Source organism: Mytilus galloprovincialis, chromosome 3 (assembly GCF_965363235.1).
Source record: "Mytilus galloprovincialis chromosome 3, xbMytGall1.hap1.1, whole genome shotgun sequence".
Classification (NCBI taxonomy): Eukaryota; Metazoa; Mollusca; class Bivalvia; order Mytilida; family Mytilidae; genus Mytilus; species Mytilus galloprovincialis.
Genome location: NC_134840.1, coordinates 104,031,784 through 104,103,872, shown reverse-complemented (window position 1 = coordinate 104,103,872; position 72,089 = coordinate 104,031,784). Strand labels below are relative to the sequence as shown.

The following is a 72,089-nucleotide window of genomic DNA, read 5'->3' as shown; positions in this document are numbered from 1 at the left end:
CATGATTTTTTACTGATTTTTTGTTATCACCTATGTTTTTTTCATCGTTGAATTGTTAAAAGAAAGGACAACTACTTTTGGTTTACATTGATTTGAATCCCTGATAAAATTAAACTTAGTTTGACCACAAAAGTCTTATTCTGTGAATGATTTTACATTATGTATGGAAATTAAAAGTGTTCTTACATAATGAATTTACCCTTAATTTTTGCATTCCTATAAATTCATAGTATTATCTAGTTGTCAGTCAAACAAGTTTTCCTGTGTTAGATATTTTCAATGGATATGCTATAAATTTGTCATATTTTTATGTATAGTTGAGAAATATATCATGGAAAATAAATTGAAATTGAATATTGTGGGTTTGAAGGTAAAATTTTGTAAAAAGTTTAAGTTAAAGACTCCAAAAAATTCTTAAATTTTATTATCTCAAATAGTATAACTGGAATAATAGATAGGATATTAAATCAATGTGTAGATAAATGAATTGAAGTCAATTCATAAAGATTATTTTGATAATTCACAGTGCATAAAACTCTATGCAAGGCATAAGCTTTAAGGTTATTCTTCTAATCTTGACAGAGTCAAAAAGTGATGCTGGTTCTGGCTTCAAAAAATGACAGCGTCGGTGGAGGCAGCAGTGGTGGCGGTGTTGTCAGTGTTGACAGTGGCCTTGCCAACAGTTGGTTTAAGTGTGATTCAGTCAGTTTATGGAACCATTATTGATAAATCAATGATTGATATGATGTATGCAGTTGTATAAGCAATGGCACATTTCATTTTCTTGAAGGCTATTTGTCCCCTTAGTCATGATATATTGACCTTGAAACTTTTGCATTGTTTACATGTTTAAGTTTGTGATTAGGTGAGTTTAAGGGGAACCGGTCACTATAATTCAATGATATTTGGTATACAGTTGTATAATTATTGGCACATTTCATTTCCTTTGAGATAAATTGTGCCGGGCTCCCGTAGTCAAAGTATATGTATAGAATAATTTAAGCTTGCACAACTGTTATTCATATTTTTTATTTAAGGTTGAGAACCTTTGGCAACCTCCATTTTAAATGCCTATAACACATGAAATATGACAATTGGGCATTACAGACGAACGTTTACCTAATCTGACCCAGTCGATTGATAAAAGAGGGGAAATAGATACCAAAGAGACAGTCAAACTCATAGATCGAAAATAAACATGACAATGCCATGGATATAAAAAAAAAGACAAACAGGCAAACAACAGTACACAAGACACAACATAGAAACTGAAGACTAAGCAACACGAACCCCACAAAATTGGGGTGATCGCAGGTGCTCTTGAAGGGTAACCAGATCCTTCTCCACTTGTGGCACCCGTCGTGTTGCTCGTGTTCTTTGAAACCCGGTAAATAGTGTAATTCGGTAGGTCTTATTCGAGAGAACATCATCTATATAGCGGAAAGTAAAGTTAAAGGAAATATTGCTTTCATATTATCTTTGTTCCTATATGAAGTCAGCCTCATAATGATAAAGGAATAAGTCGACAAGAAGAGGGGCACAATTGGTTCCTATTGTAGTGCCGACAGTCTGTTTCCTCCAAACGTAACAAATATGTTGTCAATCATTGTCAATCAAGAAATCAAGCATCTTGATAATTTCATTTTCAGAGAATGTTTTGTTCGAATCAGAGTGATTCTTTACAAGGTAGAATGTATTCCTCCCTAAGATAAGATACTTGTACTTGAAACAAAGCAAAACAACACTTTTAATTTGTCTTTTAGATTGGAAGGGGGAATACTAGTGTAGAAAAGTCTATCTTTTTAAAACTATTGCAAGATGAAAGAGTCTTAGATTGTTTGTACTTTTAAAGATCTTTGAAATTTTTTAGTGTCCACATCTGATTCACGCCAACTCTAGAATAGGAAGCCCGGCTTTGATTGCTGATAAAATAGATGGTAATAATTTAGACAGAGTTATTTTGGAGCACTAGGAAGACCCAGCAATACTTGTATATAGTTGTTTGTAAGAACACTTATGTAGTTAAGGTATCCAATACAGTGATGGAAGATCCAGTTCTTCATCTTTGGTTGAAATTCAAAAGGAACGTAGAACAGACATATGATTATCCAGGATTTCCTCTTTGGTAAGTGTCGTGAGGGTATGTGTTGAGTTTCCAAGTGAATTGTCAATACCTAATTCAAGCAGTTAATGTAATGAGATTTACACACAAAAACAATGTTTTATCAGTGGGGACAAGGACATATTTGTCATAACCTGAGTGCGTCAAGAAATGGTCTTGTCAAAGCTGTTATGAAAATGATTCTATATATATATATTGAGTTTAAACTTTGGAATACCTTGTATATTAAAGATTTTGATGAGGTTAGGTTTAAAGGAACCACTTATGATAAGTAAATGTTATTTAGTATGCAATTGTTTTAGCATTTTTGCATATCTTATTTCTTAGAATAATTTGGCCCTGTACTTTCAGTCATTTTGCACTGAGTATTGAGCATTTTGCCTATTTATATGTTAAATTAATGCTATTTCTATTTCAACATTTGCATTTTATTATCCTAATAAACAGGAAAGACATATCTCTGTGTCATTAGTTTATGAACAAAATAAAATTGAGAATGGAAATGGTGAATGTGTCAAAGAGACAACAACCCAACCATAAAACAAACAACAGCAGAAGATCCCCAATAGGTCTTCAATGCAGCGAGAAATTCCCGCACCCGGAGTAGTCCTTCAGCTGGCAACTAAACAAATATATATACTAGTTCAGTGATAATGAACGCCATAATTAACTCCAAATTGTACACAAGTTAGAAGTTTAACTAGCTATAAAACCTGGTTTAATCCACAATTTTCTACAGAAGAAAATGCCTGTTCCAAGTCAGGAATATGACAATTGTTATCCATTTGTTTGATGTGTTTGATTTTTCCATTTGCTTAGGGACTTTCCTTTTAGAATTTTCCTCAGAGTATTTTCGTTATTTAACTTTTTTAAAGAGATATTAAAGAGGTCTTTTGAACAATATAAAAGAAATCCAAGCTTCATAGTATTTGGAAATTAAAACAATAAGAAAACTGTATACAAGCAATAGATTTGGTACGACACAATTTTCCATCTTGTGGCTATACTCTAGCTTCAGTCAAACCATGCTAGTTGACTTTTTGGAAATCATACCACATCTCCTTAATTTTCTGTGATTTAAATTGTATGGTTTAATTCATCATAGATACCAGGATAAAAATTGTGTACACAAGAAGGAAAGTTTGTCTACAGAATAAAATTTGGAATGGAAACAGGGAATGTGTCAAAGAATCAACAACCTGAACAAAGAGCAGAAAACAGCCTAAAACCATCAATAGGTCTTCAACAAAGCAAGAGGATCTTTTCACCATAAGGCTGGCCCCTAAACAAAGATATGTACTAGTTCAGCAAATATGGACTGCACACTAAACGCCAAAACCTATAAATTAACCAAAATTTAAAAACAATCTTACATAACTAACTAGCAAAGGCCAGAGTCTCATCATTGAAGAGCGAATTAGAAAAAATTAAAAGGCCAAATAACACAATAAAGTTTATTCTCATTAATATGATATTTCAAAGAATTGAGTAAACAATTACCATACAATAATAATAGTGCATACATAAGCAAATAAATCCAAAATATGAAAACATTTCATTATAGCAACACAGACTGTTAACACATGTTAGTTACACCATTTTATTTATACAAGAGACTATCAGCATCTTTAAAGAGGTAAATTCAGTAAATAAATATACGTCATCAGGGACCGCCCATTTTGGGGAGAGCTTTCTGTATAAAATTGAAGTCCTGTGCTCTTCTGATTGGTAGATTATGTTTGTAATAAATAATTTTGGATAGATGGATCAAAATTAGAGTTAAAAAAATTAAACGTTAAATGTACTAATTATTTTTACTACAGGGTTAAAAAGTAATGGGGTCAGTAAAGGAATTAAGTGTGAATCTACAGGGTTTGTAAACAAGGCCATGTGAATGCCAAAAAATGCCGCATGACTCTATTGTTGCAAAAGATAGGGCTACATTTGTACTTTCATGAATGATATATTAAAGATTTTAATTTCTAAAGTTAAATGAGGTATAAATTTAATTCAAGACATAGATTAGCATTAAAGTCAATCATCTCAATGGGAGTTTTTTTCCTGAATTTACCCCTATAACAAAAGAGTTCTTCAAAAAGTCACTTGAGTTATCTTTCTTGATACATTACATTTATAATCAACATTGATTAAAATGTCTTCTTTGTAACATGAATCAAGTCCTTAACTAAGATAGATTATTTTTCTCTAGCTGAATGAACACTTCAGACAAAACAACAAAATATTTTTTGGAGTGACCTTCATTGGATTAGACTATCCTCAGGTCACGGGGATTATTCTGCCCCATATCCGAAAACAAAGAAGTAAAACAATATTTTTGAAGTGATCGTCATTGGATTAGACTGTCCTCAGATCACGGGGATTATTCTGCCCCTTTTCCGAAAACAAAGAATTAAAAATGCAAAAGTAAAATTGTATTATTGTTTCACACAAATTCGTCTGGCATTTGTCCTTTCTGCAGCACATTTAAAAGTTCAATTTCAGGCGCTCCTCTTTTCGTCATAGAATTTGAAAGCTGAACTTTTCCTAGACACCATTTTACTTGAACACAATTGTTTTGAATCATTTCAGCTTTAGATGCAATGTCAATACACCTTATCGCTTTTTGTCCGCCATAACTGGATATCATACAGGTTCCCGTAAAATTCTGACGTCATAAAACAAAATACTCTCTGACGCCACAATGGAAATTTTAAAGTGATTGTTGTATGCGTTAAAAGTTCAAGCGGACTGGTCAGTCGGGATTAGCGATAAGGTGTATTCTAAGCCTTTTATCTACAACCAATTTAGTGGATTTGAGTGCCCGAGTGACACTTTTGTTATCGATGAAAGCTGTAATAGGTATCCGTTCCCCATCTCCACAAATGACTATTTCATTAATTGTTTTCCGAAAATATAATGCAGTTTCCGAACCATCTTGCAAACTAAATGCTTCAGCTACTAAAGTATCCTGGAATGTGTGTAAGTCATTATCCTAATGACATTTTTATGCCCCATTTATGGGCATTATGTTTTCTGGTCTGTGCGTCCTCCCGTCCGTTCGTCGTACCGTCCGTCCGTCCGTTCGTCCCGCTTCAGGTTAAAGTTTTTGGTCGAGGTAGTTTTTGATGAAGTTGAAGTCCAATCAATTTGAAACTTAGTAAACATGTTCCCTATGATATGATCTTTCTAATTTTAATGCCAAATTAGAGATTTTATCCATTTTTCATGGTCCACAGAACATAGAAAATGATAGTGCAGATATCCGTGTACTTGGGACACATTCTTGTTATCTTCTTTTTTCTGTAGACTTAGCTTTAATTTTTTATTACCATGTATTGTCAACATGGTCAAGCTTGGTAACTCATAACTGCTTCTCAGTAACTCAATGTACGATGCTGTCCCGTACTGAACCTACTGACCTTGTTTTGTTTACATTCAAATTCCAATTGCGTCAAAATCAGGTGATGTAAAATCGTTCTACCCAATCATTTTTTAATCAAATCTCTCTACTGTCAATTAGGTGATTTTTCAGTCTACGACAATTACGTTATTTGTTTGTGGGATATTGCTTTAAAATAGTTTGCAATATTTTTTTTGTTTTATTTAACAGGAAACCGCATTTTTTGCCATCCCTTTCGACATCAATAGAATTCACTATGAATATTTACCTACGGTCATGATGGTCAGAATATTGATCTTTTTATAATGAATAAAAAATTAATTCTATGAAAAATAAATGTAAATTGTTCTTTATTAACCTACTCTATATTCCTGTACAAAATTATGGCATGTACATCGTTTTTTCCTATAGTTTTCTTTTCATTTTGGTTGGGTTTTTTTCGCGGGAAAATCGGGAAAAAAGGAGCATGTCATTTTGAAATTCCTAAAAATACGATTTGCTTGACTTGTATTGCCTGCCACAAAATTGATGACGCTGAATGGAATGTACACAAAGCAATGTGAAGTTCTAGAATGTTTTTAGGCATTCTGAAGTTGGGAGTGAAACGGGCATTAGAAAATTGGCATTTTTTAGAAATAATTGAGGACAACAATGAACACTTACCTTCAAAAATGTTTTTTTTATTTAAAAGTGCAGAAAAAACGTATTCTGCACTGCTTTTCTACACCGGAAGTAGCGTAGTGACGTCAATGCGTAGTTTGCCCGTGTGTTAAGTTCAAACACAAATACCTAACAAACTGACAAGATGGCCGATTTTAGACTACGGTAGGATAGACCAAACTACCCTTTTTAACGGGATTTTTGTGACAAAAATGTTGGTAATTGATTTGGGGATGTACGGCGGGCGGTCAGGAGGCCGGGCGGGAGGCAGCCAAATGCATTTACTCACAAACCGTTCAACCAAAGCTTTTCAAATTTTAATATGTTGTTACTGACTACAAAATGGAGGTCAATACTGACGATTTTGACTTTTACTGTTTAGGAGTTATGGTTCTTGAAAGATTGAAAAATGGCGTTTCCAGTCATGTCCGTGTATGTACTCATGAACTGTTTAATCAAAGCTGTTTCAAATTTAAATATTTTGTTACTGAGGACAAAATTGAGGTCAAGTTCAATAATGGCGATTTTCACTTTTTCTGTTCAGGAGTTATGGTTCTTAAAGATTGAAAAATTGTGTTTCCAGTCATGTTGTTGCATTTACTCTTGAACCATTCAACTAAAGCTTTTCAAATTTAAATATGTTGTTACTGATGACAAAATGGAGGTCAAATTTGATATTGACGATTTTCACTTTCACTGTTCATCAGTTATGGTACTTGTGATTTTGAAAAATGCCAGTACACAAATAAATTTTAATGAATTTGGTTTGCTGTCGCTCTGACAGCCTCTTGTTATCTATTGACGTGCCATGAAATGGGACAACATTTTCCAATTCGATCTTTTATCCAAACAAAATGAGCTCCTGTACTTCCTTTACCATCATTAATATTTCCTAAAGAAAATATTTATCATGAAACCAATGTAACGAAAATCCTCCTCTTAAATTTTTCCTGCGATGAACCTTTTCCTTATTTTTTCCGTCATTTTTTTTTAAATTCTTCCTTTCCTGCATGAAGAAAATAAATCATCGACATAACAACAGAAAATACCTTGGACAGATCCCTTGACTGTTCAGGATAAACATAGCAGGATCATGTTTTAATTGTCTACATCCTAAATTTATTAGTTCATCTTTAACACTTACTTAGAACTGCCTAGCTCCATCCTTTAGTTCGTACAATCCATGTTTAAGTTTCCAAATGAATTCTTTTGGTGTATCACTTTCAATTGGAGGTTTTATATGTACATCCCGTTCTAACTTGTTACCTTGTTAAAATAATGTTTTTATGTCGGTAGTTTTTATTGTCCATCTCTTGCTTGCAGCAAATGAAAGAAATATTCTAATAGATTTTTAACGTATTGTAGGATTATCTTTAGGAATGAAAGTTTGTTCTTCAAAACCCCGAGCTACTAGTCTAGATCCAGTGTTTCCGTTTTTGTTTGTAATCAACCATCTAGTAGAAATTGTCTTTTGGCCACCATCTTCAACTTTCTAATAAGTGTTAAATTACTTCAGCTTTTCTAATTCTAGTTGCTTTGTAATGTCACTATCTGTCTGATCCACTTCCTCAGTTGTATGAACTTCAGTGTCATTAATCTGGTCTTTAAAAACATTCCATTCTATACTGCCCAAGTTACACTTTTTTGTTCTTCGCTTACATGATCTGTCACATTGTACCATGTCTTATTCCCTCTTGTTGCTTTTCCAGCTCTTCCTAGCACACTTGCACTTATCCATTCATCTGAACCTGGTAGTTTATATCGAATGTTTTTCTTCATGAGATAGATCCTTTAGTGTACTTGTTATTGTTTCTGCAATAATGTCAAGGGATTTCTTTTGTGCAATATTTGGTTCTGTAATCGTTTGTGCAATATTTGGTTCTGTTATCTTTTGTGCAATATTTGGTTCTGTAAGTTTCTTGCCCGTTAAAGTTTCACTATTCTTACACGCTATGTTATCTTGTTCAGTGTTTTCTCCCGAATTATTATTAATTTTGCACAATCTGTTTGGTGATACTCTGACAAATACTCCGCCATGTCTGACAAAAACAACTTTTCCATCTTGAAAAACCACTTTTCCCGGTTCAAGCCAACACTCTTTCCCTTCTCTTTTTATAAATCACCATGTCACCATTCTCATATAATTGTGCAGTTGCCCTTACGTTTTAACGCAAAGCTCTGCTGATTCTTTCGTCTGCCTCAGTCTGAATGTATGCTTTACGTGTCGCATGTAATCTATTTAAATGTTTGGCAAATGCTTCACTACTAGTTGTTCCCTTTAACGCTGGTAGTTGTGCTTTCATTAAGTTTGGCAAATTGGGATTTTTACCAAACACTAACTGGTAACTGCTGAAACCATTCCACATTTGTAGTGATTTCCGTGCCATATTTGCCCATGATAAAAGTGTTCCTGATTCTTCATTTTTGTTTTAAGCCTCAAGTTTAATCGGCATGATATAAGTTATAGCATATACACGTTCACAAAGTCCATTCTGATATGGGCCCATTCCAGCTGTGGTACATACGTAAACATTTAAAATAGATACTACCTTGCTATCTCATCAGAACTAAATTCTCCATTGTCAGACATGAGTGCGCCTATTACTTCGAATATTCCAACCCAGTTCTTCATTAAGGGAGCTGGCTTCTCGGTTTCAAAGTAATTAACTATTCAAAACAATAGCATATATTTTTAGGGAATTAATAAAGGAATCAAAAGAGCATAAAAAATAAAAAGGTCACCGTGCTTGTTTTCGAGATATTAGACATTGAAAGTTTAAGTCCTCAAAATCTATTAAAAAGTAATTAAAATTTTATAAGACTTTAACAGACAGCTTATCATTATATGTGTAAAAGAATTATATAAAAAAAAAATGAGGGTCACCAGGCAAATTTTGTTAAGGCATTCAAATGGATAAAACAGAGGATTCCGAAAATCTGACTAAAATTCCAAAACATGACAAGCGAGCTTCCTTAATTACTTCATAGTTCATTCCCGCCAAGACTAGCAATTTTTCCTCTTTTGTGATACTTGCTTTACGTAACAATTTAAAAGCCAAGAGTTCTAATGGTAGTTTCATATTTTTCTTTTCATTTTTTCTATATTTGCTGTCAAAATTTACAACATACTCATGAATTTACTGACCTTCAGGTCTTGTAAAATCTTCCAATTCTTCAAACTTTTCTAACCTGTCAGCCTGGTCATCCTTAGCAAGATGCTTATCCAGAATATCTACCTATGTAGTAAAACCAGTGTCTTTTTTCAGATCGTCAAGATCAATTTGATCAAAAATTTTTCTCTTATTTTACTTTCATCATCCTCTGGCAAAGTAAGTGCAACAGTTATGCATCTTTTCTTTTTTGATCAAATAGATATAGGAAGATGTGGTGTGAGTGCCAATGAAACAACTCTCCATCCAAATAACAATTTATACAAGTAAACCATTATAGGTCAATGTACGGCCTTCAAAACGGAGCATTGGCTCACACCGAACAACAAGCTATAAAGGGCCCCAAAATAACTAGTGTAAAACAATCAAACGGGAAAACCAACGGTCTAATCTATATAAAAAACGAGAAACGAGAAACACGTATAAAGTACATAAACAAACGACAACTACTGTACATCCGATTCCTGACTTAGGAGAGGTGCAAAAATTTGCAGCGGGATTAAACGTTTTAATGGTACCAAACCTTCTTCCTTTTTCTGAAACAATAGTTTAACATCACAACACACGATAAAATATCAAATGGAAGGCTTAACTTAATCAAAAAAGTCTGTAATTTCACTCCATGCTACTTATTCGTGCTTATAGAGTTCATATGATTTAGATTTGCTGAAAGATGGTAGGTTGATTCTTGTTGCCATAATACCTTTTACTTTTCCCCCTTTTTTAGCTCACCTCACCTCACTTGGCGTCTCCTCTGAAACTACTGGGCCAAATTTAACCAAACTTGGCCACACTCATTATTGGGGTATCTAGATTTAAATATGTGTCCGGTGACCTGGCAAACTAACAAAGATGGCCGTTATGGCTAAAAATAGAACATAGGGGTAAAATGTAGAGTGTCTTGGATCTCTGAAACCAAAGCATTTAGAGCAAATCTGACCAAGGGTAAAATTGTTATTTCGGTCATTATCTATTTACCCTGAAATTTGGAGATGAATCGGTCAACCTGTTGTTAGGCTTCTGCCCCTGAATTGGTAATTTAAGAAAATTTTGCTGCGACCCCTTTTAAAAGGAGTTATTGCCCTTTAGAGTCAATTTTTAAAAAATGATTTTAACCAAAGTTGTACACAATTATTACTAGGGTATCTAGTATAAAACTGTTCCCGATGACCCCGCCCGCGAACCAAGATGGCCGACAGGACTTAAAATAGTATATAGTGTAAAATGCAGATTTTGGCCCAATATCTCTGAAACCAAAGCATTTCGAGCAAATCTGACAAAGGGTAAAAATTGTTATTTAGGTCAAAATATATCTGCCCTGAAATTTTCAGACCATTCAGGCAACCCGTTGTTGGCCCTGAATTGGTAATTTTAAGAAAAATTTGCAGCTTTTAATTATTATCTTGAATATTATGATAGATAGAGATAAACTCTCAACAGCAATAATTTACAGCAAAATAAGACCTACAAATAAGTCAAACATTACCAATATGGTCAATTGACCCCTTAAGGGTGTATTTTTCTGACATTTCAGTCTCATTCAGTGTCATTAAAATTTCGTTCTGGAATTATTTCAAAAACATGTGATACAAGTGGAAAATAGCAATGAATTTGATAATTATCATAATCAAACTTAACTGTGAAAGAATTGTCTAATTCTAATAAGGAGATTTTGAGTAATGCGATTTTCAAATTTTATTACTAATGAAGCCAGTCTTTTTAAGTGAAATTTTGAGATAAATGGGTTAGGGGTACAAAAAAGGATTTTACCAGAAACATAAACATCCCATACAACTTTTTAATCTCAAATGTCTTAGATATGTATTTTTTTCAATCATTTAAAACAAGGAAGTTGAATAATATGCATTTTGTTCTTTAAACAAAGAAAAATCACAACTTTACAAAATTGACAACATGGTAAATTTGACACGAAAAAGCAGCATCAAAATATGATAAAACTTTCTTATATTTACACCTACTTATGTTTTTTTTAGTTGAATTTATTCAGATTGGTCCACTTCATCTTCATTGAGAGTATAAAAAAAAGTTTAATTGTGTAACTGATTTTTATCACTATAATAGCCCAAAAAATGGGTAAAAATTGATGAAAAATGGAAAAGTCATCAAAATTGGGTACTTTTAGAGGGCCGTAGCAATAAAAGAAGCGCACCACCATATGACTTTTTCTTCTTCAATTATTTTTTTACAGTAATATAAACAAAAAAATTTAAATCAGGTTGAGAAAAAAACTTTAATTTTAGGATTAGGGTCGGTAAGGACCAATTTTGGCCTCAAATTTCAGGTTCATCTGACGAAAGAGTTTGACCACTTTTTAAACACTAAAGTGTCTATTTCATTTGATTCAATTAATTTATATGAAAGATTTTAACTAATTTAGTCATTAATTATAATCCGATTCAAGCTCAAATATGAAAAATCTACCAAATATGTCGAAAAATGTCACTTTTCAGATTGTTCTCAAATGAAATTGGCCGCATCCATGTTCATCCTCAACCTTTATATATGTTATGTATTATCATCAAATACAACTTACATTTCAATATTTAGGATGAACACGAATGCGGCCACTTTCGTTTTACACGGAAACTGTCTAAAATTTTACTAAAATGCTAGAAATGTGAAGATTTCAGTAATTTAGCATGACTTAATGGTGTTAGTACCCGATATATGTGCATTGTATTGTCAAAAACATTCCATATTTTTGTCGCAGGAGCATTTTACTATCCAATAAATAACTAAAAGTTTACATTTTAACAATTTTTTAAAACTGCTATATTTTGGGGCCAAAAAGGGGTCTTACTGGACCTACTCCTTTTTGGCTCCTTAGAGGTGTACATCCTTAAGGAGTTATTGCCCTTTATAGTCAATTTTTTTTAATTAATTTTGTAAATTTTGGCAAAATATTTCCCACTGAAACTACTGGGCCAAGTTCACTATAGATGGATATAATTGTAAGCTTCAAGAATGTAGTAAAGTAAGATCTACAAACACATCACCATCACCATCACCGCAACACAATTTTGTCATGAATCCATTTGTGTCCTTTGTTGAATATGCACGTGGACCAAGGTGAGCGACACAGGCTCTAAAGAGCCTCTAGTTTCTTTTTTTGTTGGAACTTCTTTGCATATAAAACCCTCAGGAGATCAGATTGTTATAGTAGAAACACTTTATACACCTTATATTATTGTTCTTTTACACTCTTGACAACTACACTGGATACACGAACTCTTAAATTCATGTTTTGCTCTGTAACCATTTGTTAACACATTTTAGTCACACCATTTTATTTATACAAGAGACTATCAGCCTCTTGTGGGTTACAAGAGCGCAATTATTTGTTAACATTTTACCGGCAAGTTTTTTCCCCCCAAGATGGTACTCAGAAAAGAATTCTATACGGCTTCTGATTGGATGATACATTTATTCGAAAGCTTATTCAATTAGGTTAACAAATTGCAGAAAATTATATTCACATTTTACGAAGTATAGAAAATATCTTCCATTTCTGCACATCAAAGCCATTAAAAAATATGCCTTTTTCATGAGGCGAAAAAAATAGAAGATCTTTTTCAACTGCTTTTTTAAGTAAATTTTTACCGCATGACCCTATTTTTTTTGTTGTAGTGCAACACTGGCATTTTTAGTAACAGGAACTGCTACCCGTTTTTTCTAATTTGTAAAGTCTTCGAGAAAAAACTTACAGAACACCAGTGGTACCCTATGGAAAATTCATTATGAATAATTGCGCTCTTGTAACCTTAAAACAAAAGAGTTCTTTACAAAGTCACTGGAGTTATCTTTCTTGATACATTAAATTGATAATCAGCACAGACAATTCTTTTAATTGTGTATTTTGAACACAATTTAAAATACTAAAAGGGACGAAATTCCATTATTAATTTTGATAAATCTATTGAAACAATATGAGTTGATTAAAATAATTGATTTAACTTTACAGTATTTGTTATATGTTATAAAACACATAATATAAAAAAAAAAAGGAGAATGATATCTTCATTTACTTCAGCAATACAAAGTCATTTTCTGTAACCTTGTCAATAGAATTTCTTCAAAACATTGACATTTGGTATCTATGAAAATAAGATAAATTTCATCAATCCCAAATAAATAGGTACCCATGAAAATGGATGGATCCACAGTAAACATAGATTTCATTAACACTTGTTTTTCAAATTATGACAGTAAATCTTGTAAAACAAATTATTATCTCCAAAAAACATATTTAGCTTTATAAGTATTTATGTAAGTTTTTACATGATTCCGTTATGCAATCATAATTTTCTGCACATCATCCAATTTATAAATTTATTTAGGTCAGTGGGTTTGGCAATTTTAGTAATAGGTTTATTAACTTAATTAACTCTATTACAAATCTAAACCTTGAAAAGGAATAAATTGTTCCATTTTTATTAATATTCATTATACCTACCAATGAGAATTTACATTAATCTAACTAGAATATTCATGTACTCACTGATTACTATGTGTTGAATGCACTCACACGGTAGTGGATGAACTTCCCTCTCTTCAAGAACAATCCAAAATAATATCACCACAACAAATAACCACGGTCACATTTGTTGATGTATTTTGTCTTTATATTCCTTATATGTCGAACACACTAAGATATACTAGGATTGTCTATACTTATTTCAAAGTATACATGCAAGACATGACAACTCAATGTTTTGGAAGCTTCCAGTTTCATGAGTCTAATTAATGTCATTTTTCTGACCAATACAGTGCTGCTTCACAAAATCTGGATCCATTTTCAGTACAATTTTCACATTTACATTATCCACCTCTTCATCTCTGTATTATTATGCTTTCAGATTTTGGTCAACAGTAAATGATATATTCAGCTGAATGGTATGAATCTGCAAATATATAACAACTATGAAACCTTCATAAAAGCACAGGTATAAAAAAATTTAAAGGGATAGAACCTTTATAGCTCTGTAAAAGGAGTCCTCAGTCTTTGTTATATCCTTACATAAAGTTTGATTAAAAGAGATAAATATAACCACAGTCACAAAATTCCTTGTAAGTTTTCCAGAGAGGCGTAAAAGAGGGACGAAAGATACCAAAGGGACAGTCAAACTCATAAATCTAAAACAAACTGACAACGCAATGGCTAAAAATGAAAAAGACAAACAGAAAAACAATAGTACACACGACACAACATAGATAACTAAAGAATAAACAACACGATCCCCACCAAAAACTAGGGGTGATCTCAGTTGCTCCGGAAGGGTAAGCAGATCCTGCTCCACATGTGGCACCCGTCGTGTTGCTTATGTGATAAGACAGTGTGACTTAAAAAATGGTTTATAAAATTAAGCCTTAAAATTTTTGATACTAGAAGTCATTGTTTTATACCTTTTTACTAATGATAAAATTGAGAATGGAAATTGGGAATGTGTCAAAGCGACAACAATCCGACCATAGAGCAAACAACAGCAGAAGGCTACCAATGGGTCTTTAATGTAGTGAGAAATTCCCGCACCCGGAGGCGTCCTTCAGCTGGCTCCTAAACAAATATGTATACTACTTCAGTAACAATGGACGTCATACTAAACTCCGAATTATACACAAGAAACTAAAATTAAAAATCATACAAGACTAACAAAGGCCAGAGGCTCCTGACTTGGGACAGGCGCAAAATTGCGGCAGGTTTAAACATTTTTTTTTAGATTTCAACCCTCCCCTGTATTTGATGTATTCATTGTTTTTAAAGATCAAATAATGGTCAGCATGTTTTATTTATTTTAGGGGAACAGATGTAACATAAATAATATCCGCGCAGACAATACTGTTAATGCACTCAGAAAGATACCAATAATTTTAAATATTTTAATAACTATTAACACATGTTACACAATTGGCCATTAACAGGAAGAGGCCTCACTTAACAGAAAGTGAGTACTTGTAGAAACTTGAAATAGAGTTTTATCTCTTCATATAGTCAAAGTAACACTATATTAACATTCCCTCTGCTTTCTTTTGTTTTATACCATTACAAGATCTTCACCGGGTTTAGACTACCCGCAGATCTTAGGGGATTATTCGGTCCCATATGAAACATAAAACTTGCTTAATTATAAATTACAAGATCGTCACAGGGTTTAGTGAAATATGTCACTATGTAAACAAAGTCCATCAATATTTCCCCTGTTTGAATAACTTGCAAAAGTTCATAAGATGAAGCTCCAAATTTTATTATGCAATTTGCCAAATGTTTTTCTCCTGGAACCATTTAAAATTGTCTACTTCTTTTGGAGCCAATGATTTAGCTATTGCTGCAAAGTCAATTCTTAAACGCTTGTCTTCTTCATGTTTAGAGAAATAAACAGCTTCAACTACACTATAATTATCAATGTAAGCTTCAATTGGTATCATCTGATGTTTTAATCCTAAAATGTCTTCAATTATTTGACGGTGATAGAAACTTGACTCTAACCCATCTTGTAAGCTTATAGCTTCTGTTGTAGTTGTGGATTTTACTAAAAGTTTGATTTTGTTTGTTTGCCAAGTTATGGTACAGCTGTTATCAACTATCCAAATTACATGATATTATATACTACCAGTTCCATTACTAAAATTTCCAGAGAGGCGTCTGTTAAAATGATAATTTTTCATTCTTTGATATTTTTATTCATTTTTGGAAATGAAATTATTGATTTAATTTCCTTAAGTCTATTACATGCTTTGATTGCTATCATCCAATGTGCCACTGTTCCTTTTTTTAAGGTTAAGTACTTACGTGATGAAACTTGAATGGCCCCATTTATTTGGCCAATTAACTTCCTGTACAAAGTTTGCTCACTTGTATTAAGGACATCTTGTTTCATAGCGGCTTTTGGTGGTTCTATAGTTGTGTTATCTATTTTCTTATGTAAAATGATCCAGTATTATGCCATTTAAAATCCTACATATGAAAAGTTTTTCTCTTGAATTTTTCCGGCAACAGTTTTCTCATACCTTCCTCAAATTTTTCATTCCTAGAATGAAGAAAATCATCTACATGGCAACAACTTATTCCACTTAGACATTGGTCAGTATGTTTTACACACATTTCAGGGTCCTAAAGAGAGACGAAAGATACCAGCTAAACTTCATTGATTACATCACAAGAGCTCTTCCCTTACACTTCAATAGAATTTTAAGTCTATACAAGCAGTGCTTTATTCTCCATATATTTCCTTTCTTAGAAATGCTTTCTAGTGGGGGATTCAGAAAAACATCTCTTTCTAATATCTTTCCTTGACCTTATACCCTTTGTATTAACGATCCAATTCATGCCAGCAGTATTTGAAAGAAACATTTCAATCATTCCTTTTCCTTCAGTTGTAATGTCTCTCTGCATGGTAAATTATTCTTCATAACCAAACACAAGACTTTCTTTTGTTTGATTATCTTTGGTTGTAATAACATATCTTGTAGAAAGAGCTTTTTGACCTATGTCATTATATTCTTAATTAGTGTCAAAATTATGGAGTTTTGATAGTTCTATTTGTTTAGCAATTTCCTCATGATTAAAAAAAGAACTGTTTGTCATATTAAACTAATTCAATTCTCATCCTTGTCACCTATGACCTAATCACACTCAACTTTATCTAAATGTACAGTTTTCTTATCTTCCTCAACATCTTGAACTGTTATATCATTGTTTATTTCTATACAACCTCAAAAACACAACTTTTGGATTACCTCCCTCACACTGCTTTTAATTTATATATAAAGAAATGGTGAATTGTCTTGAGGTGATAAGCTGTCAATTTATTTTTCGAAGTTAGTATTAAATGTTTGTCATTTTCTATTTAAAGACTTTTATGATGTATTTAAATGGGTAATTATGGTTGCAAACTGAATTGGAAATTTCAATTGAGAGTATGACCATATCTTGGGGGAAAGTTTTTTTCTCATTTCAGATTTCAGAAATTTAAAAGAAAATTTCTTCAATTTTTTAAACCTTTTTTTTGGCAAAAAAAGTGTGGGGTTACATTTTTTTTGGAGGGGGCGGGGGTTCAATACACAACAACTAGTGTATTGCACAAAAGCTGTTTTAGGTCCATTGCCACTGTTCCATTGAATTGTGATGCCATAAGTAGGGCTGGTCTTGATGGTGTTTTTGCACATCGCTTACAAATTTCATTTGTTCCCCTCTATAGTTGACATTTCTTGTTCATGTTCCTCCTTAATACTCCAGCATCCTTCAAAAGTGCAATTAAACGCTTCATTGGTGGGTGTGAAATATGTCTGTACAACTTAAGTAAGGTTGCATGTATTTTTTTCTAGTCTAATTCTTCAAGTCTCACAGCACATACATCTGAAATTTCTTCAGTTAGGAATGCAGTACTGTCCTGATAAAGTTTATTCAATGACATGTGTTGACCAAATATCTCTGCAGTATCATTTTCCTTGTCCAATTTCACATCAGCCTTTTTCATTGCTGGTCGAGACACAAAGTGGAATGTCAGAATCTATCAGCTAAGTCATCGTTTGAAAGATGTTTGGCCATAAATGTGATTTATGAGTGTGGTCAAACCAGTTTATTTCCTTAAATCATCAAAACTTATCTGATCAAACACCTTTTCTCTTATTTTTGATTCATTATCTTCAGGTAAAGATAAGGCAACACCTTGTATTTTCTTATCTAAAACAGTTATTTCTATCCAGGCAAAAAGTTCATGCTTGTAAAGTTCAAATGATTTCAGATTTGCATTGTAATTGGAAAGGGGGAGCATTTGTTAATGTGCTCAGAAAGACATCAATAATTTTTAAACTTTAATAATTTGCCAATAACTGGAAATGGCCTCATTCAACAGGAAGGGAGTACATATAATCAAGTCAAGCCAATGGTCGAGTTCACTTTGAAACTCTAGAGTCCGCTTCAGAGTTTCAAGAGTATCACGTGAAGGCACTCGAGTTGCTATTCGGAACAACTCTAAGTAACTCTAGGGTAAGGCCCTGACTAAGCATAAAAAAGGAAAAATTATGATTGTTTTGACGTCATTCGACAGTTTTTCGAGTTTAACCCTGGCTCAGTAAGGGATTGAACCGGGAAAAGAGGGGTTAACTCGAGTGATCCGAGTAAACTCGGATTGTACAAACCCAACTCTAGAGTTTCAAGTGAACTCGGCCATAAAGAGTGGACGTGAACTTTTTACAGAGAGAAACTTTCAACAACGTTGTGAAATTGCTATCATGGATACATATTATATTATCCTTACATTTTACATTTGTGTTTTGAATAATATTTATTTGTTGTGGAAAATTTTCTGTAGTTTCCTTCTGAGATTCTTTATTACTGTATAGGATTTTTAGCTTTCCTCTACCAGATAAGCAGCTGGGCATTTAGGGGTATCGGCTTGGATTCCAAGTATGTCCTCTCTGGTTTCCCGTACATTGTCTAATCATTTGTTGCATCCAGGGTAATCTTATTCTTTATTTTGTATAAAATGTGCTTTAATGTTTTGCACTTTTAAAAAAAATAATTTAGGATGAGCGATTCAAGTGAGTGCGTGTGTTCGTATGTTTTAATATGTACTTATTGTTTTTTGGGGGAAGGTTAACTTTCTGGTAGTAAGACCCGTCACGGCCAGGCTGAAAAACTGGAGAGGCAAATGCTCACATTAAATCTGTACTGTAGTGTGTTAAATGTCTTCCTTCAAAACCACAACCTAGAGTGGTGCTCCTAATAAAGGAGAAAGATACAGAACATTCATACATACTTGTGAAAACATGAAATAGAGTTAATTCGCCTGTCCCAAGTCACGAGCCTGTAATTCAGTGGTTGTCGTTTGTTTATGTGTTGCAAATCTGTTTTTCGATATTTTTTTTATATAAATAAGGCCATTAGTTTTCTCGTTTGAATTGTTTTACATTGTCTTATCGGAGCCTTTTATAGCTGACTATGCGGCATGTGCTTTGCTCATTGTTGAAGGCCGTACGGTTACCTATAGTTGTTAATGTCTGTGTCATGTTGGTCTCTTGTGGACAGTTGTCTCATTGAAAATCAAACCACATCTTCTTTTTTTATATTAACTCTATGGCAAGCCTTTTTGCTGTTTATTCTTACTTCAAGATATCTCATCAATTAACTCTATCAGAATATAGTTTATATAAAATATATCTAATAAAGTTAATGTGATATCTTATATAATTTTCTTTCTCTAATTCTTCGTCAATTTATCCCTTTCTGCACTCATTGTATAAAAAAAATTAATCAACGTGTGGTTCGTTTGATCTCAGAACTTCATTGTTTAAAATCCGATTATGACGTCGAATTTTCTTGCTTTCCTCTAAATTTGCTGTTGTGACGGCATGAAAAAAGGCGACCATGCCTGATGACGTCACATAAAAAGAACACATATTTTGCAGATCATTCGAAAAGAAGGAATAAGTTTGTATGGAACGCCACAGCTGTCTTATGTGGATTTCTGATATTACTTTATGTTGTTTTATTATTACTTAATGATATTTTGTCTTTACTTAATATGGTTTTGACATTACGTAATGATGTTTTAATATAACTCAATATGGAATAGTCATTACTTAATGATATTTCGATATTACACGATATGGTTTCGTAATGACTTGATATAGTTTTGTCATTACTCAATATGGTTTTGTCATTACTCGATGTGGTTTTGTCATTATTCAATATGGTTGTGTCATTTTAAGTCAATGAGGTTTTAACATTTCTAGATGTGTATGTAACTTAACGTAATGTAGTTGTTTCATTACATGATGTGGTTTTGTTATTTCGTAATGATGATTTGCCTATTCTTTATAAGGTTTTAACAGTACGTAATGATGTTTCAAAATTTGACGATTTTACACTACTTGATGTTTTTGTTTCATTATTTGTTGTGGTCTTGTGATTCTTTGATGTGGTCCTGTCGTTCTTTGATGTGGTTATTCCATTACTTGATGAGGTAAAACCACGTGACCAATTCGGAAAAAAGATGTTCTATTTTTTAACAGATTTCAATATGTCGTTTGTTCAATGTGCTTTGGATGGGTATCGCCAAAGTTAAAGTTCAAATTAAAGTTCGAGTGGTTGTTCATAGTTATTTGGTATGAAAAAGGGGAACAGCAGACAATAATAATAAAAAAAAATCTAAAAATTTTACAGTATTTCGGACATAATTTTGATATCCCCAAACCACTTGGTCCTGTTATTTCATCCGAAGTAGAAGCAGTATTATAATAAAATCTGTAAAATATTCCACGGAACGCTGTTTCTCGCCTAATATTGCTGTATAAAAGCGTAATGTTGATCGTCTGTACATTCATTGGTAAAAAAATATGTTTTTTCTGTAGATGCTTTTTCTTGATATTGAGGCACAACTCCTATACAAGTTTTAAAACACTTCATGGAGGTTATAAATTTATCATGTCAAAACAGTTTAATTCGGGTTTATTTAACTAAACAAAACTGTATCGTTTTCAACAATGAGCAAAACCCATACCCCATAGTAAACTATAAAGGGTCCCGAAATGGCGCCACTATCGACGACGTTGTTGTGTCTCACTGCCGTTACAGTGATGTCGCAGGCTCGACACAAATCAAAAGACTAATACTTTATTGTTAACAAATGAAACAATTCAAAACAACTCACACTTTAGTTACAGGAAAATCGGGGGAGGGGGCTCGGACTAAGTGACAAAGCATCAATACTATAGAATAAGAATTCTCCGATTTTTTTTTTTAGCGTGAATGAGCATTTGAAACATATATACGAAAATCAATCTTTTATTTTTAATCAATTGAGTTCTCTCATCTACCTCGCACTAATTGAAAAATTTACTTTTTGGAATATCTTTCACATGTGACGACGAACATGTTCCAGTTGTCGTAACCATAATACCGTCATCTTTTACTCGAATGTGAACACAAATTCAAGGCACATACAACATTGAAATCTATCTTAAAATAGAACAGGTTTTTCCGAATTGGTCACATGGATTTAGCTCATCAAGTTATGGGATAACCATATCAAAGAATGACAGGACCACATCAAAGAATCCCAAGACCACAACAAATAATGAAACAAACACATCAAGTAGTGTAAAATCGTCAAATTTTGAAACATCATTACGTAATGTTAAAACCATATAAAGAATAGACAAATCATCATTACGAAATAACAAAACCACATCATGTAATGCAACAACTACATTACGTTAAGTTACATAAAATTGAGAATGGAAATGGGGAATGTGTCAAAGAGACAACAACCCGACCAAATAAAAAACAACAGCAGAGGTTCACCAACAGGTCTTGTAGCGAGAAATTCCCGCACTCGGAGGCGTCCTTCAGCTGGCCCCTAAACAAATATATACTAGTCCAGTGATAATGAACGCCATACTAATTTCCAAATTGTACACAAGAAACTAAAATTAAAATAATACAAGACTAACAAAGGCCAGATGCTCCTGACTTGGGACAGGCGCAAAAATGCGGCGGGGTTAAACATGTTTGTGAGATCTCAACCCTCCCCCTATACCTCTAACCAATGTCGAAAAGTAAACGCATAACAATACGCACATTAAAATTCAGTTCAAGAGAAGTCCGAGTCTGATGTCAATTAAACTGACTGAAAGAATATGATTTCATCATATGAACATCAGGCACAATCCATCCCTTTAGGGGTTTAGTATCATACCATCATAACATATATGAGAAGAACATAACCCGTGTCATGCCAACAACTGTTTTTAGAATAAATGTGTTTAGTTCCGATGCAAAGACCTTATCAGTGACTCAATATTAACGCCAAAATATGCAATCTTTAATGACTTGACAACAGTATCGTAATTATATCCCTTCTTAATAAGTCTATTCAAAGGTTTTGTAAGTTTCTGAGGTGAATACTGACACCTTTGTGCTTTATAAAGAATATTTCCATAAAAAATTGGATGTGAAATACCTGAACGTATTAGAAGTCTGCATGTTGAGCTATATTTACGAATGATGTCTTTATACCGATGATAAAATTTAGTAAATGTTTTGACTAGTTTGTGATATCGAAAACCCTGGTGTAATAATTTTTCAGTAATACATAAATTTCTTTCGTTAAAATCTAAAACATTGTTACATACACGAGCGAATCGTACAAGTTGAGATATATAAACACCGTAAGATGGTGACAAGGGAACGTCACCATCTAAAAACGGATAATTAACGATAGGAAATGAAAAATCATCCCTTTTATCATAAATTTTAGTAATCAGCTTTCCATTAGTGATATAGATATCAAGATCGAGAAAAGGGCAGTGGTCATTGTTAGTATTAGCTTTATTTAAAGTAAGTTCAACAGGATAAATTTCATTAATATACGTACTGAAGTCGTCATTATTGAGAGCCAAAATATCATCCAAATATCTAAAAGTATTATTAAATTTGTTTATCAGATGTTGTTTCGATGGGTCTTTGCTTATTTTTGTCATAAATTGTAACTCATAACAATACAAAAACAGGTCCGCAATAAGTGGTGCACAGTTAGTCCCCATTGGAATTCCGATAATCTGACATATACGGAATCCCCAAAGCGAACAAAAATGTTATATAGTAAAAATTCAAGGGCATATATAGTATCAAAGCATGTCCAATTAACATAGTTTTTTTTGTTTATTGCTACTAAAAAATGACCTAAAAGAGTTTGAACATATATATTCACATTCTGATTTTTTGAATGCCCATTTAATTAGGTGTGTGAATTTTTTCTTAATGAGAATGTGAGGCAATGTGGTATACAGGGTAGAAAAATCAAAACTTTGAACAGATTCAAAATCACCAATATAAGCATGCAATTTATCAAGTACTTCCAACGAGTTCTTGACACTCCAAAAGTAATTTATTCCACTATTTTCGAAGGCCTTATTTGAACAATTTATTATCAGGTTTTTAATTATACACATCTAGAAATGTTAGTACCTCATTGACTTATGACACAACCATATTGAATAATAAATAAATTTGGTGTTTTTACTGTTTTCTGATTGGTTAAAATTATTAGTTTTATTTTCAATGTTGTCAATTTTGATGGCGACACGCCCACTCTGACGTTGTGTATTCATACGCCAACATGTGTGTACGTTGTTATTGTTAATATACATAATATAAAAAGTTCGTTGAGCCTTATTTTGATAGAAATTTATTTATAATGAATGGCAATAATTTATTTTGATTTTATTGAACCATAAAACTAATTTTTGACTCTTCACATTTTACATAATCCGCTTCGCGGATTATTCAATGTGAAGAGTCAAAAATTAGTTTTATGATTCAATAAATTCAAAATAGATAATAGCCATTCATTAAATGACAAAACCACATCGAGTAATGACAAAACCATATTGAGTAATGACACAACTATATCAAGTAAATACGAAACCATATCGTGTAATATCGAAATATCATTAAGTAATGACTATTCCATATTGAGTTATATTAAAACATCATTACGTAATGTCAAAACCATATTAAGTAAAGAGAAAATATCATTAAGTTATAATAAAACAACATAAAGTAATATCAGAATTCCACATAAGACAGCTGTGGCGTTCCATAAGTTTGCCTGCATAATGTTAGAAAATCATTAGAGAAACAGATTCCACCACCAACTCTCGTGTAATACGATATTTATCAACTCTCGATAGTTAAATTTTAAATATTTAAAACGCTCGGGCAAGCCTCGCGTTTTAAATTTGAAAATTTAACTGTCTCGAGTGGATAAATATCGTATTACACTCGATGCAGTGGTAGAATCTATATTTATCTTCTAAATCATATAAGATATCTTATATAAAATATGTTTATAAGATATCTTATATAAAATATGTTAATGAGATGTCTTATAAACTTTAGGAGATATCTTATAAACTTTATGAATGATCTTATATAACATCAAAGATATCTTATATAACATCAAAGATATCTTATATAACATCAAAGATATCTTATATATTATATCAGATATCTTATATATTATATCAGATATATTAATAGTTAATAAAATATATTGTATATAGATCATTATGACATAATCAAGACATCTATAATTTATAAGATATCTTATATGATTTTCTTTATAAAATATATTATAAACTATATTAGATATCTTATAAACTTTATAAGATATCTTATGAATTGTATAAGATTTCTTATATAAAAATTATTTATAAGATAACTTATGTACTTTTAGTACGGCGGCTTGGTGAAAAATTGTGCACATCCTGCTACAAGCATGAAATTTGGCGTAGACCTTCCTCAACTACTACTCTTGTATTTCAGATAGGGAGGCATTTGAAAAAATGTCTCACTTCCGGTTAAATCCACAATGGCGGACATCATACTTAAATCAGCCCAATATCGAAGGCTAGCATGTGAATAGGTGTTATTATAATGCTACTATCATAATATTTGGTACAAATCTTTGTTTTTTACATCTTTTGGATATATCATATAGATTAGTGGCCTTTAAAAATCCTACTTCTGGTAAAATCCAACATGGCGGACATTGTACTAAAATAAGCTTATTTTTTAGGGAGGGTAATTGAAATGTGTTTTAACGTATTACTACTATCATAACATTGTGCAGGAACCTTTGTTTGGTGCTTCTCATGGATACAATGTATAAGACATATATCTTTAAAACCCTTACTTCCGGTAATATCCAAAATGGCGGACATAGAAATATCAGTTTCCTATTTTAATATTCATTTTTTTTCTAAATGTAAAGAAAATGTTTTTTTTTGTGCTGGTCATTATATTTTTGGCTTTAGGTTATCCCAAAAACCACTAATTCTATTATGTTGTAAAGGTTCAAATACAAACTGAACACTGCCGGTAAAAAAACACAATATGGCGTAAATTTCAAAGATGAGTCTTCAATTCATATCTCACATACGGAGTTTTGTATAGACCGATTAAAACAACATAAAATCACTTAAATACTAAAACATTTTCAAAATTACTACTTTTTGGCCAAAAATACATGTTTGTTCACGGTCACCCCACCTGCACACAAGGCAGTGCACAGGAGACCCGATTTTCCCCATTAACAACGACCGCGGCATCCTTTCTTTCAACCACAATGTATAAGCTTCTTACAAACTGATCAGACCTCAAAGTTTTCAAAAGAAACCTCTTTGTCTCTTTGCCACCTATTAGCGCCTCGAATTGGTACCATAAGAGCCAATTCCAGACTCGTCCCCCTAAGCACCTGCCTTAGTATGTTGCGCGTTTTACATGCTGGAATGACTAGAGCAAGTTGAGGGAATAGCCTCAATTAGCCTTCCCTTTTGTCCTTTTACAAGCGAAGAGAGAACCGTATCACAACCGGTAAAGATATGGATCACAATTAGTGTGTGTGATCATTCATTGCCTAGTGCATTTGAAAGGCCATTGATGGATATTAATCCAATTTATATTTTGCCCTCTCAAACACAATCCATAGTTCGTCTACCCCTATGTCACGGAATAGCGAAAAAGCAATGACAGCATCATCAGTAACGACTGTTCGAATATGACTCGTTTAAGTTCGTGTTTTACTGCATCAGACACATGCACCATGATTCTAGTGTCTGCCTTTTAATGTGAACTTAGTGCTAAACTTGAAATACATAATGTGGTGGATAAGATAGAATACCATGAGCATTTGTTGCTACAACTACCATAGGCATCCAAGACTTCATCCACTCGTGTTACAGTTTCAAGGTATTTTATTAAGGTAAGGACAAAATACCCAATAAGCATACTCGTTAGGCCTCAAATACATGTTCATTCACAATCGGAGAGCCGATTTTCCACATTTACAAAGACTGTGATATTGTTTCTCACATCCATAATGTACAAGCTCCTGATAAGATGAAGAAGCCTCACAAAGAGTTGTCCAAAAGGGTTACCATGGATCATATTTATTCTTTCGCCATTCATAAGCGTCTGGACTACACCGAGTCATGGGAATAGCCTCAATAAGTCTTTTCTCTTCCAAAAACACATGTTTTCTTGCTTTGTTAACCCCATCTGATATTGTTTTTCGATATTACAACAAAACCACGTATCGTTTTATCAATGACATTATCAAATCCATAGATGATGTTGTTGGTTGATCAATCATCATTCTAAATGCTAAAGTCACATCTTCAAACGCCATCCATGTGACCAACGCAGTTCCTTTTCCGGCAAACGTGTAATCTCTCAATGCCTAGTTCATTTGATAGATATATATATATCTAAAGCTTTTCCCACTTGCAAATGCAAACAAACGTTCGTCAGCCCCTATGCCACAGTATATTGAAGCAGTAATGACATCAGCATAGACTGTTCGAGCCATGACTCAGTTAAGTCTGGGTTTCCCTGTATCAGAGACATCAATCTTGATTCTAGTCTCAGTCCCTTCATGTAAACATGGTGATAAACTTGAAACATCATCGTGTGGTGGATAACACTGAACATCCTGAGTATTTTTTGTTATAACCACCATACTCATCCAAGACTTCATCCGCTTTTGTTACAGTTTCAAGGTATTTTATTAATTTTTATTTATGTTCAGTGTTATCAACAACGTGATGTATTTCAAGTTTAGCATCATGTTCAAATTAAGAAGCTGTCACAAGAATCATAATGCACCGGAGTTTTACTGTAAGATCGCACAATTTTATCAGATGGAGCTAACATGGTTATCGAAGCAAGAAAAGAAATTATTTACACAATGTGGAGGGCTAATTGAGGCTATTCCCTCAACTTGGTATAGTCTTTTCCAGCATGTAAAACGTGCAATAAACTAAGGCGGGTGTTTAGGGGGACGAGCTTAGGATTGGCTCTTATGCTACCCAGCCCAGGCGCTAATGGATGGTGAAGGGACAAAAAAGGGTCCCTTTTAAAAAACTCGTTCTCATAATTTTGACAGAAACTTGTACATTGTGGATGTAAGAAAGGATGCCGTGATCGATGTTAATGTAGAAAATCGGGTCTCTCGTGCACTGCTTTGTGTGCATGTTGGGGTGACCGTGAATAAACATGCTTTTTTGGCCATATGGTAGTAATTTTATAAAGGTTTTAGTACTATAGTGATTTTATTTTGTTTTAATCAATCTATCTAAAACTATATATTGACGAAATGGATTAAGGACTCATCTTAAATTTGTATTTAAATATTTACAACAGAATAGAATTAGTGGTTTTGGGGATAACTTAAAGCCATAAGTTGAATGACCAGCACAAAGAACAAATTGAAAAAAGTTAAATATTTAAATAATAAATTGATATTTCTATGTCCTCCATATTGGATATTACCGGAAGTATGGGTTTTAAAGACATAGGTCTTATACATTGCATCAACGATAAGCACCAAAGAAAGGTTCCTGTACAATGTAATGATAGTAGCAATACGTTAAAACACATTTCAGTTACCCTCCCTAAAAAATAAGCTTATTTTAGTACAATGTCCGCCATGTTGGATTTTACCGGAAGTAGGGGTTTTTAATACCACTAATCTATATAATATATCCAATAATAGTACAAAACAAAGGTTTGTTCCAAATATTATGATAGTAGGATGATAATAACACATATTCACATGCTAGCCTTCAATATTAGGCTGATTTAAGTATGATGTCCGCCATTTTGAATTTAACCGGCAGTGAGACATTTTTTTTTCAAATGCCTACCTATCTGAAATTAAAGAGTAATAGTTGAGGAAGGTCTATGCCAAATTTCATGCTTGTAGCAGATTGTGCACAATTCGTCTGAAATATGCTTGTAGCCGCCGGACTATTTATAAGATATCTCATAAACCTTAGAAGATATCTAATAAACTTTATGAGATATCTTATATAACATTTAAGCTATCTTATATATTATAGGAGATATCTTGAAGTTCGAATAAATAGTAAAACGGCTTGCCATATAACTCTCTTTTATATATAGTCAAAGTAACATTAGATTTACAAATACTTTATAATGAATTCCTGTCCAGGACAAAATTTCAGGATGAAATAGTGTTCTTCACTATGAAATTGTATAAGGTTTTTTGGGACAATACCTCAAAGAGAAATACAGTCCATGCCGATATTCGTCTGTAAACTCAGCATTCACTCACATGCACTTCAATGTGAACACCATGTTTACTTGCGTTTACTTCCCATTAACTCAAACGTTTAAGTAGACATAAAAAGTAAACCTTTATTTTACCTCTGAGTAAACATAAAAAATGCATGTCTTCTATTTTTGATAAAAAGTAAACCCATATTTATCTTTTGTAAGTAAAGTTTGTCATGGTATCCTGGATACACTGACCTATCATATCACATTTCACATGACTAGCTACATGAAAATGGGCAACTGACCTTTTTTGAAAAATATATAGATAAATGATAACAATGAATTGTATGACACAAAGTGGTCAGGGCTATATATACTAGTTTCTTCTTCTTAATACTTATATTGTTGTTAATTCACGTGTAAAATTAAAAGCCTTATTTTTTTTTATATATCATAGGGTCTACTTAAGCTTTGATGTTTAGAGAAAATAATAAAATGTTTTGCTCATCAAATAGTTATTTCAAAATCATTATGTTAAACAAAAAAATACTTTCAATTCAAATGTTTGTCCTTGCCATACTGCCATTAAACTATTACAGATAAAACCTCTGATAACTGATTTAAATGGACTATACTGAAGTAGTTCAAATTGATCAGTGATCAAGAGGTGCTGTTTCATAATTTTTGTTTTGGCATGAAAGATTATTTATACTTGCATACTGAATATCCTTTCTCGATCCTACTTATTGACATTCAATTGATTAGAAATGTTGCATTCAAAATTAGACTTTTTGCGCTTTTTATTACAATCTATTTAAAAAGAAGTTTTTTTCCCTTTTTGTACCTTGTTGTGTTAACCAAGGATTTTAAAAATAAATATTTAATCTAAAGCACTGAAGACGAAGCAATTAAGTACACAAACATTTTATTCGAATCTCACATTGGATACAATACATGTATCAATATTATTTAACTTTAGTTACACAGTGTGCAATTCAGTGGCGGATCGAGAAATTTTCATAAGTGGGCCCCCCCTGCCTGCCTAAGCATCTTCAATGTCATATATTATTATTAGTTCCCTGCTGACAAAGTCGAAGGGGCTTAAGGTTTGCACTCTGTCAGTCTGCCTGTCTGTCCGTTTCTTTGTCTGTCCATCCATCAGTCCGGCAAATCAGTTTCCAAACTTTTTATTTATGCTTGAAGATATTGATTTGATATTTGGTGTATTGCTTTATCAAGACAATTCACAGGTCAAGTTCGATTTTCAAAGTTAAAAAAACTCATTTTTTTTTAAAAAGATTTCCAAAAGACATTGTAATAAGATAAATGACATTTTGGATTCCCCCTCCCCCCCCCTGTTCTTTAATAAATTGTTCGAAGAATTTAGTTGTAGGTTTGTCTGTTTATTTAATGTAGTTTATACCATGACAAGTGATAGTTCAAGTTAGAATTTCTTTCTATTACAATGAATTTGTAACAGGTAGTGGGTTATGTGTTGCCATGCAATACTCACAGAATGCTTGTTTAAATCAAAATCAATAAGCTTATACTACTTAGCATTGTTTGAACACAGAGTAACAGAAATGACCTCAAATAAACAATTCACAGATTATTTTGAGAGATAAAAAAGGACTTTAAGGTTCAAGTCTCTTTAACCATTGATATGACAGATTTATTGAGAAATACAATATTATTTATTGGTATTAGGTAATTTAAAAAATATTAACATTAAGTTGCAATTTAGAAGAAGTGGCATGTATTATGCAAATTAAGTGACCCACTGACATGACTCTTATACGATCTTATAAGCTACACTATTCACTAACAAATATACAATACTGTGGATTAATTAATATGCGTTGATACTATTTTTTTAAGGATTTCGTAGGTACAATGGAACCACAAATTCAAATGTTCATCGAATTACACATTTTCTAAAGGCGTGAATGCAGACTTTGCCAAAACAATGAAATAAAATTTCCACAAACCACGAACATGCAAATTTTCCTCAATCCGTGAAAATTGATACCCATCAAAAATAAATGAATCCACAGTGGTGCTATAGCAAGTTTTTGATGTCCACCACCACTGCTATGTAATTATACACATCATTCTTCCAACCTTTCCATTCGGGATTTTAGATCACTGTGATGTATGAACTCCCTTTCGTAAATAATTTTTTTATGACACTCCGTCCATGAAATATTGTCTCAATTTGAACATACTAAATGTTATTTTGGATAATCTTCATTTAACGAGACAACCATTACTATCGAATATTTTCCATTAGGATCAAATATAAGTTAATGAAACTTTGTAATTCCCTGGACTTTTTTGCTTTGATGGACACAAAATATCATTATACCATAATATCGTAGGACAATATTTTGCTTTACATTGATATCATCTATTCATTGAGCAACAAATTATTCATACATATCCAACTTAAATTCCCTAGTGTATTTATTCTTTTGGGGACAAAGTCAAGTTAAAAATTATTATGTTAAAACAAAACTTACTTTTATTCAAATGTTTGTCCTCGCCATACTGCCACTAAATTATTACAGATAAAACCTCTGATAACTGATTTATATGGAGTTATTTAGAGGTACAGTATCATAATTTTTTTTTAATACGAAAATATTATCTCATTGAATACTGAATATACTTTCTAGATCATACTTATTGGCAATCATCTGAAATGTGGCATTCAAAATTATACTTTTTACCTTTTTTATTCCAATCTATTTAAAAAAAAAGTTGATTTCCCTTTTTTTGTACCTTGTTGTGTTAACCAAGGATTTTAAAAATAGATCTAAAGCACTTAACATGCTTAAGATTGAAACAATTAAGTACATAGATATTTATAATTATACTTTTATGTGAATTGAATACGATACATGTATCGATGTTATTTAACTTTAGTTACACAGTGTGCAATTCAGTGGCGGATCAGGCTCTTGAATACAAAATGAGTTTGGAAATGTATATCCCATATATGCTAGTGAAATTGGTGTAATGCTGCTATATAAGTGGGTGAAATTTATAATTTCAAAATTAAACTCAATTCATTTGTCATAGATTCTGGTACTAGGATGACTGCTTATTTGAAATTCAAGGTATTAAAGTCTAAAAATGAGGCAGAGGAAGCTGTGTCTGTTTTTTCCTGCTTTGACAGAGTAAAAAAGGGAGAAATAGTTATGCCTGTTTCCCGCATTTGCTGCAGCAGCGTAAACAATGAATTAGTTTGTGATTAGGTTTTAATTAGTTTATGGTAACCACAAGTGGTTGCTTTCAGAAAGTACATACAGAGGATACTTGCCACTTATTGTCCAACCAATTCGAATGTAATTTTCAGCTGATACACATCTAGTCATATCTCTCATGCTTGATATCGGAGTCTAAGGCTGATACATTGTATATAAAAATTAGAATGAACCTATTTTTGTGGTAAATGATCCTATAATTTTCTTATGTTGCAGAAATGTCATCGAAGATTTGAACAAATGGAGTGAAGAAATATACATTGCTTGTCGGGTGATAGGTGCTGAACATTTTAAGGTTGCTGGTGGCAACTGTCTGAAGATTAAAGGTCATAGGTGATTTCCATGGCAACAGATAATCAGAAATTCCACCCACCTGCTTGTTTTTGAGTAAACCTTCTTATACGATATCTATATCAATAAAAACTTATGAAATTTCTTATTCTGTATTTATAGATTATCGTTGATCATCTCAGCGAGATTGATTATCTCGCTTGAGCCGAAAAAAGCAATCGAGTTGTGATGGCCAATGATAATCTGATTATTGCTATTTTACCTATGACGACCATGTCAATTTCATGTAAATTTAGTTAGCAACGCCACGTGTCTCCTGTGTTTCTAGCGATAATTTTCCATCTGAAGCCACATGAAAAATTACCACAAAAAAAGATCAAAGGAAAAATGCACAAAATAGCGATAATATATTTTAACAGCTGACGAGTGGAGAAACCTACTAAAATATATTTCTATTTTACAATAACACAATGAAAATAGTTTATTTACTTATATGTTCTAACATTATATATCTTCACCTAGAGTTTCTTTCTTAAATATTTTCTAAATTTCATATATTTAAAGACGAAAATCCCCAAAATTCTGTTGAAAATTTACCTCCAAACATATAACAAAAGTTGTATGGGTTAGTCAAATTACATCACCTGGACAAAACATTGATCTATGGCGTATCATTAGGGTCAAAAGTATATTTTGTTGCAAATGCTAAATTAAATACCGCAAATGCTATAATAGATATAGCAAATGCTATAATGGATATAGAAAATGCTATAAATAATACTGCAAATGCGGTAAATGTAACTCCAAATGCGAAAATTGTAACTCCAAATGCGAAAATTAAAACTGTAAATGCTATTTTTGTTGTGAATGTAGTATTTGCTATTCTCTCACGTATCAAAAGGTTCAAAAGTAAATTACAGCAAAAGCAACAAATTGTAGCATTTGCACCATTTACAATTTCATTTCGCAAATGCATTCACATCTTCATGGATAGTCTGGTCTTTGAAAACCAATTTAGTAGTTGTAAGGTAGTTTAGTATAGAGTCGTGGTATACTGACAAAAGATGTCTCTAAACATGTACACATAAACTCCAACTGAAACTTTTGGTAGACATGAGGGAGCGAAACTGGTCAGGTTATGATCACCATCAGGCACAGTTAATTATGTGTTTGTGATATTTTTTAGTTAATATGTAGTTTTACTACAACACTACAACATTGGCAAACTTAAGGGGTTCATGTACCAGAAACCAGAGTGTGATGGAAATAAATATATGGTTAATGAATAACCATTTACCCATCACAAGTCCCACTCCTAACACCTTGATGAGTCCCCTTTGTCTTAATCCTGGATCTGCAATTGCAACTGTTATGAACTATCAAATTTTCCCATTGATTAATACTTAAATTTTATTGAGGTTTGTTTAACTCTTTGAACAACTTTGACTGTTATGTCAGTATTGAAAAAGACTTTATGAATAAATGGTGGTAGATGTTAAATGTGTTAAACAAAGAATGCTTTTCCGAAGAAAAAAAGTAATGAGTGATGAAAATATTAGAGATAGTAATAAGTATGCCTTTATATTGGTCAAAGTTCTTTTATATTATAAAACTCATTTATTTTATTCATTTTATGAATTGCGCCAACAAAAGGAAGCTAGAAATAAGATCATGTGCAAATTTTAGTTTCACATCCAAATCTTAGAAATAGAAAAGATGTTAATTTTATTAAATTCACATTGCGATAAGACGTGTCACGGTACTTGTCTATCCCAAATTCATGTATTTGGTTTTGATGTTATATTTGTTATTCTCGTGGAATTTTGTCTGTTGCTTGGTCCGTTTCTGTGTGTGTTACATTGTAGTGTTGTGTCGTTGTTATCCTCTTATATTTAATGCGTTTCCCTCAGTTTTAGTTTGTTACCCCGATTTAGTTTTTTGTCCATGGATTTATGAGTTTGAACATCGGTATACTACTGTTGCCTTTATTTATAGGTTAAAGAATAAATTATAAATTTTTAATTTTTTTTTCTTTTTTGTACCAGAGTTTACAATTTAACACAGGGTGTAAGGTAGGTTTGAGTCTATTTCAGAGGAAATACAGTTGCTTGCATTACATCAATTAAACCTCAAGACAATTTCTTTGCTTTAAAATGTTAATAATAAGAATGTGTCCATGGTACACAGATGCCCTACAAGTTCCAAACTTTCAGTTACGCAGATGATTTAGTGTTACCGTCTGAGACACACCAGTGGCTCCAAATGCATTAGACAAACTAAATAAATATTGTATTAAATGGCAGTTGAGTGTAAATACAAACAAGACTAAAATTCTAGCTTTTCAGAATATTTATAAACAATCCCCACCCCTCTTGTTCAATGATAAATTTTTGACTGAAGTTAAGGACTTTAAATTTCTTGGGAATTTTATTAACTATAGGGGAAATTTTACAAAAACTACTGAAGAGCTGTCTAAAAAAGGTATTAAAGTTTTATTTTTATTGAGAGAAAATATATGTCAAACTTCAATTTTATTCCCACTAATCTGTCATGTAAATTATTTGATACTCTTATTAGACCTATTTTGACATACAACTCTGAAATTTGGTTTATGGATAATTTTCAGTCAACTTTTAGGGCATCAAATAGAGCTGCTGTAAATAATACTTTTTGTGACACTCTTGCATTAGCAGAAAAATATCCTTTTGAGAAGGTTCATTCTAAATTTTGTAAAGCAGTATTAGGATTGAAAAAGACAGCCACTAACATAGGTGCTAGATCAGAATGTAGATTTACTTTGGACTCTTATATAAAAACTCAAACACTCATGTATATTTTAATTTTATAGAATAAACTGTAATGATAGTAATCCCCTGGTTAAAGAATCTTTACAAACAAACATAAATTTACATTCTGCAGGAATTTATTCTTGGTACTCATTTGCAGATAAAAATTTTAAAGATATGAAAATAAACCCTGAAAATTACTCTAATATTAATGTACCTTTTAAACAATCAAAAAACTTGTTAAAATGTAATATTGAAAAGTGTGTTTCAGAGGAATATGAAAACACTACTTTAAATAAACTTTCAAAATTGGATTCCTCATCCAAACTTTGTCTTTATGGGAAATTAAAAACTAATTGTCAGTCTGAGGAATATTTAAATTGAAATAATTTTATACATAGACAGTAACTTTCAAAATTTAGACTGAGTGACCATTCTCTAGGCATTGAATTGGGAAGGTACAAAAACATTCCATGAGCACAAAGATTATGTAAAAAATGTGGAGTCCTAGATGACGAATTTCATTTCTGTTTGTATTGTGACATTAACATATCATTGCGTTCTAATCATTTTGCTTATCTTAAAGAATATGTACCATTATTTCAACATCTTGATACATTTAATAAACTAAAAAACATTCTAAACCCCATCCCTGAATTTGTTTGTCATATTGGAGTCTTCATTAAGCAGTCTTTAGAACTGAGGGGGTCAGACCCATGTCAGACAAGCTCATGATTGTGTTTTATACATCAATTTATAATTTGATCTCTTAAAATATGTTCTATTATATTGTATTGTATTTTATTGTATTGCATTGTGTTTAAAATGTATAAATGTTAGTTTGTATTGCTTGACCCTTATGGGTGTAATTTTGCAATAAAGATAGATATTATTATTTTCTATGTTGAGTGGACCGTGAAATTAGGGTCAAAACTCTAATTTTGCTTTAAAACTTGAAAGATTATATTATAGGGAACATGTGTACTAAGTTTCAAGTTGATTAAAATTTAACTTCATCAAAGACTACATTGGAAATAATTTCTTCGCCGAGAAAATCATAACACATTCTAATGTATATATAGTACACTAAAGGTACAGTCATAGAAAATGTCTTAATTCAGATTCTATTCTTGAAAGTTATTGCAATGATCTGTCTAACAAATCATCTTATTATAAGAATGTATTACTTGATGTTGAATCTTTTAAATGACGATAATGCTATTGTAAAATGTTGGTTTCTTCAGACTTTTTGTGCCCCATTTATGGGCGTTATGTTTTCTGGTCTGTGTGTCCTTTCGTTTGTCTGTCCAGCTTCAGGATAAAGTTTTTGATCGAGGTATTTTTTGATGAAGTGGAAGTCCAATCAACCTCAAACTAGGTAAACATGTTCCCTATGATATAATCTTTCTAATTTTAATGCCAAACTAGAGATTTTATCCCATTTTCACTGTCCACTGAACATAGAAAATGATAGTGCGGATGGGGCATCCATGTACATGGGACACATTCTTGTTTTTATTTGAAAACTTGGTTCTGCCATTAATTTTTCTTTACCATAGGCAAAGCTGCACCTAGTATGCCACTTGTCTATAATACTTACAATGTCGGTTTTTTTTCTTACAAAGTGGACATCTTAATTGTTCCATAACCTTTTTTAATCTATTTCTTAGCCGTTTTTTCCTTTTCCTGACCTGTTGATTATTTTTATTTAGTCAAGTGTGGTTCATTTGATCTCACTTCTTCATTGGTCAAAATTTTTGACATCACATTAAAAGAACACATCTCTTTCTAATAAATCAAATCTAACGGTACTAAGCATGGTAAACGCTGAGAAACTTTTTGATTGTTAAGATTTGAGAAAATATTGATGAAAAGGTTTAGTCTGCACAATGTTGAAAAAATTCCATCATACAACAATTTTAGCCTGTGTTTCTTTAAGTAATTGATTATAGTTATATTTTCCAGCTCATATTACAGAAACATATTGAAAATAAAACATCATTTCCTGAGATAGATGGAGGCACTGTTGTTGCTGATTTACACATTCTTATATCAACTGTGGATGACTTTAAAACAGGTATATTACAAATGTATTTCCTTTATGTTGATGACCGAGGATCAGTCTTAAAAAAAACAATCATAGCCAAAAGGCAGACATTAAGGAATAGTTTTGATAGATTTTAAAGACAATCTTGAAAATGTATTTTGCAATACAACCTTTGATCACCTTTCTTCTTAAACAAATCATAAACTTGAAAGCTATCTAGTTACCTAAACCATTTGATTGGGACATTCAATTAATATTATATTATTATTATTTCTATACCTAGGTAAAAGGGTAATAAACCAATTAACAGACAGCATTATTTTAGAGAAGGTGGCAGGACTTGTATAATATCAGCTGATTTCATTTGTCCTACATCAATGGAAAAAGAATCAGATAACCTCAGAAATAGTTTACACAATACATTAAAGGTAATATTGAAATGAAGAAGCTTTTTTCATCATTTAACAAACATTTCTAATTCAATGTCACTTAAAGGGGAACAAAAGTAACTACAAACAAAAACAAAAAAAAAACTACACAGATAATATAAGATTAAGCATTTCAAAAACCTACAAAAAACTCTGTTGCTTCAGAAGTGTCAGTTTTACCTGCTTCACTTGTTTTAATCATGTGAATAAGATGTTGCTGGTGAAAGGACATCATACAATATATAACCCAGTGTCTTGACACTCATTCATTTAAAATATAATTTATTGCTTGTCAGAAGCATTCATTTCATAGTAATTTATGATGGTCTAAATAGGTTGCACAGGATAAAGAATAATGATAAAAAATGTGGAGAATAGGTGTTTAAATATTAAGATTGAAAAATATGTAAAATAAAAGTAGAATAGAGAAAAATGTTCTAAAAGAAAGGCGAAAGTTACCAGAAGGACATTCAAACTCACAAGTTAAAAATAAACTAAAAAGAAAAAAAAAACAGACAAACAAATAATAGAACACAAAACAGAACATAGAAAACTAAAGACTGAGCAACAATAACCCCAACCAAAAACTTGGGGGTCTCAGGTACTCTGGAAGGGTAAGCAGATCATGCGCCACATGCATCACCCATCATGTTGCTCATGTTAGTAAATAGGTAAAAAATTAATAAATCAGGAATCCAGTATCTGAATCCTTATTTATAGTGAAAGTGAATCAAGAGAGTGACAATATAAATAGTACAATACTTCGACATCCTTTTCAAAATTTTGGCACTTTTGTTCATGTTACTTTATCTTTCGTTCTAAACTTGTTCCAATTATGCATGAACACTTTCCACTGCATGTTAAGAAAATCTCTAAATCAGATCTAAACAACTGGATGATTGTAAATGTTTATGTTTGCTCAGACCACAATACATGTGATATCATTTTATTTATGTTTTGCTAATGTTCTCTACATTTGTGTTTTGTAGAGCGAAGTCTTTCCATTATACTTCAGGAATATGATGTCTGCCTTAATATTGGGAAAACTATAGTCAACATAATCATTTTGAAATAAATATAATAAACAACTTGAGAATTATTGCTTTTGTCAGCCTTGTGTCCGTTTAGCCTTCTCACAGCTATGCTGTGCAAATTTATATCTAATATGCATAAAAGTAAATTTTGCAATCATTTAAAAGTTCACACATGCTCATTTGATAAAAATGTGCTGCAAATAAGACATTATGAAAAATTAAAAAAGGTATTTAAATGTGTATATATTTTTCTTCAAATCATTCGATAAATATTATTATGCCCCACCTACGATAGTAGAGGGGCATTATGTTTCTGGTCTGTATGTCCGTTCGTCTGTCTGTTCGTCCTGCTTCAGGTTAAAGTTTTTGGTCAAGGTAGTTTTTGATGAAGTTGAAGTCCAATCAACTTGAAACTTAGTACACATGTTCCTTATGATATAATCTTTCTAATTTTAATGCCAAATAAGAGTTTTAACCCCAATTTCACGGTCCACTGAACATAGAAAATGATAGTGCGAGTGGGGTATCCGTGTACTGGAGACACATTCTTGTTATTTTTTGGTATGATCACCAGGGGTCGAAATTGGCGCTGGTCCGAGACCAGTAGATTTTGTCAGCTGGTGGTCCGGCGGACCAGTAGAAATTTGTCGATAAAACTCACTGATTGCATGGCAATATCGGTTTGTTTGCAAACAAATTTACCTGCGAAATCAATTACGAGGTACTGGGGGTACTAACTAAAGAATTATAATTGATCAAGTTAATTAATATCTCGGGCGAGCGTCCTTCACAACAACCCAAAATGTGGAAAATTTCGGAAGGACCGCCGAACAAAAAAATAAATAAGTGTCATTCAAGAAGAAGATCGGAATAAAGTTTATGAAATTGACAAAAGGAAACGTAAATATCGAAAATCCTGAGGAAAAATCGCGAATAGTTAAATTATATAGTCGATCGCAATGTAGTGATTTATATAACATGTGAAAAATTTGTCCCGGCTATTGAATAGGCACCCTATGATCGTCGTGAGGATTGTGATGATGTGGAAGACAATGTTGACATTTTTTCTGTCCTTGATCCTGATTTTGATAAAGGAAATCATTGAGATTATCAAAACCTTTACCAAAATCAGGATCGAGACTCTCTCTTTTTCTTGTCTAACATATGTAAAAGAAAGCATAAAAATAAGAGTAAAAATCTATCATTTATATTAGTGTTCGTCAAATGAATGTCATTTTTGCAGGACCAGTAGATTTTTCAGTCCACTGGTCCGGCTGGCCAGTACACAAAAAAGCTTAAATTCGACCCCTGATGATCACTGAGGAGGGGTAGTAGTGAGTGTCATCCTAAATTCCTAAAAAAAAAAAAAACAAGAAAAATTGCTTAATCCGAAATTCTCATATTCAACAACTATTCATTCAAGATCAAAGGACTATGAAAAGTCTATGATGTTGAAAAGTACAGGTCAATATCAATACAGTGTTCAACAATGATTTCTTACATCAACTTTAGTAATTTAATGAAACCATTATGATGAAATTGTCTCCAAATGTTGTAGTGAAGAGCAATACAAGCTGTGTTTGTAACATGAATGATATTTGCAAGAATTTTGAATCTACAAAAAAGAGGTTGAAGATATCAAGAGAATATCCAAAACTCAAAAGTCAAAGAAAAACTGATAATGCCATGGCAAATACAATAAACCAGATGTTCAATTGATATTTTATAATGTGTCTTTTTATGTTGTAATGTTACACTACAGTTTCAGGTTAGGGTGAAGGTTGGTGTTTTTTAAAACATTGAAACCCACTGCATTTGTATGCAACTGTCCTTAGTCAGGAGGCTGATGTTCAGTGGTTGTTGATATGGTGCAAAAGTGTTTCTTGTTTTTTATATAGATTATACCGTTAGTTTTCCTGTTTGAATTGTTTTACACAAGCCATTTTGGGGCCGAGCCTTTTGTACTTGTTGATCAGTGTGAACCAAGACTCTGTGTTGAAGGGCGTACTTTGACCTATAATTGTTTCCTTTTTACACATTGTGAATAAGATGGAGAGTTGTCTCATTAGCATTCATACCACATCTTATTTCTATGAACTCGTGTACTTCGGAAGGGTTATCAGGTTCAGCTTCAGATTGTGATGTTAGTGCAAGTACAAATATTGACAGTGTGTCAAGTCTCACCGGAGGATGTCACAATTAAGAAAGAGAACTGTATCGTGGGTACATATGTACCACAATTGAAACATATTGATGGTCATATATAATATTTCATAATGGTTAACAAATTCATGATGCCTCCATAAGACTTTTGAAGGGATGACTTCAGTTTTACCCCTTGAAATTCTTTCTATACCTTCCTTGTAAGCAGTGACCCTGTATCAAGAAGATCTTGATAGGATACAGGCTCTAAAATATCATATTTAAAACTGGGAGATATATACTCCATTGGCAGACCCTACTGGAATGTTACTACATATAAATGGAAAGTTTACAACTGGGGAGCTGCCATCATCCCTTTTAATGGCTTTTATCCTAAATTTTGTTCTCAAATAACCTTTTTGGCATCAATTTCTAGAAGTAAGTCATGATATGACTTCACAGAATCCTGTATTTTAAGTTGGATTGGATGCATTAAACATAGTCGTTAGCTTAGAAATTATACCAATATTAACTCCTTCTCTACCAAAGAAAACATGAATGTGTATGAGCTTTAATATCTGGTGGACATCTATTGAATTACAAGTGGGAGTATGCTAAGCAAGTCAAGGCATGCTTTCCTCTTAAAATATGCAATTTGTCACTCTGCATTATGGTCTATAAATGCTCTAATAGTCTTAACCTCCTAATTTGTCGATAAAAACTACATATCTTCAGGCATTACCAAACTAATATAGACACATTTAAGAAGGATGGACTTGTACAACACTAAATGCCCAGAGACCTATTGGTGCTGCATAATTGACTAGATGTGTCAAAGCGACACAAATGGCCCCGTCCCAAAAAGTTGAAAAATCTGCAATTTCAATATAAACACATGTGGACACAAACATGATGGTAGTCTCACATATCATAAATCAGCTCAAAATCACATATCATAAATCAGCTCAAAATCTGGAGGGGAATAGAGAAAAAATCCGTATAACTGTGATTTTCAATAATTTATCAAAGTCCAAATCCCGTAATTTCGGTAAAATTAGTGGAGCGGAACGAAATTTAAACTTGATCTGTAACTCATCATGGTTAACTCACATACCAAAATCAGCCCAATATCTGAAGGCGTTTAGAATTTTGTTTTTGTATAACTGTGATTTTCAACAATTTCTCAAAGTCCAAAGCCAGTAATTTCTGCAAAAATTAGTGAAGCGTAACGAAACTTAAACTTGATCTGTAACTCATCATGGTTAACTAGCATACCAAAAATCAGCCCAACATCTGAAGGCATTTAGAAAAAAACTCTGTATAATGGTTTGTTGCAGAATGACGGAATGACGGAGTTACGGAATGACGGACAAGGGAAAACTATATGGCACTGACAACTTCGTTGCGGGGCCATAAAAATGAACAAAACATAAATGTACAAAAGTAATTTATGAAATAAATAATAAATTGCTGTAATGAGATCTATCCTCCATTTTCTAGTCAAGTTGGTTGTGTAAACATTTTTTTATAAGCAGTCCTTAGTTCTTGTTCTTGTTTAGCTATTCCTTCTTTACATAATGTCAAATATTTTCTTGTTAATGTATCTGTAAAATAAAATTGTTATTTCATGTTAATAAATACCTTTTGTTTAATGTATCAGAAAAAAAAAGCGAATAAACATGTTAAAAAAACAATCAGCTATAAATGAATTGTTTTACATTGTCATTTTGGAGCCTTTTATAGCTGACTATGCGGTTTGGGCTTTGCTCATTGTTGAAGGCTGTACGGTGACCTATAGTTGTTAATTTTTGTGTCATTTTGGTCTCTTGTGGAGAGTTGTCTCATTGGCAATCATACCACATTCTCTTTTTTTTTTATCTATGTAAATTTGTAAGTGAAAAGGCTGAATTTACACATTAACAAACTTTGTAAATAACTTTTATTACATAACTTCCAATAAAAAGCCTTAAAAACTATGCCCAAAAGAAAAAAGAAAACTTCATCATCACCTTCATTTTTGAAAAATAGGATTTTCTCTTTAGAACTGTAATGCTTTACAAGATAATATACACATTACTTATGTTTTACACCTTTGTGATATTTAAAGCCTTAGCTCCCTTGTTGGTTGGAAGATCAATATACATGAAGTAGACACATTTTAAAAAAGACATCACAAGGATGATTGTGGTCAGGATTGGTTCATTTTGGTCCAGGAGTTACAAAGAAGATTCTTGTAAAAAATGTTGGTTAAGGATTCTGGAAAATGACGCCAAGTAAAGGCAAAAGCTCAGGATGACAGGTCCTTTTGGCCAGTTGAGCAAAATAGCTTTCTACCAAATGATTTTTGTGTCATTTAAATTTGGTCTGTTGTGAAGAGTAGTTTTATTGGCAATCAATAGTTTTATTGGCAATCATACCACAAGTGGTTCATAAGTGTTTCTTGTTGATCGTTTTTTTTTTTATTTAGAAATTTTAGATTAATTAGACCGTTGGTTTCCTGTTTGAATGATTTTACACTAGTAATTTTTTGGGGCCCTTTATAGCTTGTGTTCGATGTGAGCCAAGGCTCCATGCTGAAGACCATACCTTGACCTATAATGGTTTACTTGAATTACTTTTCAAAATTGTGACTTGGATGGAGAGTTGTCTGATTGGCACTTATATCCCATCTTTCTATATCTATCACATCTTCTTAAAAAATCTTTATTTATATTTTCTACCAAATAAGACCAGTACCACTTTTATAATTTTGAAATGCCTTTCAGTAAAATATATTAATTAGTTTGACATGAGCATTATGATCTCAATACTACAAATTCTCATTTCAATGACAAATTGATACAAATAATCAACGTACCATTTTGTTTTGATTGCTGTAAATATTCTAAAGCTTCTTCATAATTCTTCAAATGATAACAAGCCACACCTTTTCTATACAAAGCTTTCACGTTTCCCTTGGAGGCCTCTAATACATTGTTACAATGTTCTACTATCTTCCCATAGTTTGGTTCTTCTTGTTGTAACATGCAAGCTGAAAAATATGCATTTTATTGAATAAGAATAAAAGTTAAATAATCTGCATTGTGAACCACTACTCTAATGCTCAATACTAAGTAAAATTTTATTAGAACTATTAAGTTTTGCAAAACTATGTTTAGACACATTAGAAAAAAATATTGAAAAATTGGTCTGCAGACTAGTACTAGTTTGATGGATTGATTGCAAGTCTATTCAGCAATCCATTATGATGTATATTTACAAGGTTAGGGAGCTACCATTTGATTTTTATGGGGGGGCTAGGATGAAAAATTTTGTCCTGCATTTTTTTTTAGTTGTAATCTCTGTCCTGCCTTTTTATTTTTCACTCTATTCGGTCCTGCTTTTTTTTTTTTAGTTTATCCTGACTTTTTTTTACATACCGGTAAATTGTCATCCTGACTTTTTTTTTATTGCAAGTGTCTCATCCTGCCTTTTTTTTTTTACTCAAAACTCCTGTCCTGCCTATTTTTTTCAAATTTCATCCTAGCCCCCCCCCATAAAAATCAAATGGTAGCTCCCTTAAAATTATCATTTTATTGATTAGTCCTGTGATATTTTGACCTGTTATTCAATTGTTGTTGGTAAATACATGTATCTGTTGTATTTGTTTTTAGTTTAACCCTTTCCTCCATGGATTTTTTTTTTTACATACTTGATTCGCATAGGATTTTTTCAATAAAAAAAAATCATCAGGTTTAAAGTATTAATGCATTGTGAAAACGAACATTTCATCAATGAAATTCAAGTCAGATATTCTCATGAATATCCTTTTCATATGGGATACAATTTTTTTTAAGTCTAGTGCAGACATTTTGTAGTCAATGCGTTTCAAATGAGGTACTACACAGGTGTCAAAAGGCGTTATTATGGAGTAAAGGGGGTGGCGTCAAAAAGCGTCATTATGGAGGAAAGGGTTATATTAGACAATAGGGTTGATTGAACAGAATTGTACCACATTTTGTCATGCCTGGATCTTAGATTGTAAGATTATACAGTTTTGCAATGTTTTGTGAGATGGGAAAGATGTTGCATAAATATGATAAATGAAATCTCTCATTTTAAATTTTGAAATCACTATTTGTATACAATGGTATACAGTATATTATACAGAATTTCAAGAAATCCCAATAATTTATCCAATCTCATTCAATGTTCAGCAAATATATTCAATATCTGATTTTGAATTATTTTCCTTTCAAAGAGAGCATACATACATTGTACATGTAGATGTAACAGAAGGGTCTATAGATAATGAACCAGTAGTGTATCACAAAGAACATCAACAACATGGTGGAATTAAAACATCAATCTTTAGGGTCGAGGATTTTTGTTATATCAACATTAAATTTAGGAGTATGAGATTTCCTGCAATTTTTTTACTAGATTATAAATATACTGAGTGCCAATGAAAACGCAACACTTGGTTTTTCAAAAATAAGATTTATATAAGAAATGATAATCTCTCAACATAAATTGTTCTTGAAAATTAACAATTTTAACAATAGATCGATATCAAACAAAAATGTTTTATTGTCATCTTTCGGGCGCAATAGGTACACGAAACATCCAATGTCGAATCATCAACTAACAGTCCTAACGAAAAATGTTACAACCCCGTGGTGCAGCGCAATCTCGACAGCGCCGTGGAATTGATCATCCTGGACGTTTAATGTGATCCCGAGGAATGTTATTCCACTTGACTTTATGATATTGGAGGTGGTTTTCATCGTCTAAAACATGTCAAATCGGATGCAAAATTTGGTCGATCGGACCAAAATCCGGCGAAAAGCATGACTTTTAGCCAAGGCGGGTGCCAAATGTCTGTGTAACCACCATTGACGTTTTAGGTACATAATGAATGACTTTTGGTCTAAAGAATTTGATATTTACGCCAGACGGCCGTTTAGATGTCACTAAAGAAAGACTGTGGTGCTCTTTAACAATTTCTGCACAAATGGTGCTTTACTGAAATTGCTCCAAAGGTTCTACCATGACCACCATTAAACACTCGTGACATTTGGACAGCCATCATAGTCGATATCGGATATGTGAAAGACCAAATGTATTGGTCTTGCTGAGCGTTTCTTGCTTTTTGTACTCCGGGATGTGGCTTATCATTAAATGATCCATGTTGGTTGAATTTGTGGATGATTTGGGTTATTGAAGAGGCTACAACTTCAGTCTTCTCGTAATTGTATGCTGTGAAAGGCTTTATTGGATCATGCCCAAAACTGCATGTCGCTGGTTGTCGGAAAGTCCTGGCATTTACGCAGATGTTTTCTGCAGTTTCCTAACAATAAGGGTGGGAAAATTCATGACATTAGCCAAGCTTTAAATGACAAAATCGTGAAAATGGTGCGTATGTTGAAAAGCGGTGAACTCGGTTTATGTTCGTTCAAAATAACCCTTACTTCGCATTTGTTCCAAAAATCACTCAACCGTAAAGTTGATGAAAGTTGTCTTAAAAGTCATTTTCAACCAACTATACAAAGTTCTAATAAAAATAAAATAAAAATTATATGATATTTTGGGAAAACAAAAGTGTTGCGTTTTCATTGGCACTCAGTATATTAGCATATGATTTCCTGTGAATTTATAAATCTGACTGCCAAAAAACTATGCTGGCATGCTTCATGATAAACTAAAATTTTCATTCCCTGCATAAGCAAACCTTTAGGAGCTCATCCATAATAAGCACCTGCCTTACACTATATTACACATTAAGGTTTGGGTTTTTTAATTGTTGAAGGCAATACATTTTTTTTGTAAATTGACAAGAATAATTTAGCATCAAGAAGCGACAAGAAAACCTAGTACAGGTTAGCAATGGTACAAGATAACTATGATTAGTGCGGAATTTCTCCCATAGACAACCATACCATGGTATCCGGATCGTTCGCCCTGATTACATGTTCGCCCTAGGTTCGTTCGCACTGAGTTTGTTCGCCCTGATAGTCCGTTCGCCCTGGGTTCGTTCGCCCTATATTCATTTATGATATGAATATATTACATTAACGAACGAAATATATATATCTATTTATATATTGAAATATATGTATATCTATTAAAAGTTAAATACAGAATTTTTGCCAAATTTATATTAATTAAATAAAGTTCTTGGATGCATTGTTACACTTTATTTTATAATTACTGTTGATTGAATTTTGATTGCTGATAAGGTATCATTTGAAATCTTTGATATCACTGATTGTTATATGAATTGTCCTTGATGGATTAATAATGAAAATAACATTTTTCTCAAATAAAATAGTCAGCTTGGATGGGTAAAAACACTGATCAATGACAAGTGATCAATGTACAGGAATTGATCTTGTATAACTGTTACTGAATATTTTTATATTGTTAAAATGTATCAATAAAGTTAAATTTAGACTTAGTCAAAAGTTGTTTTATGTCAAATATTTTTTGTTGTCTTTGAATTCACAGAAACTTATCTTCGTAGCAGCAAGACAACAACTTAGTCTTCAGTTGTTTCACACGCAACACTATACTAAAAAATAAAATCAGGGCGAACAGACTTGAGGCGAACAGGTATTAGGGCGAACAGAAACTAGGGCGAACCAGAATCAGGGTGGACGGACCCGGATTCCCATACCACATCCTCATTTTTACATGTACAAAAAATGTATATTTAAAACATTGTACATGCATGAAGCCTAAACCCCAAACCAAATTGGAAATTAAGTATTTCAGTGTCAATCAACTGCCAGATTACAGTCTAGGCTTAGTCCAAATAATTATGACGTCTTGAAAGGCTATTATAATTTTTTTCTTTGACACCTTACATCGATGTAAGGCGTCAAAGAAAAAAAATATAATAGCCTTTCAAGACGTCATAATTATTTGGACTAAGTCTAGGCTATGCATAATTAAAATTCACCTGCTAAATTATTATAACAATCTGCCTTCAATGTATTTGTTCTATCTTTAACTTCTGTTGGAATATCTGTACTATCTGCCGACAGACCCATTAGGTTTCCTATATTCCTATTTTGACCCACGGCTTTCAGTTGAATTATTGCTCTGTGATATTTGCCAATGGCAACTTTATAGTTTTTTGCTTTATATTGTTCATTGCCTTCCTTTTTAAATCGTTCTGCTGTTTCAATTTTTTCCTTGTCGCTGACGAGCTTAGGTTTTTCAGAACTTTCCATTTTTCACGTGTGGAAGTAAACAGGTAAACAACAATCTTGTTTTTGGTTGTCGTCATCTAAAACTTTTGTGAATAAGGAAATCAATGTATATAATAGTTTGATACAACTATTTTAGAATTAAGGGAGTAAGTCCAATTTCTTTTATCAATATCAATATCATTATTTATTGTTTCACTATAAGGACATACAAATACATCATATTACCGCAAAGATAAATGATATAAAAGGGACAACGATGTACCAACTGATAGGACCGAAAGACACAACGCAATGCTTGATGATAATTAATTGTATGCCAGGTATTTATTTTGCTTAAAATTGATTAGATATTATTAAATAATTTAATTTTGAATAATATAGATATTTTTTTTATAAATTGGTTTTATGTCTTTCGGGTCTGTCAATTATGCAGTATGTTGCTCCATTATGTATGTATGTATGTATGTACTCGAGATTCCGCCAATCTAGACGCACCCCTTGATTGATTGCAAGGGTACAGCGGATCCATGTACACTCCCTAAGGATTAATGGAGATGTGTCCTTTACAATATTATCCCACCACCAGAACAATCCCCACCCAACACCACCTAAGGGAGCGTGTAGGACACCGGGAAGTCTGTTATTATGGTGGAGGAAGCCGAAGTACTCGGAGAGAACCACCGGGCCACTCGGTGGAAACAGACAAACCAGAGAGATATCAGAAGATTGATCTCCAGGTCAAAGTAGGGGACAACTTTGACCAACCGAGGCCCCCAAAGTACCCATTCTAGTTTAAACTCCGGTCTGGGTACCAGAGATGTGTGTGAGAGGGTGAAAATTACCCTTCTGATGTACTGATATTTTTTAGCACCCCGAGTGAGAATCGAACTCGGGACCTTCAGCACTGTAGCCATCGGTCTTAACCACTAGACCACGAACTCACATTCGTTAAACCTGAGACTACTATAACACATAGTCTCAGGTTAAACTGAAGTCATGGTCACTGACCGGGAGGGTTGACTCAACAACTGCATGCTAGATGCATGCATATGCATATAATGTTTTGTTGTTTATTGTTTTTTTATGATGTATTGTATTATTTTGTTGATTTATGTATGCCTTCAACCAGTGGGAATTTAATGTGTATTATTCAATAACCTACAAAACATACATTGTCACTGTGTTGTAGTAGTCTCAGATCACACCGAGAAAAAGCATCACAATATGAATAGAAGGTTATCTAACTGGTAGAATTTTGAAATACAATGTGAGATAGCTCTTATAATATGCTTTCTGTATATCAAAAGAAAAAAGGGGTCTCCGTACGCTATATCATAGATTACCTTAGCCGTATTTGGCACAACTTTTTGGAATTTTGGATTCTCTATGCTCTTCAACTTTTTACTTGTTTGTCTTTATAAATATTTTGATATGAGCGTCACTGATGAGTCTTATGTAGACGAAACGCGCGTCTGGCGTACTAAATTATAATCCTGGTAACTATATAATATAATAGAAAATAGAAAGACAATCAGCTTCTAATGGAAAGGACTAGGAGATAACCAGATAACAAACAGACAGTCTACGAAACACTACAGTTTAGCAAAAAAACATTAGTCATGTATACAAAATTTTGTTTTAAAGTAAACGAAAAACGCTGATTGCGCGCGGCATTGAGACAATTATACACAAGAGTAAAACTGACGTAGATATAAGCAATTATAGGTTAGTAATGAGAAAAACCCATGTCGTATTGTCAGTATATGTTTTATGGCAATCAATATGCGACACTTTAATAAACAGTTTATTATTATATATAAAAGCTACACCGATATGAAAACGATGTGAAAACTAACGACCTAACTTATAACAATACAATTAAAACAATTCAAATATGACATTTTGAACAAACGAAAACCTAGACTGTTGGCCATAGTTCTTAATAAAGCTTGTGTTGTTTCAATACCCAATAGATACAAGAAAATGTGGTATGAGTACATGTGTACAATGAGACTGTGACAACCCTCCATTCAAGTCACAATTTGTAAAAGTAAACCATTAAAGGTCAAAGTACAGCATAATAAACACTGAACACACACTTAACACTAAAAAAAAGACAAGTGTAAAACCATTCAAACAGGAAAACCAAAGTCTAATCAATAAAAAACGAGAAACGAGAAATACTTATGAACCACATCAACAAACGGTAACCACTGTAACGAACAAGTTCCTGACTTAAGGTGGTATGGGTGTATCCGCCATCTTGGATTGTAAAAAACAGAGAATCTAAGGTCCGTATTTTCTATCAAGTTAGCAAAATTTGATGCGGGAATGCAGATATTTAATGTGAATTTTCATTTTTAAGAACCAATTTATAAGAACATAACTTATAAATATTAATATTGTTACAAGTGTTGATTATTTTTGGTTGTTTTTAAATATTTTCAAATTGGCATTTTAAGGGGAGATAACTCTAAAACAGTGCATTTTCTGAAGGACTATACATGGAATTTTCCTATTTTGTCTTTTAGCCGGGAAAAACGTACGGTGACCCTATCTTTTCTTTTGATATTCTCAAAGCGTTGTCTGAAAGCTATCTTTTCATAAAGTATTTAACAATTCTATCATTTTGTTTAGTTTCTATTCACAAAATTGTGTTTTTTTCCTGTATAATCCATACAAAATCTTTCATTTTGTCACAACCTGTAGCTTGAGAAAATGCACGGTGACCTATCATTTTTATAATATTTTTGAACATGTATCAATAGATACTACATTTTGGCAAAGTATAAACAAATTCTATCATTTTTATTTTAGACTCCCATACCACCTTAAGACAGCTGCAAAAGTGGTTGATCCATGGGGAACTATGGTTGGACATCCCCCTTTATCCTGGGTTGGGAACCCCCTTTTTAATATGGCTGGATCCAGTCCTGTGAAAAAAAAATGCGGCGGATTTAAACATTTTACAACATAGAAAGACACACTATAAAATATCAATTGAAATGGCCGAACTCAATCAAAACACGTATTAACAAAACCAAATTAACACTGAACGAACACATTTGATCTATGACACAACGTAAAATTACAATTAATAAAAAAAAAACTCGGGGTGGGGGTGGGGAGGAAGAAGTAAAACAAATTCAGAAAGACAATTATGACCTTGAACAAAATGCCATTAAATATAATAACGTAATAAACGTACACGGGCAATTAAAATAAGTTTGCTGTAAGGGTTACAGCGAGTACGGAAATACTGTTTACAAAATAAATAAATGTGTTTTTCCTGAGCCATATATGTGTATATATGTCTTTGGTTTTTAACAGTATACGAGAAAAAAAATGTATTTTCATACTAAATACTTGAAATATCACATTGGGCAAATCAAAACTAGGAAAACGAGATATAACACAAATGTAGTAAACATTTAATAACAAAAATACATTACAAATTACCGAATCAACACGAAAGTATGTTTGTCACAAATATTTTTTTTAACCTAAAATCAAATAATGCAGTTGTGACATACATTCATTCATCTTTGGGGAGCATATTTTTTTCAAGTACATTTTTTGATTCTTTTAAAATTCTTTGAACATAATTTTTTTGAAGATGCAAGTAAAATAATTAATTGTTTCTTGTTGTTGGTGTTGTTTTAAAAACAAAAGAAAATCAGTTACCAGAAATGTCATTAAAAGTTAAAACTGTATCCAACTGAAGAGACATGTATTGCAAGCCAGTAAACTAGTGGGTGACAGACGTTACAGTGAGTCATATGGGCTGACAAAACTTTTACTTTTTATTATTGGACTGGATTCAGTAGAGAAAATGATATTTGATAATAGATTGTAAATGTACAAAATGAAATGGCCAGTTTTTGTTGGAGGCCGGATTATGAATTCCATAACTCTATACTGGCGAAGGCTTGCTTTTACTCTCAGAAATTATTAAAAAGAACCAAAGGATATGGGGTATCTATCCATATCACAAAATCACTACATGCACACAAAAAATAACCACACAAAAAGCAAAGGTTTTATACATATGCATTATCTGTATGATGATGAGAAAAGAGCTTACATAGGCGCTTACCTACATGTATATGAATGAAATCTCACGAAAAAACAATGTTTTCTTAACAACTAGTATTCAAACGAAACGTTCTCATTTACAGAGACATATAATAATTGTATTATATGTCTCTGTCATTTATAAATTGTTTTGAAACTCTACAGCAAATTTAGTAGGTTGTCTTCAATCTTCAATCTTTGTCGTGATGACAGAGTAATCTCTCTTGTGAATTATCCTCTCTTGTAAAATTATTATCACTAATGTAGTTTCTCTTTTGTACTTAGATATTGTAGGTGGCGCTTTAAAAATATTATAGACTTATATAAATGTATCAAGTGAAAGAAAGAAAAAAAATGGTTAATTAGGTTATCGAAATGACATGAAAAATTAAAAAATATTAAAAATTAAAAGAAATTTGTATTAAATTATCCACTAAAACGGTTTGTTTCCTCTATGTACTCCGCTAATAGTTGATTGATACTTTCTGCATTTGGCAAATTGATTGTTAATAAATTGTCTAAATCTGTTGGAATTTTTCCTGTTATGAAATATATTTGATGGAATAATTTGTCTCTGGCATCTGAATACAGGTCACATTCAAAAAGGTAGTGTTGTACATTTTCTGTTTGTTGTTTCCGAGTTGATGTGCTGGTTTATTATAACTTGTGGTATGCATTTAATTTAAAATAACCTGTTCGTAAACTGTTGATTATGTTGTACATTCTTTTTGACGGGAAATCTTTTTTTACTTTATTTTTAACTTCAGGATGAAATCTGAAATAATGACGTCCAGCATTACTGTTTTCCCATCTGCGTTGCCATTTTTTTGTAACTGAATTTCTAGCTGCTTTTTTCACATCTTGTTTTGTAAATACTATGTCATCAACTGCTAGTGTTTCTGCTTCTTTAGCACTGAGCTTCTTTTGCCAGGGAGTCTGCCTCATCATTTCCTATTATGTTGGCATGTCCTGGTGTCCAGTTTAAGTTGATTAAAATTCCATGTTCATTTAATTTTTTTTATTTTCCCTTTATTTTCGTTAATGGTTTGATGATAGCTGTCACTTTTCCAATTAAGAGTTAAGATACCTAATGCGGTCTGACTGTCCGAAAATAAAGTTAAAGTATCAATTTACTTTTTTGAAAAGATTCTATGTAATCCAGTACAATTTTTATTGCTATAAGTTCGACTAGCAAGATTGATCCTTTGTTAGAGACAGGTCTTTTTAATTTTTCTTCTTGATCATTGATGTAATTATAGCAGGTTGTGGTTATGCTTTAAAACTAGCTCGTTGGTTTTCAGATCTACTCGAAGACTTTTTTACGGAAAAAATCACGATCACAAAGGCGCTTGAAGTACCGGTACACATGTGAATTTCTTAATTTTCATTTTGACAGCTGTATTCACAAACTCCAGGATGGCTGACGCGATGAGGGCCCAAGTAGGTGCTTTGCTAAAGGGAATTGACAGGTAAAACACGATAATACGAAAGTGGTAAAGTTTTCAAAACCGGCGATTCTGATTTTGTTTCGTAAAGAAAATGACACTGCAGCCCTTTTTAGCATGTTTAGATGTTAGACCAGAAACAAACCTGATACTAAACCCCTAACGGGAAGGATTGTGCCTGATATTCATATGATGAAATCATAATCTTTCAATCAGTTTACAGTGACTTGACTGATAGTGTTGCTATCCAACAATTGCAATTCATTCAAAATTTTGACCAAATTGCAATTTGTTTTATTAAACCAAATTGTTCAACTGGTCAGAAATTTGAACAAATTGTTCAGTCAAAACGTGAAAGTGCAAGGTGATAAAATAAATCATACTTACAATCCTATAAGACTTTAACTCCACTGTGTTGATGTTATTTTTAAATTAGTTTATCAATCTGTATAGGTATATATAGCTATTACCATACTAAAGGTGAACTGTTTTATTTGTAATTGCTATAAAAATGTCCAAACTAAGCTTTTATATAGTTTTTCTTTCAAAATGTATTCTATATTCATAAGAATCACACAGTATATGAATAAAAACATCATATTCAGTAAAATAATTTGTAAAATTGCAATATATTTGTAGGAAGGGGAGATAATCTTTTTTGGTTTCAAAAAGTCTTTATTCAAAAGAATAGTATTTTAGGTTATTTCCCCAAGGAAACTTATCAATAGCATATTGTTATTTCACATATAGTTTACTGAATATATGATGTATTATTTTAAATGATATATGATTCTTATAAATATAAAATCCTTTTCGAAAGAAAAACTATATAAAAGCTTAGTTTGGACATTTTTATAGCAATTCAAAATAAAATAGTTGACCTTTAGTATGGTAATGGCTATAATATAACATATATGATATAATATAATTATACCAATTGCAACTCATTCAAAATTTTGACCAAATTGCAATTTGTTTTATTAATCCAAATTGTTCAGCTGGTCAAAAATTTGAACAAATTGTTCAGTCAAAATGTGAAAGTGCAAGGTGATAAAATAAAATATACTTACAATCCTATAAGCCTTTAACTCCACTGTATTGATATATTATATCATATATGTTATATTATAGCCATTACCATACTAAAGGTCAACTATTTTATTTTGAATTGCTATAAAAATGTCCAACCTAAGCTTTTATATAGTTTTTCTTTCGAAAAGGATTTTATATTTATAAGAATCATATATCATTTAAAATAATACATCATATATTCAGTAAACTATATGTGAAATAACAATATGCTATTGATAAGTTTCCTTGGGGAAATAACCTAAAATACTATTCTTTTGAATAAAGACTTTTTGAAACCAAAAAAGATTATCTCCCCTTCCTACAAATATATTGCAATTTTACAAATTATTTTACTGAATATGATGTTTTTATTCATATACTGTGTGATTCTTATGAATATAGAATACATTTTGAAAGAAAAACTATATAAAAGCTTAGTTTGGACATTTTTATAGCAATTACAAATAAAACAGTTCACCTTTAGTATGGTAATAGCTATATATACCTATACAGATTGATAAACTAATTTAAAAATAACATCAACACAGTGGAGTTAAAGTCTTATAGGATTGTAACTAATCACCACAAATAGTTAAACATGTCAGGAAACTCTCATAATGTCTGATGATGGCAGTGAAACACACCAACAACAGCCCATATTATCTGGTGATATCTTTACCATTTTGCATTTGTTAGAACACCAAACCGCCGACTGGGTTTTATCAGCTCGGAATGGACGTTACAAACTTACAGTAAAATGGACACCCGGGAAGATAGCGGAAAGAGAGAGGTTGACATTACCACCAAAAAAGAAGTCATCAAAGTCCCGTTCTGAAAGGAATAACCGCAGGCTGAGGGCATTTTTGGCCAAAAAGTCTGAGTCAACTGCAGAGATTGGAATTCCAGCTCAAATGTTAGACAATGACTCCTCAAAATCTGATGAGCTAGGCAATACCGCTCAACCAATAGAGACAGATTCGGCAACGGACGCACCGGCTGAGCAAATCTCTAAGAAAGATGAAGATCCTCCACTACCAACAGCCACATCATCGCCAAAAGGTCCCGCTTCCTCTATTAGTGCCGAGGGTACATCGACAACTGGTAGAGAAAGAAAGGAACGCCGCAAACACAAAAAGGGGGAGATAAGAATACAAAAAATCACACTAGACCTTCCACAAAAGACTTACCTACTAGAAGTGGAAGGAGAAACAACAATACTTACAGCAAATTGTGACACATTAAAACAACAAAGAATGATAGAGAAACAAGTCAATGAGACCTTCTATAAGGATGTCAAGAGAAGCCATGACCATTGGTTAGATATCAGAGATAAGAGGAACTTTCTCTACTCAGAACAGCGAGTGAAAGACATTGAAAAGCTAGCTGAACAGAACAATTTGTATTTGAAATTATTTAAATAAAGGGCGAGATAAGCCCAGGCCCTATTATATTGTTATACAATTTTTTTGTTAAGGGGGCAACAAATGCCTACCCCACAAAAAAAAAAAAAAAAAAAAAAAAAAAAAAAAAAAAAAGTCTTATAGGATTGTAAGTATGATTTATTTTATCACCTTGCACTTTCACGTTTTGACTGAACAATTTGTTCAAATTTCTGACCAGTTGAACAATTTGGTTTAATAAAACAAATTGCAATTTGGTCAAAATTTTGAATGAATTGCAATTGTTGGATAGCAATACTATCAGTCAAGTCACTGTAATTAAAGTCTGGAGCTGGCATGTCAGTAAACTGCTAGTAGTCTGTTGTTATTTATGTATTATTGTCATTTTGTTTATTTTCTTTAGTTACATCTTCTGACATCAGACTCGGACTTCTCTTGAATTGAATTTTAAATGTGCATATTGTTATGCATTTACTTTTCTACATTGGCTAGAGGTATAGGGGGAGGGTTGAGATCTCATAAACATGTTTAACCCCGCCGCATTTTTGCGCCTGTCCCAAGTCAGGAGCCTCTGGCCTTTGTTAGTCTTGTATTTTTTTAATTTTAGTTTCTTGTGTACAATTTGGAAATTAGTATGGCATTCATTATCACTGAACTAGTATATATTTTTTTAGGGGCCAGCTGAAGCAGTGAAGGACGCCTCCAGCACAGGGGCTTGTTACAATTGCCGGGTTTACTATCCATACGAACCCCTAAAAAAACACAAGGGAGGAAGCTCATTAGCGACAATGCTTCAAATTATTGCTGTAAAATTTTTCAAAGACTTTCACTTACTTTGTGACCTGAATAAATCTGTTCCCACTTGAATTATCTCTTCAATGACATATATTTATTACCTTAAGTAACCTCTATAACTATTGTAATCCTTAAAACAAACTCGACATTTCTGAAATAGAACGAATCGAGGCCCTAAATTTGAAAATGAAAGTACTAAAGCGACACCTAACGGAAAATATATTTTTGGCACTCTCGGGTGTTACCATAAATATTCTGTTTTTCGGAAGTCTACTGTATTTTAGATTTCAATAATGTAAAAATTGGCGGGAATTTTTAAGTACACACTGTCCTTCATCGCCATATTGTGGTAAACTCTCGAGAGAACCGAAAATATATTTTCCGGTAGGTGTCGCTTTAGTACTTTCATTTTCAAATTTAGGGCCTCGATTCGTTCTATTTCAGAAATGTCGAGTTTGTTTTAAGGATTACAATAGTTATAGAGGTTACTTAAGGTAATAAATATATGTCATTGAAGAGATAATTCAAGTGGGAACAGATTTATTCAGGTCACAAAGTAAGTGAAAGTCTTTGAAAAATTTTACAGCAATAATTTGAAGCATTGTCGCAAATGAGCTTCCTCCCTTGTGTTTTTTTAGGGGTTCATATGGATAGTAAACCCGGCAATTGTAACAAGCCCCTGTGCCTCCAGGTGCAGGAATGTCTCGCTACATTGAAGACCTGTTAGTGACCTTCTGCTGTTGTTTTTTCTATGGTCAGGTTGTCTCTTTGACACATTCCCTATTTCCATTCTCAATTTTACTGATTAAGATATTTTATCAAAATTTTCTGTTCCTCATATTACCAAACATCCTCTTGAAAGCATATACTTCCATGATCTGTACAGCTAATCAATCTTTTAATGAATTAAATGTTATCAAAGTTCTTGAAACTTAATATTTTTCTGTCTTTTCTTCTTTTACATACAAAATTTGTGTAGAGAATCAGAGTCCCCTATTTACGGTAGAAAATCAGTAAAAAATAAATAAATAATCAGGAAAATTTCCCGAAATTTTCATTCTCCTTTTACATGTTTAAGAACTCAAAATCGTTAACTTTTTTCAGACATTTTTAATTTGCACATTTGCACAGAAATGTACTTCCTTTCAGTTGTGTCATGAGACTTTGAGTAGTCTAGTAAAATATAGAAACTCCAGGAACACAATAGTCAATACTAATTTCATTTTTTAATATTTCTTTGTCTAATATGAATAAATGTTACCTGATGATCGCATTTATTTGTTTACCTTGAATATGATGTCTTAACTTATATAACGTCATAACATAAATCCCAAACAACAGAACCAAAATCTGAAACGTTACAGTATTTCTGTTTCTTTTTTGGAAGTTTAAATATGTTTGAATTTTTAAAAAAACAATTCATACAGACTTTGTCCCCTTTCACAGGTAATGCCTGCCTCATATTAGTATTGACAGCAGTGCCATATTGCCAAACTTACTGGTCTTACTAATAATTTTGAGTTCCTACATTTGTAATGAGATACATTATGTACATGTATGCCGATGGTGACCTGTAGTTGTTAATTTCTGTGTCATTTGGTCTCTTGTACATGTTGTGAGAAGTTGTCTAATTGGCAATCATACCACATCTTCTTTTTTACATGTATATATATATTGAAAATGGAAAATTATATACATGTAAAATTCAGAAAAAGTGTTTTTTTTAAATCTGAAATTGGAATCAAACCATGTTATGTACATTTAGTTGATTTACATAACTGACTTGTAGCATTCTCCTTGTGAGTTGGAGAGATCATTGATTAATCCCTGAGCTGGTTGGACTAAAGACTTTGTCCAAATATTACATTAAAATTAATGAAGTTCAGTATATTTATGTCACTCAGGTTTCAACTGAATTTTGGAAATGGCAAGACTAAATCTGACTAGCTCATCCCCTGGACAATTGTCAATTATAGTTACTTTTGTAAGCACTTTATTAAGATCATTAATTGTATCCCACTTTTGATGGAAATCATCTTTCTCATTTGGAGATGATCCATAACAATTTATTGACATTTTGTTTTATTACAGATACAACCCTGAAAATCTAGTAACTTTGGAAAAATATATAAACATGCAGGCACAAGAGAACACATATGACTTGGAAGCTAATCTGGCTGTTTTAAAATTGTAAGTATATACATGTTTCTAACTTTAATTTCTATATACATGTACATGTACAATGTATAAACAACATAATAAACTAAATGCTTTACTTTTTACTAATCAGGACATGGATTGAGAGTTGTCTCATTGGCACTCATATGGTCATACCACATCTTCTTGTTTCTAAATGACACATAATCGATCTAAGCTGTAGTGTATATACATGTGAATAGTGTAAATTAGAATACTGCAGATTTATTTATTTTAGTGGATACCAATTTTCTGAAAGTGATGAACAATTGCATTTTCGTTCATATTTGATTTCATGTGCCAAAGTGATGATATAATGATTTAAAAATATGAAGCAGCTAAAACAGTCCATTGGCCATGGGCTCACTTTAAGACTGGTTTCTTTTCAAACTTCAGCTACTGTTCACATTTAGTTTTGCCGTTTCTTTGTAAATGAACCAGATTAACATGTAGATACATTGTCTGATAATATCATTATAACCTTTTCAAGTTGATCCATCATACATCTCATTAACTGTCTGATTTCAAACCAAGAAACATACAGGAATAAAGTATAAGAAAAAGTATGTAGATTACAGTATTTTTTTTAAAGCACCTTTGCCATTGGATTATAAACAGTACTGTTTTAGCACACATTGTTGTTATCTCATTATTGTATATTTTGTTTTCAGGTACCAGTTCAATCCAAACCATTACCAGACCACTGTAGCAGCTCAGGTTCTACTAAAAGCTTTGACAAACCTGCCTCACACAGACTTTACATTGTGTAAATGTTTAATAGACCTTAATAAGGTATGAACAAATGGTTATAGGAATCATCTGTCAATAAAAAAAAGTGCTTATTAATAAACCAGTTTCTAAGTATGTAAAGTTTTAATCTTGAATCTTGCAAAATGTTCTCAAAAAACTTTAAGATTAAAAATCTGCCATTAACACAAAATTCTCCAAATAATCCTGAATGAGAAAACATATTTCTTGTTTTACTATTTTCTGGTAATCCAAAAAGGGGAAAATCAGTTGCATGAAAAATGCTCATGTATTTTGAAATCTTTGTGTTTTTCAAAGGATACAATAAAATATATATACAATTTAGTTTTTTACTGGTATTGGAATAAAATGTTGTAAATGTGAAACAGCTTCATTTAATTTTTCCTGATCTTTTTGGATTTTCACTGAGATTATTCGTTTTCACCAACTAACATTTATTGTACAAGTTCTTGAAACAATGTAGATATTATTTATCACCTCTCAAGAAGAATCAGTCATTGGTTTTCTATAAGATGTTTTATGGACGGTTTTTGTCCCTCTTTTTTTTTACTCAATTGGAAAATTATTTACACCCCTTTTATTTTAGCACATGAATGAATTATGCTACATTTCATGCCTTGAAACCTCAAGACTTTTTATTGTTTACTTCAGAAATAATCACATTTTACAACAGTTAATAAATATTAATCTATATTTTAGTAATTTCTTTACATTTTGTGTTTAAATTTCATCATTGTGCAAACTCATGTACCCTATGCATTGTGCATTTATAATAAAATAAGATTTTAACTCATTTTGTTTTAGCAAGAAGAAGAGCCTATAATGAAGGTGATGCATATTGCCGAGATGTTGGAGATGTGTCAGTTCAAAAGTTTCTGGGTAGATATTTGTTGTACAGTTGTTACTGAATAGATATAAAGAGATGTATGGTATAGGTCGGTAAGACAGCATTTCAATCAGACAAATTACCAAAAAGACATAAAGGGCAACAATCAGGGGAACCTTATCAAAGATACCAGGCAGACTTGGGGTCAATTACATTTGAATGTAATTAATTAAATTACACATTACATTGCAAAAATGATCAATTACATCAATTACACATTACACAGTTTTTGAAATGTAATTAATTAAATTACAATTACTTTACTAATGTAATTAATTAAATTACACATTACATTTGATCATGATATTTTTTAACAAAATTTTACATGTATATATAATGCATGTGTAAAATATTCATGTAAGCATAGTTTAAGTGTTGCATTTGATAATTATTTAATTTAGTTATTTTAATGTTTTGTCATTTAGTCTGAAAACAGCAATTGTAATTAGTCTTTCGACAGGGGCTTATAAATGTGCTAGATATTGCCCAATCAAAAAATGGAAGTTTTATGATTAGAAGATCATCATGTTGATAGGAGAGGATATTTGTTCCTATTAACTTGCCAATACATTAAGGTGTATTTTGACATCTCAGAAATGAACTCATTTGAATTAAACATAAGAATAAAAAAATATAAAGGAATTAAAAATATTTTTTTATTTTACTTTAAAAATATTAAAAAGTGTGATTGTCACAATATTGAAAATAATTTTTAGCACAAACAATGTATATAATGTCTAAATATTAGCAATATTTTGCTTATTAGATAAAATACATGTAATAGTGGCATTGCCCCTGGCCATTTTAATCTGATTAATTGCTGTTTGTTTTTACAGCTGTTAATTTTTATTTCTATAATCCTTTTGTGTATACTAATTTGACAAAATTATTGTATGCAGTGATTTTAAATTCTAAACGAACTGTCTAAGAAAGATGTTACACAGTGACACATGTTTTTGTTTTTGTTAAACAAGGTGATTAATTACTTATCAATCTTTATAGTTAAAAGATCTTTCTTAAAAACTGAACAACCCCTATATATTGTCACATTTTTTAAATTATAAAACTATTAAAAAATAATCTGTAGGTCAAATATATGATATAAAAACTTCAGAATAAATTACAGACTTCATACATTAAATAAGCATGTGATATCAATATTTGAAAAAATACATATAATTTAAGTTTATATTGTTAAATACAAATCCTAATCTTTAACACCATAAAAGTAATTGAAATGTAATTCAAAAGTAATTGAGCATTACATGCTTTTTTCATTGTAATTAATTAAATTACCATTACATGTAATTAAAAAAATGCTCAATTACACATTACATTCAATTACATGGAAAATTGTAATGCATTACACTCAATTACCATTACATTTTTAATTACCCCATCCCTGATACCAGGTTCATAATTTTCTAGGCCAGATGTGTGTTTTCTCTACAAAATATTCATCAGTGACGCTCGTATAAAAAAGGGCACAAATAAAGTTAAAACTTGAGTCTTCATTAGACATGTCTATACAGTATTAATGGTCCTAAGTCTAAAAAGGTAGTGTACTTGTTTTTATAGTCTTTTCAAACTGGGATTTAAATTTTCTTGTTGTTTGTTTTATTGGTTTCTTATGTTTACTTTTCAGGAATGCCTAAAAATAGACCAAGAACTAAGTACCAGTGTTCATGTTATTACAGGTTTTGAAGACAGCATAAGAAAATGTAAGTTGGAATGTGTTATATAAGTATCAGGGATCTCCATGACCTGTTTTATGATTGTTCTCCTGGACCTATTTTGATCTTCTTAAAGTGTCCGCCCTGTTATTTCATAATGGTCATTTGATTTCTTTCTATAACATTTTAGATCCATACAAACATAGATTCTAATAGAATAGTAGCTCTAGATAACTAGTGTAAAACAGTTGAAAGTTTGGACAGATTTAACTTCTTTTTCATGTTTTTTTCCAGTTGTGTGCCATGTTGTCAGTACCACATACCAGACCATACCATTCGATACACTCACAGAATTACTAGGCAATATACCAGGTAAGGTGCCAGTACTATAAATACTTGTATATATCTTTTTTCTAAGTCAATTGATTGAAATTTTGAGATAGCACAGTAACACAATAGAATTGTTGTCATTACTGTAATTTGTTTAGGGCTGTCCCCAAATTTATTGTGTTTGGTTATTTGAAGATAACGTTTAAAGGAAACATCTAATTAAAATTTATGCATGGATGGGTCAAATAAAAAGTGTCTTCCGACCCCCTCTCCCCATACATTTTTTTTTTTGGAACATACCTTATTGTTTAACACATATTGGTATCTAAACAATATTGATGTACATTCAAAGTTTGGGAGTCTCAAGGCTATTGCATAAAAAGTATAAAAAGAAACTACACAATAAATACAAATGTCTTCTTCCTTATCATTTATTTTCTAGATTTTTATTGGTACATTAATTAAATTTAATCCTAGAAATTTTCATATTTGTCTGCTTAGGACTCAAAATAAAAAGTGTAATTTTTTTTTTTGTAGAATCTCAAGTGAAACAATGGATTTCAAAATATGGCTGGTCCTTACAGAATGATGGAAATATTTACATCACAAACCAAGAGGAAAATATCAAAACAAAAAACATCACCGAGAAAATTACATTTGAAAGTAAGTAATATAACAGAAAAAAATAATAAAGTTAATAATCCGAACACATGGAGATCAGGAGTGGTGTCCTCATGTTATTTGTAAATAATATTATTTAGAAGGCGTAAAACACAACCGAAATTTTTTGCTGACACAGCTTGGCAAAATTTTGAAAGTCACACCCCGGTAACATTGAATCCTGAAGGAAAATAGTACATATACATTCTTGTCTTTCAAATGATTGGCTATGAGTTTTCCTGAAGGAGGTAAATCTGGTATCACAACAATGAAAATCACAAAAAAAGCTAAATAAAAAATGAAATTGTATTACACAGAAAATACATTTGATAGAATTGTAGGTCACGGAAAATATTTCAGATTAGTTTACCATTTCTATGCTGAATTGTGTGTTAACTATCATCCTCTCATACTCAAGCTGAGTCACAAATAATGTGTTAGAATAGTGTTGGTCTGATACAAAGCAGGGTTCATATTCATACCAAATCAATATATCCTTATCCCTGAATATGCATGGTATATTTTTTCACCTTTATAATACATTATATTTTTTTGTGGTCAAAGAATTAAATGACACCATTCATCCCTTTAAGACTTTAATTCACCATGGCAATTAAAACTATTTTGAATGCTTAAACTTTTTATTTCTGTTTTTCTTATGTTCTTATTTTATTTCCCATTCTGCTAATATATATATATATAGCCATGCACAGTCTCCATTAAAGATTGTTAAAGATGTGAAAAGTTGTTATTCTTTTTTTCAGGTGTTGCAGGTATAATGGCAGCCTATAAGTAACGAAAGGACATGTGATTTATGTGGACTAATGTTATATGTGTCATCTTACTGTCATAAAATAATCAGAAATTTGATAATTAAAAAAACATTAAACATTTACTGTGATTTTAACTTCAGCAGATTTTCAGCTGACAGAATAATTGATTTTCATCATCGGCAGATACAAACTTAACCTTTATGTATGAAATAGGGAAATGTAAAAAAAATAGGTACATGTTATTCCCCATTTATTCTGTCTGTATAGTGTGTTAGTAGCCTGCCCTGTCATCCTCAAATCTACCATGTATCCTGACTCTTTTTCTCTCATTTTTTTAGATATTGATAATGAGCTAACTGTTATTGGTAGGTACTTAATAGTACGCTACAGAGGAAATCATGTTTCATTTTGAATGATCCATTTTAAAAAAAATAGTAAATTTAAAAAAAAGTAATTGTAGTTATGCAATTAGGTATTGATATGATTTATTTGACTCACCTTGCCTTAGTCAAAACTTATCTCTTGTTTCTGACAGCAACAGTGTCAGTGGTGGATCCAAAATTGCATTAGTTTGTGGTTGTGTCAATTTATCGGGTCATTATACCACATGGTATTATGACCCCAGGTTCACTTTTTAGGGGGGTTCAAAATACCATATGACTGGCTTCAAAGTTATTGTGATACTGCCTATTCTAGAGGTGGCCTGAATCAGATGTGGATACAAAAAAATTCTAAAGACCTTTTAGAGTACATACAATCTAAGACTTTCTCATCTTGCAATAGTATTTAAACGTTTGACTTTACACTTTACATAAGTATTCCCCATTCCAAACTAAAAGACACATTGAAAGAGTCAGTACAGTATTGCCTGTATCATATAAAAAAGAATGGTGAACGTAGATACTATTAGTTATCTTGGTGAAATCAGGGGTGTACAGAATTTTACACCGTTGTTGAAAATTCATACACCCTGAGGCAAAATTTTATTTTCCCCGGGTGAACAAGGGTGGGGTGTTATTTACACCGGGGTAGTCAACCAATCAGATTGCAGTATTTTTGCTGCATAAGAAATAGAAGTAGCATATTAATCTATTGCAATAAAAAATCTTAATATCTAATAAAATTTGTAGATTTAGCTAACAAAGTCCTTATATTTGTATAAAGTAACATTCGTTTATAGTGGAAAATTGTTTTAACGTTGAATAAGCTACAATTAAAAATTGCTTGCTGGTTCTCTCTGTGATTACCACTATATTACACTGGTTCTTTTCCCAACCAATCAGTCACCAAGGGAAGATAAATAAATCGATTTTCGTTCATAGTCTTTCAAAAATGATGAACGGTTCTTTATATTGGTATGTTATCATTTTAAACGTTTCAAATTCATGAAATTATATTGGTACATCAATGTTTTTGATACACCAATAACAAAAACTGAAATATATTGAATTGATACATTTTGTAATTATTCAAAATTATATCAGAAACTTAATTATAAAATAATGAACCTGTTAAGGGGAGAGAATACTCGCATAACTTTTTCGAATTGGCACATAATACAACGAAATGTCACTCTTGCATACAAGTGGCACATCAATATAATTAATTATCTGCGAAATCGTCCCCCACCTTCAATGATGATTCTAAATTATAAATATAACCAAAAGTTGTTAATCTATAGATAGTTAAGACTAATGAAAGCTAACCCAATGTAAAAATATTTCTTTGCAATTTTTTAAAACTTCCTCAGAAAAATACTCGAGCCACTTGGCTTTCATAGCTCAAAATTAACGTTTTTACACAATATTTGAATAAAATAGTTGAAGATTATTCGCTTCTCAAAGTGTAAGACGCAATAAAAATCGTATGCTTGCACCATCCTACAGAAATACGGATTTAATTAAGTCCTGATCATTTCGACATTTCTTCGTATATTTTGAACAAAACCGGTTTTAACCAAATCACAAGTACGTGTTAAGATCCGACTAAATACCTATTTTCCTATATGGTCAGGTAAAGTTGCTAATAGAAGCACTTGTCTTGGGGAGGGATAAATCCTACTTTGTAAAAATCACTCTGAAACTAACCTGCCGCATGTCCCAAGTCAGGAGCCTCTGGCCTTTGTTAGTTTTGTATGATTTTTAATTTTAGTTTCTTGTGTATAATTCGGATTTTAGTATGACATCCATTATCACTGAACTACTATATATATTTGTTAAGGGGCCAGCTGAAGGATGCCTCCGGGTGCAGTAGTTTCTCGCTGCATTGGAGACCTATTGGTGACCTTCTACTGTTGTCTGTTCTATGGTCGGATTGTTGTCTCTTTTTGACACATTCCCCATTTCCATTCTCAATTTTATTATGCTTGATTTCTTGATTGAAAAGTTAAACATATCTGTTACGTTTGGAGGACGTGTTTTTCAACACACTGTCAGCATTCCAATGGGAACCAATTGTGCCCTGTTCTTCTCGACTTGTTTCTTTATTGTTATATTGCTGATTCATACAAGAACTTCTTAGGAAGAAAGATAAGAAGTTAGCAATATCCGTTTACCTACTTTCCGCTAAATAGATGATGTTCTCTCACTAAATAATTCAAAATTTGGTGACTATGTTGAACGCATCTATCCCATCGAACTAGAGATAAAGGGTACAACAGATACAGTTAAGTCTGCCTTATATCTTGACTTACATCTAGAAGTTGACAATGAGGGTCGGTTGAAAATAAAACATTACTACAAAAGAGATGAGTTCAGCTTCCCAATTGTGAACTGTCCATTTCTATGTAGCAACATTCCAGCAGCGCCTGCACACGGAGTATATATCTCCCAATTGATTTCCTATCATAATTTCCTTGATGGAGGGTTGCTGCTTACAAGGAAGCTGTTAAACCAAAAGTTCCAAATGGTGAAGTTGAAATGTTCCCTTCATAAATTTTGCAGACGCCATCACGAGTTGGTTGACCGTTATGGGATAACAGTTTCACAGATGATATCTGATATGTTCGTTATGCCGTAACTACAATCCCCATCCCTTTTCACCACGAATGTGACCTACCGAATTAAGGCTATTTTCCAGGTTTTTTATAACATGAGCAACATGACGGGTGCCAGGATCTGCTTACTCTTCCGGAGCACCTGATATCACCCAAGTTTCTGTTGGGGTTCGTGTTGCTTAGTCATTAGTTTTCTATGCTGTGTCTTGTGTACTATTATTTGTCTGTTTGTCTTTTTATTATTTTGTAGCCATGACGTCAGTTAATTTTCGATCTATGAGCTTGATTGTCCCTCTGGTATCTTTTGCCCCTCTTTTATCATGTGCACTGATGTCTAATATTTAAAAAAAAAAAAAAAATCAATCATCAAAATAGAATGGAAAGAATACTTTTATGGCACTGTACTTTTTTTATTGTCCATTGTTATTGTTAAACAATAAAACCACCTTGCTAAGCAAAGTACATTGAGGTCTTGTAGCTTGTTGCTTCAATGAGGTTTACCCAACATCTCCTTTGATTTGCAACAAGAAAGTTTATATAGTGAAAATGATATCGGTTTTTTACACTATGATTTTCCTGGGACCATTTGGAGGAAATGTTGGACCATCTTCCCTTGCTCCGACAATAATTTTGTTGTTCTTAGAAATATGAAATGCATAATTTATAATCAGTGGTGCAGCTGTGTCTCCAGAATTGCTTATTTGCATTCTTACTACACCACTTAAATTGATAGTTTTTTTTTAATTATTGATCCATCTTGAAGAAGTTTAATGTGTTTTATTTTCTTTGAGCTATAATTACATATCCACCTTGATCCATTATTAAATGCCATACAAGTGACTGTTAAAAAGGTGGTTTTGAATTTTCTGTATAGATTGAATTTAGTATTACACATTTTCTCCTCCAATCTTCCATACATTGATGCAATGGTTTGTTGTGTAATACACCCAGGAACAAAATTTGGAAGACCTTTTCACTTGGTAACATCAACCGATCTTATTTCTTCCTTTTCTGTTTTTTCTTTTCCTGCAGTTTTAATGACCTTCATCACATCCTTTGAGGCTATTGAATTCTTAAGCCCTAAAATTCTCCTTTGTCTTGTTTTCATTAGCTTCCAACGGCTTAATCATGTTGTTTACTCTGTCATCAAGTTGGCTTAGAAGTTTCTCTGACTGTTCATGAATGGTATCTTTTAAAACTTTCTCTTGATGTTGTGTTGCTTGTTTTTCCTCTGTATAGCTTGAAAGTCCTTCTGTTTTCATCTTCTGAAGTGTCTCCATGTTTGTTATCAATAAAGTAAGATCTTTGGCTGTGCTAGCATGCAAGTCTCTCAGAACATTTATAGCAACTTTGAATTTTTCACTTATTTCAATCATGTTATATGTATTATGTGTGTTTGTAATACACAAAAGACAACTTCTTCACAATCAGTACAAAATAAGCAGCTTTTTTTTCCAGAATGTTTATCACATGTAATATTATTGAAATCATATTGTGTCCTTATTGCTTTTGGTCAGATGCAATATTTTTCTAATCAACAATTTTATGTTCTTCTGTGGATTTGACCTTCTGATGGATTTTCCTGCATTGATCACACACCAATAAATTACACAGTAAACATTTCCACTTAATTTTACTTTCTTCTTCACACATTTGACATGCTAAAACTGTCTATCCTTTCTGGAAAGATTTTGATGAAGCCATTTTCTGTGTATAAGTTTACATGAATTTAAATTTCCAACGTATTTTATTGCTTAAATTTTATCTATTGTCAAACTTCTTTGTCATTAATATGTACCTTGGTAACTACATGATATATGATTACCACATTAGGTATTTTCAATGTACATGTATTTGTGATAAAACTAATCAATAAATTAAACCGAATAGAATACTAAAAACTGGAGTTAAAACATGGACGTAAAGAGCATTTTTTGTTAAACTGCTAATCTGTCATTTTTTATACCTCTGACAAAATTTTGACAGGAGGTATTACGGTATAGAAAAATGTCCGGCGTCTGTCCATCGTAAACATTGTAACTTGAGAACAACTTATCCAAGTTTCACGAACTTAACATTCTAATTGGTTTTTTTTTAATGATTTTTATGATGGTCAAACAATCTGTAAACTTTTTGGTGAAAATAAGATTAAAACTTTTTGAGTTACGGGACTTAGTAAATAAAAGTTACGGGACTTAGTAAATAAAACAGGCATCAGAACAAAATTAATTTGCCTATACATTCTTTGTAAAAATAATGACATAAAAAAAATGACATTTGCTCCACATGAAGATCATACTTTTCTCAGGAAAATATTGCAATGCCAGAAAAATCCATCAGTGCTTTCGTCCGTAACAACCCAATACACATCCACGGGGTTCACTTAACCAACGACAAGATAGTAAACACCAAACATTTGACCTTTGAACTGATGACAATTTACAACTTTCAATTTTAAATATTCAAGTTTTGGCTAACAGAACAATTCATTCAAACACTATTCTACCAAAATTAACCAAGAAACACTCACTTTTGCACAGAAAAAGCAAAGAAAAAAATTATGAAAGAAATTACCTATTTTTACTATAGGGACTACATTCCTAGACCACGAGCAAAGGGAATTAATTGTGATCTGAAGCCAACAGGGGTTTGTTTTTTCACATCGCGCCATATTTCAGAAACGATTATGATTATTGCTTAAAATCTCATACACTTCTTAATTAACTTAATCTTAAGTTCTGTTTACTTTTTGGTGATGATTATTGAGTTTTTTTTTTTTTTTTTTTTTTGGGGGGGAGGGGGGGGGGGGGGGGGGTCCATGTCGCGCCGTATCTCAAAAAGAAATTATGATTCTTGATTAAAACTTTGCACGCTTCTTAGTTATTTTAATCTCAAGATCCTTATACTTTTTGGTGATGATACAGAATTTTATTTTAGAGTTATTGATTTAAAAAAAAAAGGGGGGGATCACATGTTGTGCCGTATCTCAAAAAGGATTTATGATTATTGCTTAAAACTTCACACATTTCTTAGTTATATAAATCTTATGATCTGTATACTTTTTGGTGATGATTCAAAGCTTTATTTTACAGTCATTAAGTTTTTTGTAAAAAAGGGAGGGTTTTCACATGTCGCGCCGTATCTCAGAAACTATTTATGATTATTGCATAAAACTTCACACACGAGACAACGGGCGTATCACGCGCTTGTGGCACAGCTGTTTATTTCCTCCAGTTTTTATCCCTTACTAACTATGTTTTTTTGCTCAATGGGCCACAATATAAAAATAAGGACCAAAACTTGACCTTGTTCACTGATCCATGAAATGAGGTCAAGTGAAAACTGTCTAACGGACATGAGGACCTTGCACGATACTCACACACAAAATATAGTTATCATATTTCTAATTATAAGAGAGAAATTAACTTTACAATAAATTACAACTTGTTTTGAAGTATCCACTGAACCATGATAATGAGGTCGAGGACAATGGACATGTGACAGACAGAAACGTAAGAGATGATTTCAGCTTCCCAATAGTGAAGCGTTAGGAAGCTGAAAACATCACTTCGTTAATTCTACGGATCCCATCACGAGTTGGTTGACCGTTACGGAATTTCTGTTAATATAAAGATGGTATCGGATATGTTCCTGATGTTGTAACTACAATCTTGTTCCCTTTTCATGAATGTGACCTACGGAATTAAGACTTTTTACCTTTTTTGTGACATTTTTACCTATTGTGTCCGTTTGTTTTGATCACGCATCATTATCATTATTATTAAATTTGATGCGACTGTCGTACAAGTGAGAGCTTTAGCGCTATAAAACCAGGTTCAATCCACCATTTTCTACATTTGAAAATGCCTGTACCAAGTCAGATATATGACAGTTCTTGTCCATTCGCTTTTGATGTGTTTTGTTATTTGATTTTGCCAATACTTTTTTCGTAACATGAGGCATCTATATGTATGAAGCGTCCAGGTCTTCCACCTTCTAAATGATTAAGCTTTAAAGGAGTTAGAAAACGCCGCCGCCGGATCACTATCCCTATGTAAAGATTTCTGCGACAAAAGTCGGAGGCTCGATAAAAATCAATAGCACACTACATTTAGTAAAGGAAGCGATATGTGTTTAAAAGAGGGACGAAAGATACCAAAGGGACAGTCAAACTCATAAATCTAAAACAAACTGATAACGCCATGGCTAAAAATGAAAAAGACAAACAAACAACAGAATTTAAACATACGTATTACAAATTAAAATCTACACAGCGTTATACTACTGTTGCCTTTATTTATGACACAAGATATATTTTTAGCTGCCTCATTGTAAACTTTCCTTTTCTATGTAGCAAAATTCTAGCAGCGCATGCAAACGGCGTATACACATACTTCCAGGGATGCGATATTCCAGGGCTTTTATCTCCTATCATGATTTCTTAATAGAAGGTTGCTGCTCACAAGAGAGATATTAAGAGTTCCAAGTGATGAATTTGGTGAATGCCACTGTTATTGGAGTTTGTATTTTCTGAGGGTATCACCAGCCCAGTAGTCAGCACTTCTGTGTTGACATGAATTATATTGATATGGTCATGATTATAAATTAACTGTTTACAAAACTTTGAATTTTTTAAATACTAAGGCTTTTCTACCTCAGGAATAGATTACCTAAGCTGTATTTGGTAAAACCATTTAGAATTTTTGGTTCTCAATGCTCTTCAACTTGGAACATTATTTGGCCTTTAAAAATAAAACTGATTCGAATGTCATTGATGAGGCTTTTGTAGACGAAACGTGCGGTTTGCTCAAATGTAAAATTTCAATTCTGGTATCTATGATGGGTTTATTTGACATCATGCCTTCGTATATTTTACAGATGTTATCTTGAATTGGTTGACCGTTGTGGAGTATCTGTTTCACAGATCAGGGCCGTAAATTGCCTCCCCTTAAAAAAAAAATTTGGACCCTTTTTAGACAAAAAATGATTTATTTTTTTTCGGTTTTTTCCCCTGTATGCAATGTACCTCCCCACAATCCACCACTTGTTGGAATTTTGTAACATTTCAATAATTAAGCGCCTAAAATTATTGAATACAGTTGTCTGCTCTATGGTCGGATTGTTGTCTCTTTGACACATTCCCTATTTTCATTCCCTATTTTCATTCTTAATTTTGTAATTCAGAGTAACATTAGGTGTAAAGTATTTTTGTTTACGCTTTATACTGCTTTATGACTTCACAAGCCATTTTTACTAAGTTTTAGTGAAACAAGTTGCGAACTTAAAATGAAAGACTCCCTGACATTGCCAATATAGCATTTTTTGTGGTTTATCCTGCTTTTTTGTCTGTTCAAATCGAGCTATTTTAACTTCGCTTCACAG

The 72,089-nt window shown here is 32.3% G+C and overlaps 2 protein-coding genes and 1 long non-coding RNA gene across 3 annotated transcripts; 2 read left to right on the top strand and 1 right to left on the bottom strand.

Moving 5' to 3' along the window:
- The first annotated feature begins 36,682 nt into the window (after positions 1-36,682).
- On the top strand, positions 36,683-38,354 carry LOC143066682 (uncharacterized). The gene is made up of 3 exons (XR_012975737.1): positions 36,683-36,874; positions 37,128-37,272; positions 38,262-38,354. It is a non-coding gene; the product is annotated as an uncharacterized LOC143066682 (long non-coding RNA).
- A 3,524-nt stretch (positions 38,355-41,878) lies between these two features.
- On the bottom strand, positions 41,879-47,723 carry LOC143069623 (tetratricopeptide repeat protein 9C-like). The gene is made up of 3 exons (XM_076244350.1): positions 47,389-47,723; positions 43,306-43,479; positions 41,879-42,052 (listed from the first exon to the last, which is right to left on the bottom strand). Exons 1-3 carry the CDS (start codon positions 47,660-47,662, stop codon positions 41,949-41,951), a joined length of 552 nt encoding a protein of 183 aa, XP_076100465.1. The 5' UTR covers positions 47,663-47,723; the 3' UTR covers positions 41,879-41,948.
- Positions 47,724-53,029: 5,306 nt separating this feature from the next.
- LOC143069622 (eukaryotic translation initiation factor 3 subunit K-like) lies at positions 53,030-63,834 on the top strand. The gene is made up of 8 exons (XM_076244349.1): positions 53,030-53,184; positions 58,518-58,616; positions 59,294-59,414; positions 60,195-60,269; positions 61,922-61,997; positions 62,244-62,321; positions 62,817-62,942; positions 63,704-63,834. Exons 1-8 carry the CDS (start codon positions 53,132-53,134, stop codon positions 63,733-63,735), a joined length of 660 nt encoding a protein of 219 aa, XP_076100464.1. The 5' UTR covers positions 53,030-53,131; the 3' UTR covers positions 63,736-63,834.
- Positions 63,835-72,089: the final 8,255 nt, after the last annotated feature.

Coding starts and splice junctions, on each gene's coding strand:
- LOC143069623 (XM_076244350.1), bottom strand. CDS start 47,662: ATGGAAAGTTCTGAAAAACCTAAGCTCGTCAGCGACAAGGAAAAAATT. Junction 43,480..47,388: donor TTGTTATAATAATTTAGCAG/GTGAATTTTAAT, acceptor CATATTTTTCAG/CTTGCATGTTACAACAAGAA. Junction 42,053..43,305: donor ACAGCAATCAAAACAAAATG/GTACGTTGATTA, acceptor TTTATTTTACAG/ATACATTAACAAGAAAATAT.
- LOC143069622 (XM_076244349.1), top strand. CDS start 53,132: ATGGCTGACGCGATGAGGGCCCAAGTAGGTGCTTTGCTAAAGGGAATT. Junction 60,270..61,921: donor GTCAGTTCAAAAGTTTCTGG/GTAGATATTTGT, acceptor TTTACTTTTCAG/GAATGCCTAAAAATAGACCA. Junction 62,322..62,816: donor ATTACTAGGCAATATACCAG/GTAAGGTGCCAG, acceptor TTTTTTTTGTAG/AATCTCAAGTGAAACAATGG.